Source organism: Dendrobium catenatum, unplaced genomic scaffold, assembly GCF_001605985.2.
Source record: "Dendrobium catenatum unplaced genomic scaffold, ASM160598v2 fragScaff_scaffold_1557, whole genome shotgun sequence".
Lineage (NCBI taxonomy): Eukaryota > Viridiplantae > Streptophyta > Magnoliopsida > Asparagales > Orchidaceae > Dendrobium > Dendrobium catenatum.
The window spans coordinates 8,929,773-9,001,861 of record NW_021320019.1 but is presented as its reverse complement, the minus strand read 5'-3'; the positions used below and the strand labels follow the sequence as shown (position 1 = coordinate 9,001,861).

General features: G+C 34.3%; 5 protein-coding genes across 5 annotated transcripts; 2 read left to right on the top strand and 3 right to left on the bottom strand.

Moving 5' to 3' along the window:
• Nucleotides 1-10,319: 10,319 nt before the first annotated feature.
• On the bottom strand, nucleotides 10,320-11,648 carry LOC110113563 (uncharacterized mitochondrial protein AtMg00810-like). The gene has a single exon (XM_020846203.1). It carries the CDS (start codon nucleotides 11,646-11,648, stop codon nucleotides 10,320-10,322), a length of 1,329 nt encoding a protein of 442 aa, XP_020701862.1.
• Nucleotides 11,649-22,959: 11,311 nt separating this feature from the next.
• Nucleotides 22,960-25,443, top strand: LOC110113584 (phosphatidylcholine:diacylglycerol cholinephosphotransferase 1). Its single transcript, XM_020846227.2, has 3 exons — nucleotides 22,960-23,380; nucleotides 23,453-23,590; nucleotides 24,991-25,443. Exons 1-3 carry the CDS (start codon nucleotides 23,087-23,089, stop codon nucleotides 25,318-25,320), a joined length of 762 nt encoding a protein of 253 aa, XP_020701886.1. The 5' UTR covers nucleotides 22,960-23,086; the 3' UTR covers nucleotides 25,321-25,443.
• Nucleotides 25,444-36,266: 10,823 nt separating this feature from the next.
• Nucleotides 36,267-40,335, bottom strand: LOC110113585 (anthranilate synthase beta subunit 2, chloroplastic-like). Its single transcript, XM_020846228.2, has 4 exons — nucleotides 40,144-40,335; nucleotides 38,153-38,214; nucleotides 37,361-37,520; nucleotides 36,267-37,184 (listed from the first exon to the last, which is right to left on the bottom strand). The coding sequence occupies exons 1-4, from the start codon at nucleotides 40,333-40,335 to the stop codon at nucleotides 36,624-36,626; spliced, it is 975 nt and encodes a 324-aa protein (XP_020701887.2). The 3' UTR covers nucleotides 36,267-36,623.
• A 1,239-nt stretch (nucleotides 40,336-41,574) lies between these two features.
• Nucleotides 41,575-56,032, top strand: LOC110113586 (protein usf). The gene is made up of 5 exons (XM_020846229.1): nucleotides 41,575-41,788; nucleotides 41,992-42,134; nucleotides 42,375-42,504; nucleotides 47,200-47,391; nucleotides 55,426-56,032. Exons 1-5 carry the CDS (start codon nucleotides 41,612-41,614, stop codon nucleotides 55,633-55,635), a joined length of 852 nt encoding a protein of 283 aa, XP_020701888.1. The 5' UTR covers nucleotides 41,575-41,611; the 3' UTR covers nucleotides 55,636-56,032.
• A 758-nt stretch (nucleotides 56,033-56,790) lies between these two features.
• LOC110113552 (DNA-binding protein DDB_G0278111) lies at nucleotides 56,791-66,205 on the bottom strand. The gene is made up of 7 exons (XM_020846189.2): nucleotides 66,049-66,205; nucleotides 65,366-65,431; nucleotides 65,228-65,277; nucleotides 64,974-65,038; nucleotides 57,385-57,476; nucleotides 57,235-57,306; nucleotides 56,791-57,151 (listed from the first exon to the last, which is right to left on the bottom strand). The coding sequence occupies exons 1-7, from the start codon at nucleotides 66,202-66,204 to the stop codon at nucleotides 57,113-57,115; spliced, it is 540 nt and encodes a 179-aa protein (XP_020701848.1). The 5' UTR covers nucleotide 66,205; the 3' UTR covers nucleotides 56,791-57,112.
• Nucleotides 66,206-72,089: the final 5,884 nt, after the last annotated feature.

Here is a 72,089-nt window from a genome sequence, read left to right as displayed (position 1 = left end):
ATTTGTCATAGTATTGCTTTTCCAGCCTTTCTTCATCATCTTTGTCTACCATCCATTCATCTATTCCACATTTACATTTTTTGCATCTGAATCACATGAGATAAAATCTTATTCAAGTCATCTGCGAGTCTCATCCTCCCAGCTTCTCACTTGAGCTTAGACAAGGAGATTCCACTTCCCTATCTACATAGTTCTTTTTTTACCTCTGCATCCCACGTTGGAATCACTGAAACATTAGCTATGAATCCATTCACCCTTAGCATGAAAAATACATATTTTAACTCCTAGATATGACGATTTCATATTTCCCATATCAACCACCATGCAAGTATGCAACCCAAAATTTCTCCGAAAAACTCATGTTCTTCCCTTTGTGCCACCTTCGTTACAATAACATACGTTGTTCCCATCTTTTCAAAGGTTTTTATCTTTTACACTTTTGAATAGAAGCACGCTCCCTCTCTCCCATTGAGCACAAAAAAAAAAATCCATAAATTGATTCAAGGGTAAAATTTTGATAAATTTTGCACTTGTGATTTCTTGAATTTTAGCCGTCAATTATGATGTGTCCTTGAATTAAGTATGAGTCTCACATGCCCATCTAAAAAATTTAGTGTATCATAATGGAACTTTCTTTTGCATTAAAAGAAAATTTTGTTTAAGTATATACAAATGATAAGTGCTGAAGTAAAAAAAAAAATCCTATTTATGAATTAAATTAAGAAAAGAAATTAAAAAATATATATAAAAAATAAAACTCATAATCATTATTTCAAACATTTATTGGTTGAGGACGTGGTCAATTTTTTCTTTTAGTTATTATTCGACCCGTAACGATCTATGACCCATCATTCATCATGAGTGAAGTCAGTTGCTAATTGATAATGGAATATAACTCCTATGAAGAATTATAAAAGCAAGCTTTATTGATATCCAAATTTGGTCTGCCTGTTGATGAGGACAATCGATGACTCTTTCAAGTGGGGATTGAATGATTGAAAAAATTGATCACCTCTAAATCTTGCATGCCCAATAAGGACAATCAATGCCTCTTTCAAGAGATGATTGAAGCCTCGTTAGGACAAAAATATCTTGATCATCTCCAAATCTAGTATGTCTAATGAGGATAATCAACACATCTTTCAATGAAGATGGTACCCTTGTTGTAGGGACTGAAAGTCTTGATCACCTCTAAATTATTATGTGTAATGATGACAATAAATGCTTCTACGAGGAGAGGATCCGGGAATCATCATAGGTTTAAAGTTTTGATTGCCCTCAAATTTGGTTCATCCTATAAGGACAATCAACACCTTTTTTATGAAAAGATCAGAACCTCACTGAAGGGACTATGGGCATTAGTCATATCTAATGATTTTTAAATTTTTGCTAGATAACTTTTCTCACTTTTCATAGGGTAAAATTGAAGAAGAGAATCAAGCCTTGATGGGCTGTACTAAAGATGAGAGAAATTAATCTTAAAAAAGGAAAATGGGTAAGGGGATAGATTAGGGGGCCATGCATGCGTGGTTCTTGTTAGCATCATCAATAGTGGCTTGGCTCAAGTGGGAAGCTGAGAGGATGGGAATCACATATCAGTCCAAAAGATTTCAACTTATGTGATTTTGATATAGAAGATGTAAACGATGTAGAGAAAGTATGATTAGAAGAGAAAGACGATGAAGAATGACTTGAAGAGAAGTTTATAATAAATGGTTGGAAAAAGGAGAAGAACATCAAGATGTGATGGGTGAGGATGAGTATCTTGTTTGGATGGTGATTTCATGAAAATTGATGAGGAGTTAATTAATTATTCTTTTATTAGTGAAATAGAGGTAGAGTATGATACCCATCAAGGTGTAGATTTTTATGTTGGTTTCGTGGAGATTGATGAGGAGTTGACATATCCATCTTCTATAAGTAAAGTGAAAGACAAATATGCAACAGAGAATACATATGTTTGTTATGATGATTCTACAACATAAATGGAATGGACAATGCAACCTTTGTTAGTTTATTGATTGAGCGTTTAGATTTTCATCAAAGTATCTTAGAATTGAGATTTTGTATAAATTATTGGAGCCCCCTCCCTCAAAAAAATAGAAACTAGTAGTCCACTCTTTTAATTGTATGTTTATGTATAAATTTTATTACTTTTTTTCTTGTAATTTATTGTAATCTCTTTCTCTATTTTTAGAATAATGTAATTCTAAACAAACGTGCATGATATTCACATTGATCATACACAACTCACACAAACACCACACACAAGCACTCATGCGATTATAACCGTACCTGCAAGCCAAATATTAACCCGCATGCATAAACAAAGAGTTTGCATAGTTCACACTTATAATTGTTCAAACAACCAAATGCATAAGATTATAAATCACTCAAATATGGAAACAAGCAAACATATAAATAATATTTAAATTATTATTTTCAAAATATTTGAATGATAGTTGTTATTATATAAAAGAAATTATATATCATTATCCTATTATTATTATTATTATTATTATTATCTTACATACATATACAGTTTAAACATACATGCAAAGTATATATACATATGCACACAAGCATACAACCTTAATAAAATAAAATTAATTTTGTATTTCTCTCTTTAATTACAATTTTTATTATTAAATATTATTTTTTGCAATGTAATAAATTAAATTATTAATAAAGTATTAGACTAATAGACTAATTGTTCCTTCACTTGAATTCATTTCTCAAAGTCAAAGTCCTTTTGTGCAGGAAGAAAAATTCAACATATTTATATTATTAATTCAAGAATTATTGCATGAGTTGGATTTTTAAAGCAAGATGTGCATGCAATAATTAAATTATTTTTGGTCAATGTGCTAACAAGATTCTTATTGATCAGTTTGTCTGAGTAAGTAATGGGTTACATAAAAAATTATTAATATTTATTCAAAAAATATTATACAAAATATTCACAAAGGCTTTTTTAATATAATCTTTTATCACGCGGTATGCTTATATTAGATCATAAATATTTTTCTTGAGTGATTGCTAAATTTGTTAAGATATTTACTTATAGAAATTATTTTACAGAATGTAAAATTCTTATTTTATTTACTGTTTTTTTTGATGAAGTTAAGATTCTATTTTGAAATACAGAAAAAAAAATTATACAAATAATAGTATTTATTTTAATTAAATGAGTTTTCTTGGTTACTAATTAAATTTGTCGTTGCTAAGTCACAAGCCATAAATAGAAATGGTTCTTACATCATTGACAAATGTGGGTAAAGAAGCTAGTCCAAAAAAATATAATTAAGATAGATCTTGGAATATAAGTTCTCAAATTGGTAAATTAATATAAGTAATGGATATTATGATTTATTGGAAGATAAATATTCTATGTATTCAAAAAACTAAATGTGTTTGAGAGAAAGCACAAGATATTAATAATTTAATATTTAAACTTTGGTATTCAGGTAGGAGTATTCGTACTAGAAATGATGTAGGTATGATTATAAATAATAGTTTGAAAGATAACATTATAAAAATTAATAGAATTACATATATAATTATAACTTTAAAGATTGCTATTGATGCAAACATTATTAATATTATATGTGTTTATGCTCCTCGAGTAGATTTATATATGTATTCAAAATTAAAACTTTGGATTGACTTAAAAGAATTAATACAAATGATATATATCTCCTAAAAAAAATTGTTAGAGGATAATATTTTAAAAGCTTTTCATAGTAGTTATGAGTTTAAAGCGACTAATGAAGGTGATAAGATCATATCAGAAATTGCTATAACTTATGATTTTGTAGTTGCTAATATCCTATTTAAGAAAAGAGAGAAGTATCTTATCACTTATAAGAATATATATACTAAGAATCAAATTGATTATTTTCTTATAAAAAAAATAGATTACTTAGATTACAAATATTATAAATTATTCCGAGTGAAAGTTTATCTATTCAATATCATTTATTAGTTTTTAAATTTTAAGATGAAATAAAAAATAAAATAAAATATTATCTTAGAATTAGATCGAGGTATTTAAAGGACGCTAATAAAAATATTTTTTTAGAATAAGATTAAAGATCTTAAGATTTTGACGGTGCATGAAGAAGCTAATGTTATATGCAAAAAATAACTAATGATATTAAGAATATTGCAAATTAATAATGTTATTGGATTATCTAAGTAAAAATGTCATAATGATAAAAATAGTAGGTGATGAAATCAAAATATGCAAGAGAAGATATATAATAAGAATTAACAACTAGGAAAATTGGGAAAGCTATAAGGATGATTATGGCTTTTTCTAATCAAGTCATTAATAAAAGTATGACTTTGCCTAATCAAGTCATTAATAAGAGTACACATTTTAGATATTTTGGATCTATTGTTCAAAATAATGGTGAAATAGATGGGGATGTTATTCGTAGAATTCAAGTATAATAGTTGAAGTGGAAGAAAGCGCGCATTGGGCCTACTGTGTGACAAAAAAATTATTGCTTAAAATTAAGCAAAAATTCTGTGAGATAGTGGTGAGACCTGCAATGCTTTTATGGTACAAAATGTTGGCCATTAAAAGGAAACATAAAATTAAGTTAAATATTGAGATGAGGATACTTAGGTGGATGAGTGGCTTCACTCATAGAGACAAAATGAGAAATAAGTAAATGCATGGACAGGTTGGAATAGCCCTAATGGAAAATAAGATTAGAGAGTCATTTTAGATTGTTTGGACACATAAAATGTTGGCCTTTTGATAACCCGATTAAGAGAGTAGATGCATTAGATTTGACCTATATTTAAAAAGGTAGAGGTGGAATTAAAAATCTTGGTTAGAAAATATTATAAATGATATTTTTTTCATTTAAATGAGAGTTTGATTCTTAATATGACAAAATGGAGACGAAGGATTTGTGTAGTCGACCCCACGTAGTGGATAAAGGCTTCATGTAGTTGTTCTTATTGTTATCTAAAAAATTTTGGTTAAAAAATATTAGAAATGACATTTTTTGGTATGTTTAAATAAGAATTTGATTCTTAGTATGACACAATGGGGATGAAGGATTTGTGTATCCGACCCGTCGTAGTGGGATAAAGGCTTGATCTAGTTGTTCTTATTTTTAACTAAAAAATCTTGGTTAGAAAATATTATAAATGACATTTTTTTAGACTTAAATGAGAATGATTCTTGATAGGACACAATGGAGATAAAGGATATGTATAGCTGATCTCACGTAGTAGGATAAGACTTAATGTAGATGTTCTTATTGTAATCGTCTATATGACTAATAGAACTAAATATAGTTTTAAAATTTAATTAAATTTAAATAATTTTAGAAAGATTTATTTAAATACCAAGCGAAATAATTTTATTGCGCCTATATTTATGAAGCTAAGAAAATGACTTTAATTATTTTTTAAGGTATCTTTGAATGATATGTGGGCTCCGAAAAATTCCATTTTATGTTTGTTGATCCCGGCCTCTCCACGCCATACGTCTATTTTTCTACTTGGGTTGTGTGGTTTCAGTTAGAGCTATGGGGTTAATGGCTTTGTCTGAATGTAGGTTTTGGGTTTGGCCGACAGTCATAGGTCAACATGATACTTTTTTTAATACATAGAAATTTACATAATGCAATTCACTCAATTCAACAAGCACACACAATTCACACTCATGAATACAAGCACATGAACTCATTCATGACGGAGTTAATTTTATACTACACCTACATTAATTTTTATCATAAATGCACATAAAGTTCACACACTTATGCAAATTAGAGAAATTTTTGCTCTTAAATTTTTTACAATTTAAAAAGTAAAAAAAAAAAATTCAAAAAATAGATTTCATAAGAGATTAACAGTATTTATTCAAATTTATGAATATTTCAAAAGGCTTTGTTATGATGATGTTTTATCACATGAATTTCATACTACTATCAATCAATCTAGCAGGCAATAATGAGGACAAAAACATGAGAAATCTTCCATTTCACATTTGACTTTGAATATGTCAAATAAAATTGGCCATCATATATTTTGCAATTGCCATATTGCAACCTGAGCTTCTGCTAAGATGAAGGCAGAGCTGGAAATTTTTGACACGATCCGAAACATGACCCGAACCCGACTCGGAAAAATCCGGGTTCGGGTCAACTCGAACCCGAAACGGGTCGGGTTCGGGTTGAACAAATCAACCCGTTTTAAAAATCGGGTCGGGTTCGGGTTGACCCAGCAACCCGAAAACTCATATTTGACCTAAAAACCCGAGATTGACCTGTTTTTTACCCGATTTTGACCCGTAAATCGAATATTGACCCGATTTTGACCTTAAAATTTGCAATTTTAGGTCAACTTCGGGTCATTCGTGTCGGGTCGGGTTGACCCAGATCCGAATCGGGTTGGGTTCGGGTTGGCCCGAACAGTGTCGGGTCAGTTCCGGGTTCGACCCGAACCCGACCCGCTGACCCGAATTGACACCCCTAGATGAAGCTTCTCCATTTGCCTAAGTGAGGAGTAATTACTGTGTTCCGAAACCGAACGTGTCCAGAGACCAATAACAAAACACCACATCACTTGGGTGCTCGGTACCGTGCTCGATACTGCATCGGTACCGCGCTCGGTACACTCGGTATTCTGTCCGGACATAATAATTTTTCCTAAGTGAGGCTCTCTTCTCACTCTCAGAAGAGAGCTGTGATCAATACTCTTTAATTAAAAATATTTTAATATTAGTTTAATTTTTAAAAAATCAGATCAACGTCATTTCATTTTGTATGTTTGTTGACGTATTATAATCATTAGGACATGCATGATGGTTCCTAAAGTCAAATTATTTGAAATAAAAGACTGAGAATTATTTGAAATTACTAATTATAAGATATTAATAGTTTTATTCAAGTTTTTAATTAAAGATATTTAAATATAAATTTAACTGGAAATATATTAGATATTTTCTAAATTAAAAAAATATATATCCGTAATTATATTTTCACATATTATAGATAAGATCATTATTTCTTTCACATATATGTTATACCATAGCTTTATTTATGATTGATGTTAAAAATGTATTAAAATGACTAAAATTAAAAATTATTTTCATGTGAAATAAGTATGATATAATAATATATGGAATCAACATATACTATTTTTTATAACATCTAAAATATAGAAATTAAAAAGTAAAAATTTAATGAATCAAATTTTCAACATTAAATCAACTTATAACTAATTAGAACTAATAGGATTTCTTTTCTAAAGCTAAGTTTTAAAATATAAACACACACACAAAACGAAACGATCACGCCAAAAATTTTATAGTGGTTCGGTCAAATCTTGACCTACATCCCCTAGAGTCCTCCTCTCAGGGTATTGTATTAAATATTTTAGTGACTCTCTTTTAGCCCTCATAGCTAGGCAGATCGAGAAGCTTTTACAAAAATTGTTTCCCTTCCACGGTATGGCAGAGAAACAAAATCCTTTTCACCCTATTGATGAGACAGTGAACATGTAATCCTTTTCACCCTCGTGGTGAGGTAGAGAAACTAAAATCTTTTTCTCTCTAGGTGAAGTAGAGAACCTGAAATCCTTTTCACCCTCCAGGTGAGGCAGAAAACCAAATCACTTTCAACTTCCCCCATGTTGTGGAGTGGCTGGGCCTTTTTACACCAAAGGGGTCTTCTTCCCAAACCTTCCCTCAAGACAAATTTTGACGCATGGAGAAACTCAGGTGCAAGTTTAACGAAGCAACCGTGTTAAACTCCCTTTCACACTCCCTTGAACCCACAAGGATCTTCTTCCTCTCTCAAAAAGTTTACACTTTCTCTCCCAATCTAAATGCTCTCTTTTCAAGCTTTCTCTAAAAATGACTCAAACCAATGAATGCCAAAAAAAGCCTCTTACAAAGTCTAATAAAAAAGCTTAAATATAGGGTTTAAAAAAACCATATTTATTAAATTCAATCATTATTATTCGCACAGTACGATCTTAAGATCATACAACATGATCTCATGAATTTGACTTATTAGTATTATACGATAAACAGTTATTACAATACGATCAGTTCAAATATGCTCAGTTTGTACTGTATGTTTACCTGTTAGTATAATACGATCATTTTAGGTCGTACTGTACAAATGAACAGTCATACAACACGATTAGTTCAATCAAATTATTGTTCGTATAGAACGAATCTCGGGATGACCAAAATCGTCTCTATCAATCGTCCAGTACATTCCAATTCATATAGTACTATAAAAAAATCAAAATCAAGCAAATTCTATTGATTAATCACATTATTAAATTAGAAAATATTTTAAACATCGTATAACATGATTAGTTTAGTATGGTACGAATAAAACAAAATTAAAATTTAAAATTTTACCTAAATTAATTAATGTTGGGTTTCTAATTACAACTGATCATCCAGTATGATGTGGTGTTCGTACTGTACGATTAGTTATACTTTAAAATAATTATTTCAGCTAAATAAAATATTTTAATTAATTTTAATAACAACATATCATATAATATGATTTGCAGAAAAATTAAAATATTTATAGCTTTTATTTTCACTCCCCCTATGTATGTGTGTATGATTGTTAAACATCATTTACAATACATAGACTCAAGAAAAGATAAAAATACAAACTCTTGGAAACATCAATCATATACTACGTACCCAGTCTTGAACTTTGATCCTTTGGCAATACTTGGCGCATACTTAGCATAAAATGTTATAACACACAAAAAATATAAGTCACCTTTATCTCCTTAGGGGGCTAATTAGGATGACTTGGGGGTTAAGAAAGTTGATTATCCTTTTGAATTGTACGGGTTGAATGTGAGTCGTGTTGTTGACTTTGCTTCCACTTGTGGTGGTAAGCGTCGTGGGCGCAAACATATAAAATTTGTTGGCTAATCTTTGTGGATGTGTTGGGCTGCTCTTTGGACCTTTTATGGGTTCTCGACGGCTAGGTCAGTGTGATTTGAGTGAGTTGTTGGGTCATGTGAATGTTGTTATGGCGGGGGAGGATCCTACATATAAAAAAAAATCATAATATTCTGATAAAAGTTTTGATCATAATGAATAATAGAATGTTAGATCTATTTTAAGATAAATCTGATTTATATATAAATAATTAATATTATATTTATCATAAAATATAACACAATTTTTTTAGGCTAATTCTGATAAAAAATTTAATAAAGACATCTAAATTAATGAAAAATAATGATCAACTAATAGAATGAGTAACACATTTTAGTATATTGCTTTTTTATTAATTATATGTGGATCTCTTTTTTTTTTACATTTAAAATAATTAAGATAAATTCATATGCACATAACATATTTGAAAAATTCGAATTCAAGACCTCTTAACCTCTTAATTAATTGTCAAAACTATTGAAGTTCATTAATATATTAAGCAATAGATAACCTTCTGTCTTACATGGTTGCATATACAACACAGTATATACCCCACGAAAAGATAATTAATGTCGCCGCTGTGGACGGCTGCAATGGTGTTGGGGTTTCGGCTGCCGGCCTGCAGAAAGTACTCCTCTTCTCTTCCAAACGCAGATTGCAGCTGACAAAAGAAATGGCCTGTTTGTTCAGTAAGCTTCCCATCCCCTGCCTCTCTCTCTCTCTCTCTCTCTCTCTCGTTCTTTATTATTTTTTTTTTCTTGGGACTGCTTAAGTTTTTTCTTGTAATGATGATTATAAAGCTACTAGGTATAAAATGAAGTATCTTAGTATACAATTTCTAAACGTGAGCTGTGGTTTCAATTTGAAAACTATCTTAAATGAAGTCTAAGGATATATTTGAAACTAAAGAAACTAAACACCAAATGTGATCCGGAGGAGAGAACAGAGGAAGAAGAAGAAAGTGCTTTCTTGATCAGAGCTATGTACAGACAAGACCTATAAATAGATCCTAGGAAATAGAAGTACACGCATAGGCTTTAGATTGGTACAGTGTTAATAAAGGCTAATACAGTTTATTATGCTAATATCCCCCTCAAACGAACGGATCGGAGCTGATTGTGAGTTTGTCCCTAAGCTTTTTGAAGCGTGGCGTCGACAATGGCTTAGTGAATATGTCAGCTATATGATCTTCGGTTTTGATTGGAACAAGCCGGAGATGATTGTTATTAATGTGTTCCCGGAGAAATCTATGATCGATCTCGATGTGTTTAGTTCGAGCATGGTACACCTGATTAAGTTCTAACGCGATGGCAGAGGTATTGTCACAATGCAGATCAACCGAGTCGTCGTGATCTATAAGGAAATCGGAGAGCAGTCACTTGAGCCATATAGTGTCAGCAGTTGAGGCGGCGAGAGCCCTGTACTCCGATTCCGTTGATGACCGGGAAATCGTTGTCTGTTTCTTCACTATCCACGACACCAGCGTAGTGTCAAGGAAGGTGCAGTAGCTCGAAGTTGATTTCCGGGTTATAGGATCACTCACCCAATCGGCGTCGGAGTAGTTGGTGAGATTGAGACCTAATTTCATGATCGGAAGTCCAAAATCCGTTGTTCCTTTAATGTACCGAATGAGTCGCTTGAGGAAGATGTGATCCTCTTGTGGAGCGTGCATATGCTGGGATAACATATTGACGGCGTATGCAATATCCGGGAGAGTAATGGTGAGGTATTGCAACGCACCGGTGATCTTCCGATAGGTCGTGTGATCGGACAACGTGGCTGATTCCATTGTATGGCCAGCTGGTAGTTTGGTACATGAGGGATTCGCTGCAGAGTTGCAATTGATGAGATTGGCTTGTTGGATAATAGATATAGCATAGGATTCTTGGGACATAAAGTAATTATCTTGTTTATATTGAATTCGTATGCCGAGGAAGTGGTTCGCAGGGCCAAGGTTTTTTAGCGCAAATGTTTGATTGAGTTGATGAAGAAACATGGAGATGGCATCTTCGTCGTTGCCGGTGATGAGTATGTCATCCACGTATACGAGTAAGAACATTTTGGTGTTACCTTGATGGAATGTGAGGATATATGGGTCTGCCTTGCTCGGAGAGAAACCAAGTCGAAGGAGATGATTGCATAATGTTGTATAACATTTCCTTGGAGCCTGTTTGAGGCCATATAACGCTTTCCGTAGGAGGCATATGTGGTTCGGATAGACGGGGTCCTCAAATCGGTTTGGCTGCTTCATGTAGACGGTTTCTTGAATGTCGCCGTGAAGAAAGGCGTTCTCCACATCTAGTTGATGAATTTTCCAGGCGTGATGAAGAGCGATGGTGAATAGGACGCGAATGGTAGGTAGTTTAGCTACCGGACTGAATGTTTCGACATAGTCGAGTCCATATTCTTGTTGGTTGCCTTGTGCTACCAGCCGCGCCTTGAACCGAGCAACAGTTCCGTCTGCGTGAAGTTTCTTTCGAAACGTCCATTTGCACCCCAAGATTTGCTTGCTTGAAGGAGCGGGTACCAGTTGCCAGGTATCTTGCTTTTGAAGTGCAAGGAATTCAACTGCCATGGCATTACGCCATTCAAGTAGTTTGTTGGCCTCAGTGTAGCTGGTAGGATCCTGCTGAGAGATCTTGTTGTGAAGCAGATTTAAGCGATATGTTGGTTTTAGTAAGCCAGTTTTGGTACGAGTTATCATCGGATGCCTAGCCACTGTGTTATTAGGAGAGACATGATCATTATCCGCTGGGGAACGTATATGCGGATTACGGGTATTAGAGTTGAGCGGTGAGGTGTGTCTGCTCGATAGATGCTTGGACGAGGCTTTGTCCTTGGTATGTTGGGTTGAAGTAACCTGTTGTAGAGTAGAAGACGGTATTAGAAAAGAGGGAGGAAAGACTGGTTGAGATATTTGATGAGGTTGAGGAGTTTTAGATAAGAGAAACGATGTTTCAATGAATTGAACGTGATGAGAGATGATGATCCTGTTTGTTTATCTGTTCAGACACTTATAGCCTTTATAATTGCTGGTGTAACCGATGAAGAAGCATGATGAAGACTTCGGTTGGAGTTTATGCCTAGAGTGCTTCGGAAGAAGTGGGAAACACTCGCATCCGAAGGTGCGAAGATTGGCATAATCAGGTTTGGTGTTAAACATGAGACGAATTGGAGAGACATTGTTGGTCGTAGGCGTTGGCATTCGGTTTATAAGATGAGCGGCTGTTAAGACGGCATCAGGCCAGTAATTGGGAGGCATGGACGCGGTGTGAAGCAGCGTCCTGACTGTATTGACGATATGGCGGTGTTTGCGCTCTGCAACATTGTTCTGTTCCGGCATGTAGGGGCATGAGAGTTTATGATGTATCTCTTTGGTCTGAAGAAAATTTCTGAATTGTTGATTTACGAACTCAGAACCGCCGTCGGTACGCACCACCTGAACTTGGCGAGCTGTCTGTTCCTCAATGAAGTTTATGAAATTAATAAACATAGGCGTAACTTCAGTTTTAAAAGTAAAAAGAAAAATCCAAATATAATGAGAGTGATCATCAACGACAAGTAAGTAATAATAGACCTGTCAATATTGGACCCGACCCGAAAACCCGACCCGAACCCCACCCGAAAATTTTGGGTTTGGGTTGACCCGAACCAGAAGCGGGTCGGGTTCGAGTCCGAAAAATTGACCCATTTAAAAACATGGGTCGGGTTCGGGTTGACCTGGGAACCCGAAAATGACCCGGAATAAAGCTCTGACTGGCTCTACCCGCCTGAACCGCTGCCCCGTGCCCGCCTACCCGTTGCCCTGGCTGTCCAGCCGCGTCGGCGAGTCACGTCCCGAGGACAGGCGAACAGCTTCGCCGCACTCGTCTCGACTCCCTAACTCACATCGCGCACGCGTCCCGAGCTTACATCCCGCACGCTTCGCTGAGCACCTCGAGCTGCTTTCGCCGGCGTCGGGCGTCACCGGCTGCTTTCGCCGGCTTCTTGTGTCGCCGGCCTAGAGCTGCTTTTGTCGGGCGTCACCAGCTGTTTTCGCCGGCATCCGGTATCACCGGATCCTTTCGCCGGCTTCCGCTGCTGCTAGCCGATGCAGGCGTTATTGTATTCACGGGTCGAGTCGGGTTGACCTGAACCCGAAGCGGGTCGGGTTCGGGTTCAGAAAATCGCCCCGTTTTAAAAAACGGGTTGGGTCAACCCGAACCCGAATAGTGCTGGGTCAGTTTTGGGTTCGACCCGAACCCGACCCGTGACCCGAAATTGACAGGTCTAAGTAATAACGAGATCCTTGAATTGAGGAAATGGGAGAAGGTCCCCAAACATCTGAATGAAGCATAGCTAAGGGAGTTCTTTTACAAGTTACATAAGTACAAAAGACCAACTTTGGCTATTTACACATTTTACACGAGGTACAAATACTATTGTTATGCTTTATGCGCAAGAACGGAAGATCATGCGAAATCTGATCAAGAATTCGTTGATGAGGGTGCCCCAAGCGTTCGTGCCAGTTGAGATGATTTGTCTGGCTGGTGGCAAGTGCCAGTTGAGTGACATCCAGTTTCTTGATCGAAATTGGGTAGAGTCCATCTTTGCAGGGACCTCGAAGCAAAATTATGTTAGTCTGCAAGTCTTTCAACAGAAAACCGTTAGGCGTTTGTGCGAGTTGAGATGATTTGTCTGGCTGGTGGCAAGTGCCAGTTGAGTGACATCCAGTTTCTTGATCGAAATTGGGTAGAGTCCGTCTTTACAGGGACCTCGAAGCAAAATTATGTTAGTCTGCAAGTCTTTCAACAGAAAACTGTTAGGTTCAAAAGTAATAGAGATATGGTTTTCGATTACAAGTTTAGAGATGGAAATTAGATTGTGGGATATGGCAGGTATATGCAGGAGATGGGATAAGAATAGCTTACGCTCGGGGGTTGGAAGAATTCCCGTGCCAGAATGCGCTATGGGAACGGATCTTCCATCCCCGACCATGACATTGTCAGAGCCTTGATAGGTCGACGGTTGAGCAAGATTTTCGTGACCGTGTGTCATGTGTAAAGATGCACCTGAATCAAGATACCATTCAGTATAAGGTGAATCAGCTATTGCAATCAGAGCTTGCCCATTTGTTGTAGACTGAGAGGAAGGTGTAGTGTAGTTCTGATTGTGTCTGTGCCAGCAGACATCTGCAGAGTGTCCGCGCTTGGTGCAGATTTAGCAAATCAGAGAGGATTTGGATCCCTGTTTAGATCCAGAGGTGTTGATTTGCTGTGGACGACCGCGTCCACGGCGACCGGGGCCGCGGTTTGCGTAGAGAGTAGTTTGATTTTTCGTCATGTTGGAGAAACGTAGAGAATCTTGACGAAGATGGATTTCTTCACTTACTATCATGGCGTATAGACTGTCAAGAGACATAGGTTTTTGTAGAGCCCGTATCGCGGTTTTGAAGGATTGGTAAGGAGGCGGTAGGCCATTGAGTATATGAAGAATGATATCTTCGTTGTCGAGACTACATCCGGCAGAGATTATCAGGTCAACAGTTTTCTTGATTTCCATGAGATATTCTTGCATCGACATGTTGCGCATCGAGATGTTTTGGAGCTCGTTCTTGAGCTGCATTACTTTGGATCGATTGGCAGATTGAAATCTGGTTTGAAGAGCGCTCCGATTTCGTGACTGGATTCGAGATGCATAACGTAAGGAATCACGTTAGCTGAAATGGTGGAGGAGATCGCAGCGGCTAAATTTCTGTCTGTAAGAAGCCATTTTGATGCGTCAGATTCAGGATTCGAGTGATCTTGATCAGCGAAAACCGATGGAGGGGATTCAAGAAATGATTCGAATCTGTTCGCCTTGAAGAGTTTGAAAATCTGGTTCCGCCAGATTGGGTAATTGTCCATGGACAACTGATGGGGGACTAGAGACTTGAGATTAGAGATGATAAATTTGAGAGAGGGATATAGGAGTGGTTTATCAGATGCATCTCCGATGCCCGCCGTCGTGCGAGAGGATGCAGCGGCAGAGGCGGAGGAAGTCATGGATACGGTCTCAGGAGGTGACCGCTTCTGATATCATAAAGAAACTAAACACCATATGTGATCCGGAGGAGAGAACAGAGGAAGAAGAAGAAAGTGCTTTCTTGATCAGAGCTATGTACATACAAGACCTATAAATAGATCCTAGGAAATAGAAGTACAAGTGTAGGCTTTAGATTGGTACAATGTTAATAAAGGCTAATACAGTTTATTTAACTATGCTAATAGAAACGGCTGTAGTAATTTATAAGGTTGATTGTGAAATTATTGTGGGGAAAGAAACTTATGTTTTATTTGTGACAACTTTTTTATTGCTTTCAAAATCAAGTTTTTAGTACAAAAAATTTTAGTTTAAAAATTTTGATAACTATTTTAGAAAGTAGTCTCAAAAGAAATTTTAGCTTTTTGTTTGGGGCAGTTTTTTACTGCTTTCTAAAGTAATTTTTAGTACAAAAATAATTTCAAAGCAATAAGAAAGCTGTCTCAAACGAAGCCTTACTCTGCTTGCAAAAAGCTATTTTCTACCACAAAAAACAAAAAAAAATAGTAAGAAAATAATAACCAAATGAATTTATGGTTATTATTTGAAAAGCAAAGAGAAAGTCGTCTCAAATAGACTCATTGGTTTTATTTGGGGTAGATTTTTAAAGTAACTTTTTAGCATAAAAAATTCTAATTCAATAAATTTTTAAAGGAACAAAATGATTTAAAAAGTAGTAAGAAAGTCGCCCTAAACTAAACTTTAATCTTTCAGTTTTAAACTGAACTAATTTGATCGTATTATTGATTTATTTTCTTATGAATAATTTTATTAATTTGATCTGTTATTAAGTAAAAACAAAATACTCTAATAGAAACTTTTCAATTTTGGAGCAAATTTAAATAATTTTAAAATTTTTGTACATAATTTATAGCAGCATATCATGATAGATTTTTTATTTTTGTGCCAAAATGAGATTTTTCTATTGATTTTAAGATAAATGTGGTGCCTACATAACATAAGGATGTATTATTATTAAAATTCTTTATAAATCTTTTGTCTAGCCTAAATATTTTGTCAATGCCTTTATTTTTTGGTCAAGAATATAAACTGTGTTGGATTTAAATTTGTCTAAGTATGAAGAGAGAGAGAGAGAGAGAGAGATGAGAGAACAAAATATGACTAACAAAAAATACATATAAAAAATATATATATAATTATATTCCTACTATCAATATTTACATTTTGTTTCAAAATAATATATATAATATATACAATAATCAATATCGGCTATAAAATAATACATATCAAATCAGAGAAAAAAAATAAAACAAAACTATCAACATTACCTAGCCTTACCTTGTAGACTCTTTGCATTTACTTGAAATCATATAAAAGCTGCATAATGAGCTTACAAAGCATAACAAGAAACCAAAATTTATCATTGCCTTTAATGTAAGACAAAAGATTCAATATCTAATAATTTATCCGTAATAAGAAATTTATAAAATTCATTTCAATCAATAGTAAAACCAATAATATCAATAAAGCCAATAGAGATCTATCAAACTATAAGAAAAATTGATAAAAAGCGCAACCAATCAATGGGCAGGCTATGTTATATTGTATTAGTATCAATGTTAGTTCAATCAGAATTATATAAGTTACATCTATAATTTAATTCACATGCTATCATGTCAATACAATCATGAATATAACTATGAAATGCTAGGCATGACATTCAACTGTAATGTGGTATTTTCATTCTTCCACCTGAATCGCCGCCAAATTGGTAATCAATTTTTAATTTAACTCCAACTATCGACCAATTGATCATCGTTCTTTATCTTATCATCATTCTTCATTATCTTAAGTCAATTTATAGGTGAATTTTAATAATACTTTTAAGAGTCTTCACCTTCTATCTGTCGGTATAATTTTATCAATCACTTACATGCTATAAGCAAGATCACACCACAAAATTTTATTTTAAAGAAAGCCAATCGGCATATCCACCTATGCAGTATATTATATTTAAGAGCCAATCAATATTAATTATAGTGTTAACAACCAGCATTTTTTGCTTTCATATAAATGCTATATTTTTCAGTACAATGTAAGTCAATATCATGAGTATGAAATGCAATATTTTATTAAGTATAGTGAAATCTATAAAAATTATATACTTGTATCTACTTTAGAAATAATAGCTTCTAATTTACATGATGAAATTCAATAATATTACAGTGAAAATGCTCAGAGGATTATATCTATTATATATAAAAATTTATATACAAATTTGATAAATCATGAGAAAATATATTTTTAATTGGCATATTGGTGAGATAAAATCCTTAAAAATCAAAACAATTGAAAACATAAAATAGAATATAGTCACTTGCATCAAATGGAATAAAATATGTAATAGGAGCGATGGACAAAAAAGCTCTTATGAGCTTTATCTTACTCTTCTCTCTCTCCTCTCATCTTCCCCCTCTTCTTCTTCTTCTTCTTCTTCTTCTTTGCTTCTTGGCTAAGTACACAACTTAATAGTGGGGGAGGGAATGAATGAAAAGGATATTTATATTAAAATAAATAAAAAGACATTTTTTGTGTTTGGTGCTGTGGCACTCCAACCCAATGTCTCTGCGCAACTAGGGGTGTCAATATTTGACACGACACGACAATCCGACCCGGACCCGACCCAGAAAATTCGGGTTGGACCCGATCCGTTTATCTCGGGTTGGACCCGATCCGTTTGATAAACGGGTCGGGTTCGGGTTCACAGATTTGACCCGTTTGATAAAACGGGTCGGGTCGGGTTGACCCGGCGGGTTACCGGGTCAACCCAAAAACCTGTTTAATTTAAAAAAATAAAAAAAAAATTCTGTACAAATGAGTTCCCCGATGCTCATTTGATGGATTCCTCAGCCACTCCATAACAAGTTCCTTTTCCTTGCTCCGCCCAATGAGATCATTTAGGCAAGGATCCTGTTTCTGTATTTCACGAGCTCCGAGCAGCTAAAGCTGCTGCTTCTCACGTCCTGCTTTGCGTGTTTTACAAGATGAAGGAAAGTATCAACACTTGAAATTTTACTTGAAATTTTATCAAGTTTCTGCACAGCTGTCTCCAGTCGCTTCAAGGTGGGATCAATTTTGAAGAGCACGTTTGCCAAATTTGAAAAAAAAAAGAGAGATTGGAAGAATGCTGCCGGGTCGCGGGTCGGGTCTGGTCAACCCGGCAACCCGGCCGGGTCGGGTCCGGGTTGAAATGTCCGACCCGTTTTTATAAACGGGTCGGGTTCGGGTTGACCCGTTTAGATACGGGTCGGGTCGGGTTCAACCCGAACCCGGCGGGTTGACCCGAATTGACACCCCTATGCGCAACATATTGAATCCAAAATTAATGTAGAAGAGAGTCTTTAACACCGCAATGACAAATTTCTCGCACTATTGCGCTCTAAAGCACAATACCACAGTAGTCAAAGCATAGCGTCGTGGCGCTCACATCATATGTCATGACTCAGGATCTAAAGCGGAAGAATTTTATCTATTTTCCCTTTATTCATTTGTCATTCTCCTTACAATTTGATTAATAGCTAATATTCATTTATATAATCAGATCATCAATAATTAGAGCTTATGACTTGCATCTAAAAAATACAAAAAAATATACAACAACAACAACAACAACATCAAGCCTTTATCCCACTACGTGGGGTCGGCTACATGAATCCTTTTTCTCCATTGTGTCCTATTAAAAGCCAAATTCTCGTTTAAATCTAATAAAGAAAGGTCATTCCTAATATTTTCTAACCAAGTCTTTTTAGGTCTACCCCTACCTTTCTTAACACAAGTCAAATCTAATACCTCTACTCTCCTAACCGGGTCGTCGGAAGGCCGCCTTTTTATGTGACCAAACCATCTAAGGCGACTCTCTCTAATCTTATCTTCTACTGGAGCTACTCCAACCTTTTCACGTATATGCTCATTTCGTATCCTATCTCTAAGGGTAAAGAAAGAAAGATTTATATCCTCTAATATATAGTGGATTTTTCATCTGAGCCGGGCCCCATGGTTTTTTCCTTTTTGAATTATTCATGAATTTCTAATCCTACTATTTTTATCTATGAGTGCTAATTTTTTGTACAACATTAAGATGTTAAACACACACTTTACTGACTCAATTTTTTTGGCACATAATTGTTAAGACACCTGTCATTCACTTATTGGTTTACATCATGTACCGTTATGTACTATCTTGATTATCTTGCTTAAACTCATCTATATAATACATTGTAATTGATGATACAGACATCAATACATTATTTCATTTCCCTGTTTCTTTCCCTGTCTCAGCTCGTCTTCTCTCTGTTTCCCGTTTTTGCCTCAGCTCCAGACATTCTCATGGTATCAGAGCACAACTGCTCCACAGCATTCAACTCTTCACATGGCAATTGATAATTGGATAATTACAATTTGCTTAAAAAGAGAAGACTTTGGGCACTTATAGGATGATAACAACTCTAGGAGTCTGCAAAGGAGAAAAAAAGACAAATTTTTTGTGTGAATTTAAGATTTTCATATAATATTAAGATTATATATATATATATATATATATATATATATATGAGTTACAAGAGTTGGTAGAGAGATCGAGATTTAACATTTTAGCTTTGCAAGAAGATCCAATACACATATAGGAGTTACAAGAGATGCTCGAGTTTTTAAATGGAAAGCTCGAAGAGGAGAAAACAATTGGTTTTTTCCAAACTAAAATAATTACATTTGTATTGTCATTAGATACAAATAGTGCACTTTTTGTGATTAGGAAAGGTGTAGATATAATATAGCAGACATGACTTGTACATATCGAATTTCACGATGGAAGTTAGAAAAGCTATGCGGCATAGGAGTTTTCATCAATTAAGATTTTCATGTTTGTTTGGTCAATTTCTCTTGATGATGGGAGGTCAAAGACCAAGAAACTCAACATAAATATTGATGTTAACATCAAAAGTAGGAGTTAATATCAACGACATGCATCAACCTTTTGAGGTTAGCGATGATGTGCGTCAATGGTTATTGGCAATGGCTGATGGAAAAGTCGGGGGACATTAAGCTACTCATAAGATTATAGTCAGGCAATGATGGTCGGTGAATAATAATCGGGTGCTGGTGGTTTGAGTATAATTGTAATGCAATGAAGGTCAAAGAAATGAAATCAAGCGACGGTGATCGAATGAACTTAATCAATTGAGAATGGTCAAAAGACTGTAGTTGAATGACAATAGTTAGAAAGATTGTAGTTAGGAAATGGTTGTAGAAAGAATCATAATCAGAAGACAGTGATTGGAGGACCACAATCAGAAGATGGTGATCTACCCGTAGTCGAAAAATAAAAGTTTGAGATATGTAATCAAGTTATGGAGGTCGTAGGACGATAGTCAAGCGATGAATTTTAGAGGATCATTGTCGATAGACTATGGTTAGATGATCATTGTCAAGCTATGATAGTTAAAGGATTGTAGTCGAGTAATGATGGTTTGAAGATCCTAATTAGTCAATGATTGTCGAACGATCATAGATGGGTCACGATAATCAGAGGATCGTAGTCTAGTAATGGAGGTCAAAGGAATGTAGTCATGTGGCGATTATTGAAGATCATAGTCGGAAAATGGTAGTCAGATGACCATATTCGAGCAATATTAGCTTGATGATGTTGTTCGAATGGTGGTCTAACACTGTTTATCCAATGGTAGTCCAATTATGGTATTTCGTTGGTGTTCTAATGGCAGTTGCCAGTTGGCAGTCGAACAACACCGATCAAGTGGTTGGGATGTGTTTCAAAAGTGATGGTTGAGTGGTGGTCCAAGGATGAGAGCCAAGTGGTGTTGGATGGCAGCCCTGTTATAGTCAAATGATCGTTTGACAATGTTGCTCAAGTGGAGTTGCGAGATTGTTTGAATCTCTGAGCTCTCTTGAATCTGAAGGCAAAATCTTAGCTTAAGCCCCTCCCTCATGTGGAGAGTGAGAGCTTATTTATTAATTTATGAGAGTGACATACCCCATAAATATATCAAAAATCTTAAAAGCTCTATCAAACTACTCATATTAATTCACTCAATCATATATCTTCTTTCAATGTTTAATTTCCTTCATGTTGCCAAAACTAAGCAACATTAGGCTTCTTTGATTCATCTTGTCGAGACGTTTGATTTGATTATAATCATGTCAAATTTGGAGATCATTTGGCTCTCCATTTAAAGTTCAAAAGTTTTTAACTATGCTTCAAGTGGTTGATCTAAGCTCATTCAAGTTCGGATTGGGCCACTTCTAATATTATTGATTTAGTCTCATCGAGATATTATGTTTGACAATAAATTTGCCGGAATAGGAGCGGTCGTGAATTTAATTTCGTAAGTTTTCAAATTAAATATACATCAAGATTCATATTTAATGTTGGTGACATATCATATTTATTTTTTATTTTTATTTGAATATTTTTAACATTTGAAAATTGTATGACAATATTTTGTCACAGTTTTTTTTTTTTTATTTCATGTAAATGCAAATTATAATTAATATTTCAAGAAAGCAATTAGCCATTGTAAATGCAGATTTTTGTTTCGGTGCCTTCAAAATTCAAGTAACCACTAATCATGCAGCTACCTGTGCTCTTTTTTTTTTTATTATTATTTTTTTATTTTTATTTATTTATTTATTTATTTTTTGGCCATTTGGTTTAGCACGACCCGACTAAATTTTTGTAAATGAATTAAATAAATAATTTGTTAGCTCAAACTACAATTGTCTTACTTCAATGTTCAAATTATTAAAATAGGAAAATTAATTAAAAATATTTGAATTTAATTTTGCATTAAAAAATATCCATCAGCCACACGGCCTTTTTTAAACCACGAGAACTAAATAAGCACCACCGAGATGTGACGCATGCCCTTAATTATATAAACAACTTAGGGAATATTTAATTGTAAGCATGATGATTGTGTTGTATTATATGAATTTTTAGGTATTTAAAATGTGGTGCCAAATTTTAAATTTTAATTGACTTAAAATTAACCTCTTAGATAAACACTCACTCTATGTAGAAGGTCTCTTTAGATGGATAAATTATTCTCTGCGGATACGGATGCCCTCCGAATACGAATCAGAACGTACCATGTCATTTTTTTATGTGTATTGCGTCAGTGTACCATGATGTAGCACATTCTGATTCGCCTACGAACAGCCCGGTGTCCGCACAGAATATCTTTTCCTTTAGATGACACAATTCCTTGCTATCAATAATGATGATTAGTCAAATTGCTTTCGTTGATTAACGTGCATAACAACTTGGACTTGAATTGGACTCTGAAACGTCGAATATTGATCCTATTCATCATCATTTTTCGCACCATTCACTCTAATCTATTGTGAACACCAGACGGCGTCCGGAGACAAATAAAAGCATAACATGTCACTTTTTGTTGTGTACCGATTGATGTGGCGCGCTGTCATTCATCTCCAATCAGTCTAGTGTCCGCACATAATAATTTATCAATCTAAAGACGTTAAATTTTCTCATTCTTAACTCAAAATTATTGTTGCTATATACTAAGCATCTAGTATAAATTTCCAAAAAATAAATTGATTGTAAATTTCCATTGCTCGCAATCCTTCAACTGGCATAAATTTTTTTTCCTTGGAATATATTGGTGCCATTTCCCTCCAGATTGGATCAACTATAACAATAAGTAAACAATTAAGAAGCCAGCTATGCATTCCAAACTAATATCCTTCACAAAAAAAAACTTTGCCTCTGTTTTCTTCTCTCTTTAAAAACCCCACCAACCCACCACCCACCTCTCCTTTTCAATCAAAACGGCAACCATAGAATTACACAGACCCAAAAAAAATCAATTTTTTATATTTTGATTTAATTTTGTCACAAGATATATTATTCAATAATGTTATTTTAATAACCTTATATTTTATTCATAAAATTATTATTACAATTATATTATATAAGGTATATTAGACCTTAATTTTTCCCAAATTATATATAGGTTAGCATTGCAGCCAGACCTCCAATATCCTTCCATATTTTATCAATCCTTAAATTTATTATCTGCATACAAGATGTCTCGCAAGATATCCACCGCCGCGAAGTCGCCGGCGGCGATCAAGACGCCGGAACACTTGAAAGGAATTAAAGGCTTTTCAGCCAAAGAAATGGCGGGTTTGCTCAGCAATCATCCCCTCCCCTGCTTCTTAGCCCTCTCTCTGCTATTCTTCATGGGAGTCGAGTACACATTGCGAATGGTTCCTTCTTCCTCTCCGCCGCTCGATATCGGCTTCCTTCTCACTGAGAGATTTCATGGCTTTCTCGCCGTGAGGCCTGAACTCAATTCCTTCCTCGCAGCGCTTAACACGGTGAGAAATTTGTTGAAAAATTGTATCTTTCTTTGGTGTTCGAAATATGGGTGATCTAATTGTGCGGTGCAGGTGTTTGTGGGAATGCAAGTGGTGTATATTGTTTGGGCGTTAATGGTGGAGGGAAGGCCGCGGGCGACCATTGCCGCGCTTTTCATGTTTACTTGCAGAGGCGTGATGGGCTACGCAACCCAGCTTCCTCTTCCCCAGGTTGGTTTTTTTTTTTTTTTCCTAATTAAAATTTTTATTATTAAAAATATTAAATTTTATATTATTTAAATATAATATAAATATAAAATGTTAATTTTTTAATTTAATATTAAATAAATTAGGTCAGGAAATTCGGGTCTCATTTTTCCTAAAATACTTAGAATCTAAGATAATTTTTAATGTATTATTAAAATACTAATTAGTTAGTTAATCACTTTAGCAAATCTTTAAAATAATATAATAATAATATAAAATTTGCTATTTTAAGTTTAGGAGGAATTGCATACGTAATATTCATTTTTTAAATATTTATAAAATTACCTTTGATGTTATCCTTTTTAAACTGTTAAAATCATATGTATATGTGTATGTTGCAATTAAATTATTAAAAATTGCAACAAAGGTCAAAAATATAATTTAAATTTTTAATATGAATTTAGATATTTGAATATCAATTCACAAAGTGATTGTATAATAATAATTTATAAATAGTTATTATTTGAATAGAATATATATTTAATTATAAAATTAATTCATACTAAGATATGTAACACGATTACATGAACAATACCTCACTCTCATTATATAGAAAAATTATTTTGTACGGAATTCAAATATAATTTTTCGTTCAAACTCCAATGAAATAAAATCATGTTGTTTGTACACATCCTGCGTATAATTTGTACACAGCTTGTGAACTTCAATGAAATGAAATCACGTTGTTTTGTATACACAGGATGTGTATAAATTCTCTTTATATATGTCATATGTACAAATTATATATATAATTTATATACAAACCACGTGATTTTATTTTATTGAATTCTAAACATAAATTATTTTAAACTCCGCTTGAAATAAATTTTCCATCATATGAAGGGATTTCTACCCGAAGGCTTCATTCGGGATGATTTTTTCATTGAGTAAATTTTTGTGCTAAAACTTTATTTTACAGACTAATAAAAAAATTATCCAAACGAAATTTTAAGGCTATTTGCTCTTTGTGTGGGACTACTATTCTTAATTATGCAGGCGTTATCATGTGCCCACTCGTCTCTCATAACTTGTCACGCTGGCATGAGCCGGTGGGATTTATTTTATTTTATTTTATTTTATTAATGTTGATGAACAATAACGCAATGCTAGCACAAATTCATCTCCAGAAATAACAGGCCTGTGACTCTCAATTTGTAATGCAGTTCAACTACAAGTTTTTTTTTTAAATATAAAAATATATTCCGATCAAAATTTTCATGAATATAAATTTACAATTCTTAAATTTTTGAAAGAATTCAGTGCCTAATAATTAGAGGATAAAATTATTTTTAAAAACCGTAAATTTTAAGTAATATATTTAACAAATAGTAATATATGAGCCAATTTATTGATGATTGCTGCAGGGATTTCTGGGCTCTGGAGTGGATTTTCCGGTGGGCAACGTATCATTTTTCCTCTTCTTCTCCGGCCACGCGGGCGGGGCGGTGATTGCATCGCTGGATATGAGGCGGATGAGGCGGCGAAGGCTTGCAATGGCTTTCGATGTTCTCAACTGCCTTCAGGCGCTCAGACTACTAGTCACGAGAGGGCACTACACGATTGATCTGGCCGCTGGGATCGGCGCTGGCTTCGCCTGTGATGTCTTATCCGGAATGTACGAGGAGCGTAATAGTAAGCCTTCGGGGCGCTCTGATGACGAAGTATATCGTCCATGCAGCTGCAAATGCATGTAAAATGATCGATTACTTTGAGGATGTTTAATTTGATCTGATAGGCAATTTAATTATCCCTTCTCTGGCTTTGTAAACTTCAGTTCTTAATATGGAGTTTCAGTGCTGATTCTTTTTTTTTTTTATCATTTCAGTAGAATTTTAAGCTGCAAATCGTTTAGTCCGTCGCAAATCTTGATGCATATATGAATTGGAAACTTTTCAAACTCTGATTTAAGTAAACTTACAATCAAATTGAACATTTTGATGTGACTAACCCGGCGACACCAAAATCGGTCCAATTCATGCCCAGTTGTGCCCAAATCAAAAGACCAAAGCATATTTGGAAGCTTCAAAATATTAATTGGATAATCTAATAATCTCGAAATATGACAAGCTTATAGTCGAATCGGGCAGCTCGATGAGATGGATCCAATGGGCTCAAGATCACTTAATTTTGACATCATTAAGACACTTAAATGCTTGACGAGCATTATATGAGCAAGGGAATCAATATGGACTATCTCATAGATCATTTTGAGTTTGCTATAGTTCTTTTTCATATTTACGCAGCAAGTCACTACCAAAAATCTATAAATAAACTCTCATTCTTCATATAAAAGGCGGAAAATAAGAGAGAAAATTAGAAATGTCTCTCTTGCATTTTCTAGTCATTGTCGCCAATGACCACCATCAGCTATTACCGTCAACAACAATCATCGTCATCATCTCCATAATACAAATAATATTTAATCTTGTTATTGAGTATAATTGTTCATCTGTGGGTACTCGATTGAAGTTGATATTCACTATCATATGTTGCTTAAATCCAATCTATGAAGATGATTGTCGACACTCGTCGTCGTAAACCAACTAAATCATTAACCACCATTATTAGAATTAGCCTCATAGAGTTTAAATCCTTATATTTTAATTAGGTATTCTCCAATCAAGAGAAGGATGAGACATTTAGGTTTCACTTGGGACGGCTTTTTTACTGTTTCTTAAAGCAGCTTTCTAGCATAAAAATTTTAATTTTTGTATTAAAAAACTGCTTTAAGAAACGGTAAAGAAAAAATTTAATTATAATTTAAGATATGATTGAATATCTCCTTTGTAGCCAAATCTTTATCATAACATATGACAAATCTGTGTTTTGTGGGGCTATAAAAAAATTTTAGAGATATTATATTAATGCAAAGGTCTTGAAGATATCATATATTTGCTTTGAGAGATCTCATAATTAAGATCGTTTATTAACTTTGAAAAATCTTATACCAAATTGTGTATTATTGTAATAAATTTTATCTCAAATACATCTTTATTTTCACTATAAATAGAGCTTTGTAATAAAGTGTTTGGCATTGCTAATTAACTAAATATAATCATGTTCCATGTTGCCGGAATGTACCGCCTTTGACTAGATCACATAATTCTTTTTTAACTAATATATTAAAATAAAAAAAGGGGTTACACCAGATAAAGAGCAAAAAATTAGGAAAAAAAGGCTAAAAGAAAACAAAGGAGGGCTCAGTAATCGGCTGAGGCTCCGAAGCCTCGCACGAACCGTCTAGTAAGGTGAAGGAAGCGCACAAATTAATCCAACCAAGTTTGAGAACATCACCAAAGGTTGCCACCAGCATGACGACGAGGAAACGAGCCCCAGCCACATCATTGCCCCTCAATCCGGTGATCCTCCAAAACGACCAAATAACCATATAAGCAATCCAGATAAAACAATAGGGAAAAAGCACAGTAGACAAATAAATTATCTTCTTCTCCTGCCCCTCCCACAAGAGCCAACAGAGATGACAAGTATATCTCGAACCAGATTAAATTCGTGTCCAGGGTCAGAGCCACCGCCAACAGAGATGACAGGTATATCTCCCACTAGATCACATAAATTTGTGCATTCTTTCAATTATATTTTTTGGTTGGATATATTTCACTAATTTTATACTTTTTCTCGTCATTATTTCTCTCCTAACAACTTTATAATTGAAACAATATAAAATAAAATAATTACAAGGGACTTAACATTGCATGATTACACGTTAATTATATTTAGTTAACTGACCTTTGTTGCCTAAAGTTTGGGTCAATTATATCAATACTTTTTTTAATAATTGCATTTTCAGTTAATCAAAAAATAGAAGTAATGCCAAATAGTATGCTTTGCCCGATTTAATTGATATCTAAATTACTCTTTAAAATTGATGTAATCTTTAATTTTTACAAAGAAATTAAGATTGTTGAATTGACAAATTGGACAGCTGATTTTATTAATTGCATTTTCAGCCTTGCCATTTTCTCAAATAGGGAAAATCAAGGTGTCCGATGCAATTTTAAAAATTTATAACTTTACCCTTACTCATTCACTTGCTACCCACCTGCTTTTCTCAGAGGGCAAAATTATATAATGTGGAATGTGATTAGCTTATATTTATTTATAATGAAAACTGAAAAGGCTGATTAACTATATTTTTATTTTAATAAAAAATAAATGATATGCATAATAAAAAAATATTATAAATTTTGGAGGGGCCAAAGAGGTAGGGCATCTGGGCATGTGCCCCTCGGTCCCCCTTCCCGCCCCCCATGATTTAATTAAATTCTAATTAATTATTTATCATTATGATTTTTAAAATATTTAAATCTATTTTTAAATAAGTTTAATATAAATTATTTATGCATTGAACTCAAAAAAATATCCAATGATTTTTATTAATTTTTATTATTTTGTAAATAAAAACAACAAAAGAAAAATAAAACTTTTATTTAAAAGATACATAAAACCTCTAAAATTTTATGATTCATAAAATCAAAATTCTCTTACTTTCTTTTTTTTTTCGAACTTTTATAGCACATATTTTTGTAATCAAATTCTCAATGAATTAATCGTAGCACATACAAACATATAAATTTAATTGTAAAAAAAATTATATTAAAAGTAACTTAATAAAAAAGTTAAAAAAAAATTATTCAGAATATGTTAAATTTTTTTATTAAAATCATTTAACTTTTTTAATATATATATATATATATAATACGCATATAAAAATAAATCAAAAAACCTTAAAATTCATCCTACTTTATTTTTGTATCCAAATGACGTGACATAAATTTATTCTCATTAAAATCATCGAGATTGTTAAAGTAGATAAGTTGTTCGTTGACGAAATTAATTTATGGTTGTTCGTTGCAATTAAGGTTATCAATACAAGTCTAAATATTTATGGATCAGTGAACATTGCATTGACCAATGGGCATCATTCCTCTACATAAAAACATAAATGTATCACAATTATCATCACTATATGGAGAAATTATTCTGTGCGGACATCAGACGCTGTTATACGTCCGGAGGTAAATTAGGTGCAGCCACGTCAGTGGAGCCAAGCTATGGTATTGAGTGAAGAGATGACGTGGCGCATTTTGATTGGCCTCGAAACGACATTCGGCGTCCGCACAGAATAATTGTGAAAAAGCTTCAGGTGACAATCAATGTTCTCATAATAATAGGCATTCACCTTGGGTGTTCTCATGATGGAAGGGGAGATGGTTGGTAGTCATTGATGATTAACATGTCTCAAATGTTACACATATGGCTTAGTTATTCTCTTAATAGGAAGGAAGATCAAGTGGTCATTAATACGAATATCATACATCGGTGGTTGATAAATATCAGACTTCAATTTGTGGCAAGCATCTTAAGAATGTCAATGGGAATGTTGAACATTCAACTATGGTATGCGATAAGTTTTTTCACTCTCTTAATATCAAAGGAGATTCAGTGACCAAAAAATTGGGCATTAGATGTCTATCATTAACGAAAGTTAGATGTTAGTCATTTAAAAGCACGGGGTAGTAATTAATGGGAATGCCAAATTTATGTGATAATAAGCAATCAATTTGGTCACGTTCCTCATAAAAGAGGAGATTGAGCAATCAAAAAGATGGCTTCAAAAGTCGATGGCTCATAAACTTCTTACATCAATCATTGGCATGTGTTCGGTGAGGATAAATGGGGGACTTCAAAAGTCGAGCTATAATAAGGGATCAACTTGTTTATTTTCTTGATATGAGGGGAGACTTGGGTGATGGTGGGCGAGCATTTTCATTTGTTTTTTCTTTTGATAGGAAGAAGAGATTAAGAAGACAAACATCAAATACCAATATATAGGAATGTATAACCAATAAGTTACTTAGGCTTCATTTGGGACAGCTTTCTTAATGCTTTCAAAAGCAGTTTTTAGTACAAAAATTTTTAGTTCAAAAAATTTTTGTACTAAAAAGACGTTTTAGAAAGCAGGAAGTCATCTCAAATGAAGCCTTAGGCTTCATTTACGACGACTTTCTTACTGCTTCGTAAAGCAGCTTTCTAGAACAAAATTTTTAATTTTTGTACTAGAAAGCTACTTTAAGAAGCATGAAGAAAGCCGTCTCAAACAAAGCCTTAGTCAACATTCAACTTGGTTATTCTACAAATAGAAGGGAAGATGTATTAGATGTTAGTCGTGTGGCTTAATCATTTTCCTAGTGGGAAGAGAGATTAAGTAGTTGTTAAAAGAGATCAAGTAATTGTCAAGAAATATGTCAAACATCAATGTTTGACAAACATCAAACTTTGATTATTGCCAAGCATAGGGAGATGGTTGACTAGAATGTTGGACATTGAGCCACAGTAGAAGGAAGGCTTGGTCACTCTCCTAATAGAAAAGGAGATCGAATGACCCAAGAAGATAGGCATTAATTGTCATTGAGGGAAGTTAGGCACTAGTCATTTGTAGGCATGAGGAAATGATCAATGGGAATGTCAAACTTCAAGCAATAATTAGAAATCAACTTGGTCTCTCTCATGATAAAAGGGGAGATCAAGGGATCAAGAAGATGATCATCAAATTTAAGTGGGTAATAGTCTAAAATATTAATCATTTGCAAGTGTTAGGTGATGATATATAGGGAACTTCAAAATTCAAGTAATAATGAGGGATCAACTTGGTCATTCTGCTAATGCGAGGGAAAACTAATAACCATGAAGGCAAGCTTCAGACATATGCGGCAAGCATAAATTGAAAGTATATCATTCCACATTAGGTCAAAGTTGATGGAGAACATTAAAAATTAGGCAATTGTGGACTATTAGCTTGGTCGTTCCCTAATTTGAGAGGAGACCGGATGATTAGAAAAATAGATGTTAGATATCGGTGGTTAATATATAAATGTCCAGCATTTATCATTAGAAGGCTACAAGCAATGGCTAATAAAAATGCCAAATCTTGGTTGTCATAATTGCACCAAATTTTGATAGAAGAGATAGCTAAAGATGATTAAACAAAAAATGAATAGAAAAAAAAAGTTATTTTCTTGATTCAATAAGATTATTTTCATATACGAAGAAGATAACTTGATCGCTACTCGGGCCTAGTGGGTCACCCAATGCTCGATCCCGTTCTTTTCGTGAAAGGTTAATGTCTTAATGTCCTATAACTTTACCTTTTAACTATAGTGTTTGATTCTTTATTGAAACATGTAAGCTCCAAGCCTCTATAAGGAAAAACCTAATCCTTGTGCCAAAGCCAAAGCTAGCCCTCAATGAATCACCATTCTACTTTGTTATGTACACCAACCTCTAATCACTAGTGGAGCACCGCATTATTGTTAGAAGAATGCAAATAAATCAACTCATAATTAACCCTATAGGAAGTCGACACGTGTACTAGCCGTTAGGTTCTATTCTTCCTGTATCTATTTAACCACTTCTATTTCTCTGTAACACTGCATGATCAATAATACAATTTACATTTTCTCTGTTATGCTCGTTTCTTGAACCCTCTCTGGGTTTCTTCATGGTATCAGGAGAAAGCTGATCCAGGGCCTATCGCATGGCGAATTCAGCTCCGACGTCTTCCTCGTCTACGGCGGCCACAAACGCTGCACGATCATCAACTCCGGCCATCTCTCATTCTCTCAAATTTGTTATTTCAAACTTAAAATTCCTTGTCCCTCACTCTCTTACCCCCGATAATTTTCCAATTTGGAGCACCCAAATTGCAAAATTATTCAAGGCAAATGGCTTCGGGACGTTTCTCGATCCTAATCTTGGCACGGAAAATCAAGATCCAAATCAAGATCTTTCATCTTGGACGGTCACCGACCAAAATTTGGCAACCGCTGTGTGCTCAACAATTTCCCCTGAGGTTCTTCCTTATGTGATTCATTTGGAATCAACAAATGAAATCTGGAAGACATTGCACACTCGGTTCCAATCTTCAAACCGTTCCAAGGTAATTCAGCTCAAAAACGAGCTACATAACATATCTATGCTGTCTCGCACCATGACCCAATATCTCACCGAAGTTAAAAAGATTGTGGATCAAATATCATCCGCGGGATCTTCCGTTGATCCGGAGGACGTTATAATCTACATTCTAAACGGGTTGCCACCGGCATACCAATCTTTCACCACCACAATCCGTACTCTGCAAAGCTCCATGACTCTTGATAATTTGTATTCGCTTCTCATGAGCGAAGAAATCCACATCAAATCCGCAGCCCAGAAATTTCCGCTGGCTCAAGAAACACAATCTGCCTTGTTCTCATCTCGGGGTCGAGGTCGACGAGGAAGGACCAGATCGACCACTACCGTGAACACGACTAACAAAGCACCTCAATCAATGAGCGTTCAATGTCAAATTTGCAAGAAGAAGGGTCATGAGGCGGACACTTGCTGGCATAGACTTAATGCCAACTATGTTCCGAATCAGCAACAGTCAAAATCTACAAATGCTCTCATTGCAAACACCGATGTATCCTCCGGCGTTGACTGGTATATTGATTCCGGCGCTTCATCGCATATGACGAACTCAACTGATCACCTTACAAACTACAATCCGTATTATGGTAACGACATGGTAACTATTGGGGACGGAAGGTCGGTACCAATTGCCCATACGGGATCGGGTATCCTTCCAACCCCGGCCAGTAAGCTCCTATTATCCCACTTACTGCACATTCCTTCCCTTTCCTATAATCTTCTCTCTATATCTAATCTTGTCAAGGACAATAATATTTCCATTACTTTTGATGCTAATGGGTTTGTTTTTAAGGATCCGAAGACCGACCAAATAATTCTCAGCGGTCCATGTCACAAAGGACTGTACAAGATTAACTCTACAAAATCACAGGTCATTCCAGCTGCTCTCTCGGCTACAACGCTCTCGGTCGACTGGCACAAACGGCTGGGTCACCCACATAGGCGTATTCTTCAGCAAATTTCGCGTCATCACCCGTCTATACACCTATCGCCAAATGTTTCTACTTGTATTTCTTGTTTGTCTTGTAAGGGACACAAGCTTCCGTTTGAACGTTCTTCTAGTACTACTAATTTTCCGCTTGAAATTGTCCATTCGGATGTATGGGGACCGTCTCCGGTTCCCTCACATTTGGGTTACAACTACTATGTAATCTTTGTTGACGATTTCTCAAGATTCGTTTGGTTATTTCCGCTTCAATCTAAACATGAAGTTACTAACATTTTTATAAACTTTACGCATTTTATTGAACGTCAAACAAATAGAAAACTTAAAATAATTCGCACAGACGGAGGCGGCGAGTTCGTTAATCACAAATTTCAACATTTCACGAGAACGGCCGGTATCTTGCACCAAACTTCATGTCCCTATACGCCCGAACAGAATGGATTGGCCGAAAGGAAGCATCGTCACATAATTACTATGACTAGAACTTTGCTTCATACCGCCGGTCTACCTATGTCTTTTTGGATGGAAGCAGCTCTCACGGCTACATATCTTATTAACCGAACTCCTTCTCTCACTACCAAAAACATGTCTCCTATTCAACGAATGTTCAACATCTTACCCTCATACGAACACCTTCGAGTGTTCGGTTGTGAATGCTACCCTCTGTCTACACCCATAAATCGCACCAAACTCTCGCCGACCTCTGATGCTTGTATTTTCATAGGCTACTCAGACACAATGAAGGGCTACAAGTGCTTAAACCTGGTAACAAATAAGGTTCTTATATCTAGAAATGTGCAATTTAATGAAGTTGTCTTTCCATATAAAAACAGGAACCAAAACATTCCAACGGTGTCAACCAATACTCCCCCGAACCTGCTCATTCCGGTATCCACGATTCGTAACTCTGCTCAACTCAAACAAACTCCTGTCAGCAATGCTACGTCCATACCATCTCAGCATCCCACCACGACAGCCTCGGTTGATCATACTAACACAGATCAACTCAATCCCATTCCTTCTCATCATAATGAATCGAGACATATGATGACTACTAGAGCGAAAACGGGATCACTTAAACCCGTTCAAAGGCTCAACTTGATTCATCATCCACAATCCCCTTGCGAACCTACCAATTATCGAGAAGCAAGCAAATTTTCTGAATGGAGGAATGCCATGGCCGAAGAATTCTATGCACTGCAAAAACAGGGCACTTGGGAATTAGTCTCACCACCGCCTAACAGCTCCATTTTAGGCTCAAAATGGACATATCGGATAAAACAAAAATCGGATGGATCGATTGCAAGATTCAAGGCGCGTCTTGTAGCTCAAGGAAATCAGCAACAATATGGCCTAGACTATTTGGACACATTCAGCCCAGTTGCCAAATTGCCTACTGTTCGTATCCTACTAGCCATTGCCATTTTTCATAAATGGAATGTACATCAACTGGATGTCTTTAACGTCTTCTTACACGGCGACATTAAAGAAACGGTTTACATGCGTCAACCAAAAGGCTTCGAAGACTCCAAAGTAATTCGGTCTCTAATTCCTCCTTTACTAAACTTCCGGTACCAGCTTTGGACGATCACGCTTGGCTGGACGCTCAACGATATCGTCAAATAATTGGTTCTCTACAATACTTAACTCTTACGAGACCAGACATATCCTACGCTGTTAATGCGTTATCTCAGCATATGCACGATCCCAGCAAGCAGCACATGCTCATGTTAAAGAAGCTATTAAGGTACATCAAAGGAACCACAGATTTCGGACTTCCGATCTACAGCTCTGATCTCACGCTTTGGACTTTCTCCGACGCCGACTGGGCTTCAGATCCTGTGTCCCGAAAATCCACATCTGGTTTTTGCACTTTTCTAGGCAAGACCTTAATTTCTTGGACCGTCAAGAAGCAGCAAACGGTATCACGATCGTCCACTGAATCTGAATACCGGGCACTCGCTTCAGCCACCGCAGACACAATTTGGATTAAAAGACTGCTTGAAGAATTCCGCATTCACCACCATCAGCCTGTAGACGTCTTCTGCGACAATACGTCCACAATAGCATTGGCTAACAATCCTGTCTTCCACGCGCGCACCAAGCACATTGAAATTGATCAACGATTTATCCGCGATCACATTCAAAACAATACCATTCGGCTACTACCTATCAGCACAACAGATCAAATTGCCGACATCCTAACCAAGCCTCTTTCAACGGCTCGCTTCAAAGATTTAAGATCCAAACTGACTATCTCTTCTAGATCATCAGTTTGCGGGGGAATGTTAGAAGAATGCAAATAAATCAACTCATAATTAACCCTATAGGAAGTCGACACGTGTACTAGCCGTTAGGTTCTATTCTTCCTGTATCTATTTAACCACTTCTATTTCTCTGTAACACTGCATGATCAATAATACAATTTACATTTTCTCTGTTATGCTCGTTTCTTGAACCCTCTCTGGGTTTCTTCAATTATTTGATCCATTCTTTGCACAGGATCTATCTGCATATGTGCCACCACTCGCCTGTAGAATAGCCATTGTAATTTGCTTAATTAATGTCATTATGGATTCTTTCTGGCTTTAGAATTTTCATGGAATGTTTGTTAGTGCTTTTTTTAACGTAGCTCGTCTCTGTAACTTCTATCAGTTTGGTTGATGATCTGCTATTAATGTTTGCTTGTAGAATTTAAATTAGCAATAAGAGCAAACTCTAGTTGGTTAATAATTTTGTTTAATTTGCTTGGTTCCTCATTACTTATTGTATTGCTATATTGGCTCATGAAAATTAACAGCTTTTGTGTATATTAATTATAATACTTTTCGAATCATTTTAATATTCTAAGGCTTCGTTTGGGATTGTCTTTCTTACTGTTTTTTAAAGTTGTTTTTAGTGCAAAGATTTTAACTTTTGTACTAAAAAATTGCTTTAAGAAGCAGTAAAAAAGTCATCTTAAACGAAGTCTAAATCTTACCTATCACCTTGTCTGATACCACAGTATCAAAAATTTTATAGTCAACTAAAAATTTTAATCCTATGAGAGAAAGTTAACCACTTGCTATGTTAATATCAATATATTTTTCATCTATTTGTTGTGAGAGATGAAACCTAAATACTCATATATTTTAACAATATATTCCTCATATGATAATTCTTTGCATAGATCATTAAACCCCCTTAAATAGAAGCTTATCAACTCAATCATATTTAGGATCTATTTGAGACAACTGTAGCTTTACATAAAGCTAATTGTGAAGTTACTATAGAGAAAACAACTTCTGGCTCATTTGGCGTAGCTTTCTAACTGCTTCAAGGCGTTAAAAAGCACCAAAATATTCAATTTTTTTTTTTAACTTTGTTTAATTTAAAATATTGAAATCTATCTCGAGCCGGTGGTTTGCCCGTTGCTTGTGATTTTTAGGAGAGAAATGCCCAAAATGCTCTATGATGGTGGATAATAAAATGAATCCATCTCACAGCTTGAAGATCTCTATGATGGTGGATAATAATATCTCTAATATAGAATAGGGCAACTTCTTGATGAAAGCATTAGAATGGATGTCAGCCCAAATTTCGCAGATGGAGAAGGCACAGATGAGATGGTTGAAATTAGAGATAATATTGTTATGCAATTACAAAATTCTAATCCGTAACGATTATTAATGTTTCTTTATCATTGATATAATCAATATTTTTTTTTTATGGGACAACAAATTGTTTAATATACTGCAAAAAAATATAGATTTCTTGCAGAGAATTCTGAAACATTTTGTAAACTGAACTCCCAATAGAAATTCAGAAGAGATATTAAGAGAGAAAATCACTATGCATTCTTTTCGGCCACAAATTCCTTTATAATTGTGAGCAATTCGTTTACCTTATGATGATGGTTTCAAATTATTCAACAAATTCATAAAGCACAAAGTGATGATCGAAATAATTCTTCTTCAACAAGTCCACTAAAGCATGAAGCATATGACCGAAGCAATTATCTCAAAATTCACATAAAATCTGAGACTGAACTCAGATTGAAGTCTCTTCAATTAAGAGAGAAAATCACTATGCATTCTTTTCAGCCTCAAATTCCTTTATCAACATGAGAAAATTGTGAACAATTCGTTTCCCTTCTGTGGTGATGGCACTCTCTGGATGAAACTGCACTCCCTGGATGTGCTTATACTTTTTGTGTCTAGCACCCATAATAAGTACATCTTCAGTCCATGCTGTAATCTCCAGAATGTCGTCAGGAAAACTATCATTTTCAATCACAAGGCTATGATATCTAGCAGCATTAAAAGGGTTCGGTAAGCCAGAGAATAAACTATACTCTAGCTTCTCATCATAATAAACAAGTGCGCCTTTACCATGTACAACACCATAAGGAGATCGCACTATTTTTCCTCCAAAAGCCTCTCCAATGCACTGCAAGCCCATACAAACTCCAAACAGTGGAATAGAGGGGCCAAGTTCTAGAACAGTTTGTAAGGATATTCCGGAATCTTTCGGTGCACCCGGCCCTGGAGAAATTAGTATACCTCTAGGATTCATCCTTCTTATTTCGTCTACAGTGAACTCATCATTACGGTAGACCTTGAAGTTAGTTCCAAGCTCTCCTATGTACTGCAAACAAAAAGGGATGTGGTATTCCATATTCCTTCTTGTGCTCGGTAGTTTGGTATTACATCAATCATTACTTTAGCAGATACATCAATATTGTAATTTCAACTCTCAACTAAGCATCAATGGAATTCAATGACTTGATTTCAACAACTTACACACAATAGATGTTCGTCGTCCTGGCAAAGATTATAAGTAAAACTATCGTAATTATCTATAACAATGATCGGCTTCTCATCCTTCGCCGCTTCAAGAACCCTAACCCCATCCACAGCTTTCACAGCAGAACAACGCCGATACAACGAATAGCCCTTGCTCCACGCCACCAACCTTGGACCTCTTAGTTGGAAGCCTAAGCTCTCAACCAATAGGCCAAGGAGAGTTGTGTGTTCAATGTAATTCTCGCTTTCATTTTATATGAATTTGCTAAATTTCATGTTCACCACCACTATTTGAGGTAAAGTTATTCTGTGCGGATACGAATGCCATCCGGAGGTGAATCATAATGCACCACGTCATTTTTTTTGTTATGTACCACGGTCGTGTAGTGGGTGATGTGATGCGTTCTGATTCGACACTGGATGAATAATTTCTCCTATTTGAAGGCCAACGCATTCGTTTAACACATTCGTCTCTTGCAATTTCAGGAAAACCTATGTTGTGCATTTAGTTATTTGGCATATTAATTTTTGAAGGCAGTTTGTATCTGATGTTCAGTTACAACATGCTATTATTAAATTTATTATTTATTAAACTTGAGCATTATATTTTTTTAATTGATGTAAAAGGATGTCTACAAGGGCGGCGTGTGAACCCTTAAGATGTTGGTGAAGGTTTAAACGACAAACATTTTGGAATAGACCCATGGGCAGTTTGTTAGATGTGGAATTTGATTGTATTGATCAATTTGATTATTTTGTTATCTTAGATTTTAAAGCTTGTCTTGTTCGGTGGGGGTGCAGGGGGTTTACCCCCAGCTTGAATTTTTTTTCCCATTTAATGCCTCAAAGCTCCATAACTGAGTGCCCCGGCACTGTGTACCCGAGCACCCCAGTGTTAAACCACAAAGAGCAGAGCACCGCAACGGCCTAGATATGACGTCTTAGCTGTGCAATACATATGATTGAACGTCGCAACGCCTCAAATTGGTGTTTCAGCACTGCGAGATAGACTGAATCATTTATATCTTATTTTTCTAAATGATTGCATCCCTCGGGGTTTCCTTGGCTTTCTCTTTGTATTTTTGACTAGGGCAAGTGTAAGAACGATATGTGAGAAGAGAAGTAAAAAAAGAATGTGAGACAAGAGAGATTTGTACTCATTTCTCTCAAGTTTTACGGTGGATTTCTTGGTGTGGTGTAGCTCAGTGATTTTTTTCATATTTTGAATTTTTCCATATTAAATTTTGTTGTCATTTACTTTTCGATGCTTTTAATTTCTTTGTTGTTTCATCATTGTGGTGTTTACTCCTCCTCATCTTTCTCAACACAATTTCCAAAGAATATTAAAAGGATTTGATCATAAGTATACATAATTTAAAGATCATTCAATCCTTTAATTTATGTCTAAAAATTTTAACTATATTTCAAATGCTTGAGTTGAATTCATTTCTACTTAAATAGGAAGTGTTATTTTTTCCGCCTTATCAGGACATTTAGGTTTTGTTTGGGACTGCTTCCTTACTATTTTCTAAAACAGCTTTCTAATAGAAAATTTTCTAATTAAAAAAAAATTGTTCTAAAAATTTACTTTAGAAATCAGTAAGGAAGATGTCTCAAACGAAGTCTTAGTTTGACTATAAATTTTTTGAAATCAAAACTAAGATATTTCAGTTGCTCAATATCATCTTTTGCCTTTTATGTTCAATTCACCAAAGTTAAAAATATTTAAAAGCTACTAATTGGAACTCTTTCCATGACATTTTAAAAAACAATTTAATTTTAGCTTAAGCAAGGGGCAACACATTGATTATAACCATTTGAAAAGCAGCCCTCTCTACTTCAGCAAGCACTTATCATTCAAGAAAATTTAATCCATTCTACCAAATGTAACATCATTTGGATTAAATAAAGAGGCAAATGTGTTTGACTCTCTAAAGATGAGGATTATCTTAAACTAATTTATCATAAGATTAAAAAAGAAAAAAAGAATAGTAACGTTATAAAATACATCATTACTTCTATTAATTGCTTAAATGATCAACTTGGTACTGCTGAGTTGCCATATAATATTTCTTGATATGTAATAAAAAAATTATCTTGATCGGGCACGAATCTCGATGCAAAATCAAGTTGGAAATTTCCAAAATTAAAATTGGGACCATCCAAACTCCGATTCCAGCAAACTTATAGTCCAACTGAGCGTCTTGAGAATACGAACCAAACGACACCAAATCCAACCCAATCCGAGCTCAAACGAGAATCAAGGGTTAGAAGCATTGTTGGAAGGTTCAAACCACAATTTGGATTACCAAATGGTTTTCAAACATAATGTTCTTATAGTCGAATCGAGCGGCTCAACGAGACAAATCCAACAAGCCCAAGATCACTGAATTCCAACATCACTAAGTCATTCAAATGTCCATAAAAAAATAGACCCCTCATTTGAAAAGGGGACCGAAGAAAGAAGAGAAGGAATAAGATCCTCCTCGACCACCGCCTGAGTTCTGCCGGACCACTGCCTGACATCGTTACTCCGCCGGACCACCACCTGAGGCCCTCTCCTTCGTCAAACCACCACTTGAGGCCCTCGCCTTCGCCGGACCACCACTTGAGGCCCTCACCCTCATCAGACCTCCACCTGAGGGCCTCCCTCTTTGCCGGACCATCACCTGAGGCCCTCGCCTTTGCTAGACCACCGCTTGAGGCCCTCACCCTCGTCGGACGACCACTTTAGACCCTCGCCTCGCTGGACCACCACCTGAGGCTCTCACCCTCGCCGGACCACCACTTGAGGCCCTCACCTTCGTCGGACCACCATATGAGGCCCTCACACCCACTGAACCACCGCTTGAAGCCCTCACCTTCGTTGGACCACCACCTGAGGCCCTCACCTTTACCGAACCACCGACTGGGGCCATCACCTTTGCCAGACCACCACCTAAGGGCCTGAACTTCGTCAGACCACCACTTGAGGCCCTAAACTCCGCCACCATCAACTGACGCCAGAGTTCTGCCAAGTCACTGTCGTACTACAAACTGACGCCCACTACACTACGTAGGTACCTGTGTTGGTGAGGCGTCGGTCGGTCCTAGAAACGGCGGCAGCCGCGCGAGGAGTTCACGACCGGAACCGGACGTGCTGCAACCTAGGGATCACCAGGCAGCAGCTCTTTCGCTCTATAGGGATATCGAGGGGGGGCATAGCACAATTCTTCTTGTTTTTGGGTTGGTTTGCCCAGGTGACTGATCCTGCCATAATGTACTCCTGCCTATTCTATTGCACCGGCAACCGAAGTCGAACCTACTATACTCAACTCAAACTCTAGTGACGTCAGATTTAACACTAGACTTCAACCATACGGTTGACATTTATAATCTGATCGTCCTCAAGGACGAGCCGACCCACTATACTCAACTCAAACTCTAGTGAAATCTTTTCAACTGGGCTAGGCCCCGTGGTTTTTTCCCTTTCCAGGGTTTTCCTCGTAAAAAATCTTGAGTTCTCTGTGTGTGAGCTGGATATCCGTGCAATATTAAGACGTAAAATTAAAACTCTATCGCTGTGTATATATATGTATAAAATAAAGATTATTATATAATTCATCTTATGTATTAATTGAGAGCTTTGTCTATCGATTAAAACATGTTGAAGTCTAAGACCGATTTGGGATGACTCTAGTATTTTTTAAAAATCACTTATAAAATTATTGTGGAAAGAAAAACTTCACAATTATGATTGTGGTAAGTAATTTTTCATCAAAAAATTTAAAAATAACAAAAAATAGTATTCAAATGAAATTATAATTGTTATCTATCCCAAATAGATCTCTCGTATTGCATTACTATTAAGACTTCATTTGAGATGACTTTTTTACTGTTTCTTAAAGTGGCTTTTTAGTAAATTTTTTATTTTTTATACTAAAAAATTATTTTAAGAAACATTAAAAAAAATCATCCAAATGAAACCAAAATTTGCTCACCCGACAAAATACTAATAAAAAACTAATAATCATTTATTTTTAAAACATTTAGGTCAATTAAATCAGAATCACACACATCATGCATACTCGAAGTCTCGAACCTCTACCAACCACCAAGGTGAGCTATGTAAAATAAAAATTCTGAATTTATCCACGCCTAACGGTATATTCTCCTGCCGTCTCAGAGCTCACCCTCACTCTAGTGTGTGCCTCGATTCTTACCTACTTCTGCTAGTACAGTAATGTCCCCTCTCCGCCGAATCTTTAAATACCAAACCGTGAGAACTGGATGGCATCGACACAGTCGCTTCTTTGCCGAGCGCTCCATTCCTTCTCGCGACCCGCCGTAGCTGCCAACTTCGCCTGCTTTATCTCTACGCCGACGTTCTCCCGCGTCTACGCCACCCGGTACATGGCTTCCGCTGCCGAGCCCTTCCTGAAGGTTCAGATCCAGCGCGACGATACTGTAAGTCAATCCTACTCCTTCCCATCCGGTCGCCCTTCAGGTGTTTGCTGGAATGCCGATTCGCCATCTTCGATTGATTTTCCTTTCTGAAACTTCGTATATCGCAAAGATTCGGCATTTTTTGGTTGGCTAGCTTCGATTTGATGTTCCTGTTGGTAAATATCTTTTATTTATTTATTTATTTGGTGAAATTTCGTATTTAGACCTTTGATGCGTATGTTGTTGGGAAAGAAAATGCACCGGGAATTGTGGTGGTTCAGGAGTGGTGGGGAGTTGATTTCGAGGTCAAGAACCATGCTCAGAAGATTGCGAATTTGGCTCCTGGTTACAGAGCTCTGATTCCGGAGTAAGCCCTCCGCCCTCTCTTCATCGACCATTAAACTGCGAACTTCACTTTAAGCGTAGGTTAGCATAGTTATTGTCATTTGATGAAAGAGGATGTTGTTAGTTGTTACCCAGAATCTGTCAATGGCCTCTGATACCTATCTACTTGAAGCAACTTATCACTAATCGTACTTATTGCTAAAGATACCTTATATAGAATGATTATGTTAACTTGGGCATTTTTTTTTTTTTCTGGTGTCAGTTTATACCGTGGAAAGGTTGGTCTTGACGTTGCTGAAGCACAGCATTTGATGGGTGGCTTGGACTGGCCAGGTGCAGTCAAGGATATTGGTGCTTCAGTTCAATGGCTCAAAGCCAATGGTTCACCCAAGGTAATATTGACTGTCTTTGTATATTTTATCAAGTAATCATGTGATGAAGAATGATATAGATATTAGTCATTTATTAATATTCCCTTCTTATGGGACTTGCATGCATTTCCTTCTTAGTATGTCATAGTTTTGCCTTGCTCATTCTGTTCAGCTGATGTCAATTTGCTTAGGAGATGCTTGGTTGCAACTTGCAAGTGAGGGTTGTTTGTTTTCAAGTAAACTAAGTAAATGAATTTTGATTTATTATATTTTAATTATCCTCTAGTCTGTAAACCTAGTTGATTTTACTCTTTAAAACTATTTGGTGCAGCTATATGCAATTCATATTAATCTTTAGAAGCCATTTGTAAGCAGTTAAGGCATTATGGGATTAGAAAATAAAAAATATGCTTGGATTTTTGGGGTGTTATAAAGTTGATTTTGAGTGAGTCGGTCTCAACATGAAATCAAAACTTTTGATTTTGACTCAAGCCGAGTCTAGTTAAAATTGATCTAATTTGAGTGAATTCTAGAGCTATGTTGAGCCAGTCTATTAATTAAAAAAAAATCTTATATGCAATTATTCTTATGCATTTACTTCTATTTCATTTTTTCATCAAGTTATCTAACATAAATGTTCATTTATGCATGTATATATGTGACTGAGAAAATTTTGAATATGGGAGGCCCTTTTGATGAGATTAGGTAACAGAAATGCTTAGAAATATGTAGTTTATTATTTACGAAGTGATTTGTAGATTTCGGTATAAAGATAAGAGTTTTATAGGAGTATAGTCAAAGGAATACCAAGACTAGTCTTGTTTGAATTAATTTGAGCTGATTTGTAAGCTCACTTTATGGAATGAATTTTTAGTTGGAAAAATGGTTAAAATGATAGTGGATGATCATATTTATATTATGATGTGAACTTATGATCTAGAGTGGAAGCTATAGGCTTTGTAGTGGTATGAAGAACAAAATTAGGTACAAAGGTGCCTAAACAAGCTCTAGGGCTTTGAAGAATATTGGGTTGACTTTTTTTTAAGACTTGAGTTATGAATGGTTGATCTTAAAAGATGGATAGCCTATAGGCCAAGATGCTAAAGAGATTTAGAAGATGATTTGAGAATAATAACAATAAAGATAAAAGATAACTAATCAATCCCACCAAATTTTGTCAAAGTAGGTCACCGAGCACTAATCAATGCTAAAATTTCTCCTTACATACCAACACTATTTATAGAGTTAAAATGACTATCATAATTCAAAATTAATAGAACATTTTTTATGGGAAAGAGAGTAGGTGGGAATTAATGGAGGAATGTGCCAACCACTTTTATTAATTCATATTATCTCTATTAAATGGCTAACATGTATATGTTCCTGAAGAAAATTCAAACCTTCTAGATGTTCAATATGAAATTTAAATATTAAAACTCTTAACTAATTACTTCTTCATGAGTGAGCTATTGAAATGGGCGAGCTATTTAAATGGGCATTGATTGGGCTCTTGCTTTAGCATTTTCTTGGGTTCTTATTTAGGCTCTTGTAATTGGACCCTTAGCTTCATATTTTTTATTCAATTGATGTTTCATATCAATTAACACTACTGTTGCCAAGTCCCAAGTCCTGGATGAGAAAAATGGAGTGTTGCATTAAGTAGTCGACAATCAGCATAAAACTTGTCGAATAATAATGATATGAATCCTTTAAGAAATTGTGTTAATGCTAGGGCGTCCCTGGAAGCGACACGCTGTATGGCCTGAATACAGTGACAAGTGTGCAAGGGCCGCTGCACCGGCGCCCGGGTGCAGTGTTAAATAGGCAAGGGTTCCCACATCAAGGACAGATGTGGGCAAAGAAGCTAGTCCATGAAACTAAAATTAGGATAGAAACTTGGAATATAGGTTCCCTTACTGGAAAATTAATGGAATTAATAAATATTATGATTTATAGGAAGATAAATATTTTGTGCATTCAGGAAATTAAATGGGTTAGATGAGGATGCTCAGGTGGATGAGTGGCTTTACCCTTAGAGATAGGATACGAGATGAGCATATACGTGAAAAGGTTGGAGTAGCTCCAGTAGAAGATAAGATTAGAGAGAGTCGCCTTAGATGGTTTGGTCACATAAAACGGTGGCCTTCCAATGACCCGGTTAGGAGAGTAGATGTAATAGATTTGACTTATGTTAAGAAAGGTAGAGGCAGACTTAAAAAGACTTGGTTAGAAAATATTAGGAATGACCTTTCTTTATTAGATTTAAACGAGAATTTGACATTTAATAGGACACAATGGAGAAAAAAGGATTCATGTAGCCGACCCCACGTAGTGAGATAAAGGCTTGATGTTGTTGATGTTTTATATCAATTACTAAACTCATTTGGATTAGTGATTATAAATCCATTAATTATGTAATTAAGCTATATTCAGGTAATTGCAAATTTATTAATTAAAAACTATTATAAATGATAACAAATCTTGAATGTCATGTGGTAGCAAAGAATGAGGGATTAATTATGCAATAATTGAAGATTTAGTTTATCTGCGGGCCTCGTTATTAAGCTTTGGATTAATTAAGTATTAATAAAGGGCCTATTTAAGGGCTAAGTAAGTGCTTAATAAAAAAATAATTAAGTTATATGCAAAATTCATGTATTAATTATTGTGATTGTCTCATTATTAAACTATAAATCAATTAAGATAAATTATTTTAAATAATTACATTAAATTCGAATTAAAAGTACAATTTTTTAAAATTTGAAAAGCATTGCATGCGCTTAGAACACGTGCATTTTACTTGTTAATCAAAGGTGCTCATGACATATTGATTGAGGGATTAATTAATTAAACATTTGTTAAGCAGCATGATTAAGCATCAATTAAGGGATTAATTTCATCTAATGGTATGATTTTTAAGCTATGATTAATCAAGCACTACTTAAGAATGCTTTTATCTTAGGAACTCATGAACCATTGATTAGGAGGCTAACTAACCAATCACTAGTTAATTAGTAAGGGAGATTACTTGTATTAGTTAAACACAAAGTAACGAATAAATATTGAGAATTAATTAGGGGAAGATTAGATAATTATAAACAGTAATTATGGCATCATTACGCTTGAGGATTAATTAGCAATAATTGTATTTACTTGTTCATCCACTTTTTTAGTGTCTGATTCCACTGCAATGTAGACAAATCGGCAACAAAAATGGAAGATGAACCAATGCTAAGGATCAAAGTTAAAAGCAGAAAGAACTAGAATTGAGGGCAAATTGTTTGGTTGAATCATTGTGTCTTTCTTTTGATGGAAGGTTATATGCATTAATTAAACTATTAATTAATCCAAAACCTCAATAGTGATTAATTTACTATTCAAGATATTAACAAAATGCTTAGTAAGTTCAGTCTAAATGTAAGATTGTTAAGAACTAATTAAGTACTTATCAAGGGACTTGTTTAGGTATTAACTCATAGTTATTAAAGAACGTAATTATTTTATTTAATAATAATATATTTCTCTAGATTTTGCTCAATTTGTTTCCGATTAGATAATGAGTTACTTTGTTGGAGGGTGCAAAAGATGCATCAATTAAATTTTTTGATGAACTTAATATAAAAATATTAGAAAGGAATTGATTAAACTTAACATGGCTACGAGATGAGCACAAGACTTTTGTATGAGAGTTTGATCCTTGTTTAATACTCAATATGAATGAATTTTGGAGGCTCATAAAGTTTATCGCAAAATAGGAAATGAGGTTTTTACCTGCATGAGCATTTGTGAAGGCTTATTCTCATTTAGAAACTAAATTCTTAAGATCATAGATCCCGGATTATTATTGCTCTGCCATGTTTTGTACCATGATACATAGATAATGAATTGACAACCATAATGCAGGTAGTTATTTTCATATGATAGTATCTTTCCCCTTTTCCCTTTTTATTTTCATATGATTTGACTTTTTAATGCTAAACAACCATAATGCAGCTACACCGTTGTACATGTGGAATAGTTATTTAGGCTTTGTTTGGGACGGCTTTCTTACTGCTTCTTAAAATAACTTTATAGTACAAAAATTAAAATTTTTTTACTAGAAAGTTGCTTTAGGAAGCAGTAAGAAAGTCAATTTTGTACTTGAAAGTTGCTTTAAGAAGCAATAAGAAAGCCGTCCCAAACGAAGCCTTAGTCTGCCCACCAAACTTGTTGCTTCAAAGTGCAAAAACATGCATGTAAAGATTCCGCTTCTATATTGAGTTCTTGTGGAAATGCCTTCTATGTTATTAAGAGAGCATTTTATCATGGCAATGGCATTAATTGAGTTATTTATTATCTTGTATTTTTCTTGCTATATATGCTAGATTATGCATGTACCCAGCAACATAATTATTGTTTAGTTTGAGTCCATTTTGTCTGCTTTCAGATGAGCTAGATTTTTTTATATTTTATTCCCCTTAGTTACTGATGCTTGAAGCCTATAAATATTGACAATTTCTATGACGTTTCTTTCTGAATGCTTCAGTTATATTCTCTTTTTTATTTTTTATTTTTGCAAAACTAAAATGATTACTGATTTATTTATATGTTTTGCCATAATTCATCTCTTGTTTGACTGATTATCCTAAAGGGCTTGCTTTGGAACTTCTTTACAAGAATGACTAGTTCATGCTGCTCTTGTGACGTCAAACATACTTGCCTGATTTATTTGTTTAGGTTGGTGTAACTGGATTCTGCATGGGAGGTGCCCTATCCATTGCCAGTGCTGTTTTAGTTCCTGAAGTTGATGCAGCTGTGGGTTTCTATGGTGCACCTTCTGCAGAACTTGCAGATGCTGCAAAGGCAAAGGCACCCGTGCAAGCTCACTTTGGAGAACTTGATTCCTTTGTTGGTTTCTCAGATGTTACAGTAAGATCATGCTTTAACTCGAGAACACTACATCTTTCTATATCCCAATTTTAATTTTTTTTCCTTTGCAACTATTAATCATATAACATGATTATATTCGAGTGCGTCTAGTCAATGAGAAATTGCTTCATTCTATAGGTATAACTATTTTAGCTGCACAATTGTGTTTCTAAATTTTTTTTTCCTTTAGTGTGTTCATGATTGTGTTTATGGATCTAATGGCATGGTTGATAGTTTTGGAAATCTTTTGTTTGTAGCTTAGCATCATATTGGATTTGAATTCGTTTTCATACCGAGTTTGGTTTTTAAAGTATGCTTGACAGGGCTTTGTTCTCGGGTCTAGAAACTAGTTTGTAAAACCTTGAGTTGAAATTACAGCATAATTCATTGCTTTGTCATGCATATATTTCACCAGAAAAAAAATATGGTTTTACTTTATCTATAATGTTTTGCTCATCATAAAACGAAGGTTATTTACTATGTTGATTGAAAAAACTAGATTCATGGAGTGAATCTACTTATAAAAAAAGGTTGTTTGATTTGAAGATCTATAATAGGCTGAGTTTGATTCATATATTCTATGATGATCTTAGGAATTCTCACTTTTCCATATTGAAGGGTTAGATTCATGTATGTTTTATGGTCATACATCTTCATTTTCTCATTAATATATTCATGCATTCTTACTGAAGTCATCTACTTGTAAAACCCACCCTTCTTTCTCTCCCTTTATGAACTTAAGATTCATGGAGTGGATCTACTTCTAAAAAAAGATTGCTTGTTTTGGAGATCTATAATAGACTTAGTTTGATTCATATATTCTATGATGATCTTAGGAATTCTCACTCTTCGTTCATGAAGGGTAGAAAAAAACTTTGCTAATTTGAAATCCTAAAAGTCCCCCTTCTCTTGTAGCAAGTGCAGTTATGATAAATTGTTTTACAATTGATCTTTTCTATGCTTTTTTTCTTCTCTTGACTTAAAATGTCAAGCTCTCTTCCCCAAGTGCACGCCAATATATTTGGAAGGGTTTTCCCATTACCAACCCTTTTACTCTCTCCCAACATGGATCATTTTTATTGGCTTGTCATTTTTCCATATAAGAATTGCTTGGGAACAAGAGAATGACCAGATAAACATATAATCGAAAAAAGATTACAATGGGTTTGTTTGGTTAGGACTAAATTGAAATTTTATCAATTGAGAGCGAGAGCAACTGAGAGACCCAAGGGAAGAATAAGGACCTCTCTTGCTCAAAGAATCAAATTTTCTTGAAGACCTCGATATGGTTGGTAGTTCTTTCAAGGAATCTTTTTTCAAATCTCACAATATGTCATATTAACAATAAAGAGTTATTCAATAAGAATCATAGGATAATTACCAAAAAACAAAAGGTTGGCCAAACAACAAGGGAAAGCTTCTCAGCACTAGTAAGATAAGGACATCAGTGCAAATAACCAAAAATTTCTTTAGTGCAAGCGTAGTTATTTGATTAAATTTCTTGATTTTCGGTTATTTGATAACTATTTATTTAGCTATAATAATTTTGGATTTGTGATTTAGAATTTCTTAGCTAGGGTTTCTAATGTGAATCTTAAATTTGTAAGAAATCATGTAACAAGCACTTTAAAACTATTAAGACAAACTATTAGTCAAAAATAATTATTGATTATCGTAATTAAAATCTAAAACATGTTAGAAATAATTTCGAATGAAAAGACTAATGTCTTCTATTAGAAATGATCAATGAGATTTAGGATCAAAATACCACTAACTCTAACAGAAATCCAAATTTTCACTAACATAGCCAAATACAATATCACTTTCAAACTAATAATTATTGAAAATGGAAGAGGAGAAACTAATCTTGAAAATTAGGGTCAAGAAAACCATGCATTCGAAATTGTTACAATTCATAGAATTGGAGAATGGTAAAAATACCTTCTACTTATTATACAAAATTATCCCTATTTATAGATCTATACAATATGTCTTAATAAAGAAATAAATAACTTCTAATTGATACATAATTGCCTCAATATAATCCTTCCTAATTCAGCTACCCAAATATAGAAGGATATTGGCGTGATCCAGGTGAGCCTCCCACGGATTCTATCCAACAGCTTTCTAGTGCTGTTTTTCCATTCGGAATACTCCCATTTGTTGCCCGGAAGTCTCCATCGGCTGCCCACCCACAGAACTTCGCCAAGATCAACCACCACAATTTGGAACTTCCTCTGCGCACCTCAAACAAGACCTGCGAACTTGTCTATGGTGAACTCTTCCCCAAGTTTCCTATTTTCTTAGTCTATTTTCAATTGTGGTAATATTTTGACTCACAAAGATCATGTTAAGCTCTTCACCGCTACGCTTAGAGAACTAGAGAGTTGAGTGAGGGACTCGTGTATAGTGCCTAATCTCATTGTTAATTTAGGGATTTACATTGAACCATTCATGTATGCAATGTTAGATTAACTTGTTGTTTTCTGATTTTAACTTTTACCGTGTGATTCGGCCTAAGCTTATCTTACCGCTCTTTATGTTTTTATTGCGTCGTTTAAATTCACCATCAAGATATAATTATTTGTTCTACGAATATTAAGTGTGCAAATTCCTTAAAACAATTCATCCATGTAATTATGTTTTACATCATATATGTTTCTGAAGAAAATTCAAACCTTCTAGTTGTTAAATATGATATTTAAATATTAAAACTCTTAACGAATTATTTCTTCATGAGTGAGCTCTTGTAATGGGCCTTGATTTGGCTCTTGCTTTAGCATTTTCTTGGGTTATGATTTAGGCTTTTGTTATTGGACCTTAGCCTCATATTTTTTATTCAATTGATGTGCTATATCAATTACTAAACTCATTTGGATTAGTGATTATAAATCCATTAATTATCTAATTAGGCTATATTCAGATAATTGCAAATTTATTAAGTAAAAACTATTGTAAATGATAACAAATCTTGAATGTCATGTGATAGCAAGGAATGAGGGATTAATTATGCAATAATTGAAGATTTAATTTATCTGGGGGCCGCATTATTATGCTATGGATTAATAAAGTATTAATAAAGGGCCTATTTATGGGCTAAGTAAATACTTTAAAAAAAAATAATTTGGTTATATGCAAAATTCATGTATTAATTATTAAACTATAAATCAATTTAGATTAATTATTTTAAATAATTACATTATATTCGAATTAAAAGTACAATTTTTTAAAATTTTAAAAGCATCGCATGCGCTTAGAACACGTGCATTTTACTTGTTAATCAATGGTGCTCATGACATATTGATTGAGGGATTAATTAATTAAGCATTAGTTAAGCAGCATGATTAAGCATCAATTAAGGGATTAATTTCATCTAATTGTATGATTTTTAAGCTATGATTAATCAAGCACTACTTAAGAATGCTTTTATCTTAGGAACTCATGAACCATTGATTAGGAGGCTAACTAACCAATCACTAGTTAATTAGTAAGGGAGATTGCTTATATTAGTTAAACAAAAAGTAATGAATAAATATTGAGAATTAATCAGGGGAAGATTAGATAATTATAAACAGTAATTATGGCATCATTACGCTTGATGATTAATTAGCAATAATTGTATTTACTTGTTCATCCACTTTTTTAATGTCTGAATCCACTGCAATGTAGACAAATCGGCAACAAAAATGGAAGATGAACCAATAATAAGGATCAAAATTAAAAGCAGAAAGAACTAGAATTGAGGGAAAATTGTTTGGTTGAATCATTGTGTCTTTCTTTTGATGGAAGATTATATGCATTAATTAAGCTATTAATTAAGCCAAAACCTCAATAGTGATTAATTTACTATTCAAGATATTAACTAAGTAAGTTCAGTCTAAATGTAATATTGTTAAGAACTAATTAAGTACTTATCAAGGGACTTGTTAAGGTATTAACTCATAGATATTAAAGAACGTAATTTTTATTTTTTTATTTTTTTATTTAATAATAATATATTTCTCTAGATTTTGCTCAATTTGTTTCCGATTAGATAATGAGTTACTATGTTGGAGGGTGCAAAAGATGCATCAATTAAATTTTTAGATGAACTTAATATAGAAATATTAGAAAGGAGTTGATTAAACTTAACATGGCTACGTGATGAGCACAAGACTTCTGTAAGAGAGTTAGCTCCTTGTTTAGCACTCAATTGGAATGAATTTTGGAGGCTCATAAAGTCTATTGCAAAATAGGAAATGAGGTTTTTACCTGCATGAGCATTTGTGAAGATTTATTCTCATTTAGAAACAAAATTCTTTAGATCATAGATCCCGGATTCTTGTTGCTCTGCCATGTTTTGTAATATGATACATAGATAATAAAGTAGGTAGTCCATTCCTGAAATGATAGTATCTTTCCTCTTTTCCCTTTTTATTTTCATATGATTTGACTTTTTAATGCTAATAATGCAGCTACACCATTGTACTTGTGGAATAGTGATAGGAAATACTTGAGTTCGCAAGTAATCCTATTGGATTTACTTGAGTTAGCAAACAACCCTAACAATAATTGGTTCAAAACAGCAATAAAAACATGAAAAAATTGGACAAATCAATCTAGAAAAGATAGATTGCGATAGTGGAAACAAAGCGAAACAAAACTCAAAGCAAGATACAATTGATCCTCAATTTGAGAGGAGGATTGTCTCTCCCAAATCTCTAGATAAGAGAGTCTAGAGCCCAAGTCGCCAAGAAACCCTAATTCCAATCAATCAAAACATCATCTCTCCTAATCCTCTCATGCTCTTTAATACAAAAGCTTTCCTAATCTAATTTCCCTCCCAAGCCCTAGCTGCCCCCTCCTTTTCAATTTGAATTCATGTAGACAAGTGGGGCCCACCCTTTGGGCAGACAAGAGCAGGGGAGGCGGACTGTTTCCGCCTCCTGTAGAAAAGGACTAGGCCGGTTCAGGGTGAACCGGCCTATCAAATAGTTATTTAGGCTTCGTTTGGGATGGCTTTCTTACTGCTTTTAAAACAGCTTTCTAGTTAAAAAATTAATTTTTTTTTTTACTAGAAAGTTGCTTTAAGAAGCAATAAGAAAGCCGTCCCAAACGAAGCCTTATTCTGCCCACCAAACGTGTTTCTTCAAAGTACAAAAACATGCATGTAAGGATTCCACTTCTATATTGAGTTATTGTGGAAATGCCTTCTATGTTATTAAGAGAGCATTTTATCATAGTAATGGCATTAATTGAATCATTTATAATCTTGTATTTTTCTTGCGATATAGGATAGATTATGCACGTACCCAGCAACATAATTATTGTTTTGTTTGAGTCCATTTTGTCTGTTTTCAGATGAGACGGATTTTTTTATATTTTGTTCCCTTAGTTACTGATGCTTGCAGCCTACATATATTGACAATTTCTATGACGTTTCTTTCTGAATGCTTTAGTTGTATTCTCTCTTTTTTTTTTTTGGCAAAACTAAAATGATTACTGATTTATTTATATGTTTTGCCATTATTCATCTCTTGTTTGATTGATTATCCTGAAGGGGGCTTGCTTTGGAACTTCTTTACAAGAATGATTTGTTCATGCTGCTCATGTGAAGTCAAACATACTTGTCTGATTTATTTGTTCAGGTTGGTGTAACTGGATTCTGCATGGGAGGTGCCCTATCCATTGCCAGTGCTGTTTTAGTTCCTGAAGTTGATGCAGCTGTGGGTTTCTATGGTGCACCTTCTGCAGAACTTGCAGATGCTGCAAAGGCAAAGGCACCCGTGCAAGCTCACTTTGGAGAACTTGATTCCTTTGTTGGTTTCTCAGATGTTACAGTAAGATCATCCTTTCACTCGAGAACTCTACATCTTTCTATATCCAAATTTTAATTTTTTTCCTTTGCACTATTAATCATATAACATGACAGGGCTTTGTTCTCGGGGCTAGAAACTAGTTTGTAAAATCTTGAGTGGATATTACAGAATAATTCATTGCTTTGTCATGCATATATTTCAAAGAATTGGCATCTAAATTGATGCATTAGTTGTCACCAGAAAAAAAATATGGTTTTACTTTATCTATAATGTTTTGCTCATCATACAACGAACGTTATTTACTATGTTGATTGAGAAAACTAGATTCATGGAGTGAATCTACTTATAAAAAAAGGTTGTTTGATTTGAAGATCTATAATAGGCTGAGTTTGATTCATATATTCTGTGATGATCTTAGGAATTCTCACTCTTCCTTAATGAAGGGTTAGATTCATGTATGTTTTATTGTCATACATCGACATTTTCTCATTAATATATTCATGCATTCTTAATGAAGTCATCTACTTGTAAATCCACCCTTCATTCTCTCCCTTTATGAACTAGATTCATGGAGTGAATCTACTTCTAAAAAAAGATTGCTTAGTTTGGATATCTATAATAGACTTAGTTTGATTCATATATTCAATGATGATCTTAGGAATTCTCACTCTTCTTTCATGAAAGGTAGAGAAAACTTTGCTAATTTGAAATCCTAAAAATCCAAATTGTTTTACAATTGATCTTTTCCATGTTTTTTTTTTTTCTTCTCTTGACTTAAAATGTCAAGCTCTCTTCCCCAAGTGCACGCCAATATATTTGGAAGAGTTTTCCCATTACCAACCATTTTACTCTCCCAACATGGATCATTTTTATTGGCTTGTCATTATTCCATATAAGAATTACTTGGGAACAAGAAAATGACGAGATAAACATATAATCGAAAAAGATTACAATTGGTTTGTTTGGTTAGGACTAAATTGGAATTTTACAAACTGAGAGTGAGAGCAACCGAGAGACCCAGAGAAGAATAAGGACCTCTCTTGCACAAAGAATCAAATTTTCTTGAATTCCTCGATATGTGTGGTAGCTCTTTCAAGGAATCTTTTTTCAAACCTCACAATATATCATATTAACAATAAAGAGTTATTCAATAAGAATCATAGGATAATGACCAAAAAACAACAAGGGAAAGCTTCTCAGCACTAGTAAGATAAGGACATCAGTACCAATAACCAAAAAATATTATTTATTTCAAGCGTAGTTATTTGATTAAATTTCTTAATTTTCAGTTATTTGATAACTATTTATTTAGTTATTATAATTTTGGATTTGTGATGTAGAATTTCTTAGCTAGGGTTTCTAATGTGAATCTTAAATGTGTAGGAAATCATGTAACAAGCACTTTAAAACTCTTAGGACAAACTATTAATCTAAAATAATTATTGATTATCATAATTAAAATCAATAACATGTTAGAAATAATTTCAAATGAAAAGACTAATGTCTTCTATTAGAAATGATCAATGAGATTTAGGATCACAATACCACAAACTCTAACAAAAATCCAAATTTTAGCTAACATAGCTAAATACAATATCACTTTCAAACCAATAATTATTGAAAATGGAAGAGGAGAAACTAATCTTGAAATTAGGGTCAAGAAAACCATGCATTCGAAATAAATCCAAATTTTAGTAAATCTAACTTAATACAATCTCCCTTTCAAACCAATATTGAAAATGATGAAAAAGAAAAAGTAAATGAAAAATAAAGAAATGAAAGAATTCACTAAAAAACAAGCTTCAAGCTTATTCAGAAGACATAACCCCTTTTAGAATTCTTCAACGCCACTCATTAATCAATGAGTTGATTCTTGGAAATAGTTGGAATTCTACTTCCAACTTGAATTTACATTTAGTTCCACTGAGTTAAATACATCTTGCAGATCTCTATTTATAATCACAAAATCAGTTAAAAACACCTTCCTTCTACTGAAGACTATAGCTGGTTTGTATAAATTAGCAAAACCAAGCAATTCATTACATTTGTTTCCAAAAAAACTAAGAAGTGGATTGCTTTGAACTATCGTAGAAATTAGGATAAATCAAGGAATAGTCCTAAAATAAAGAACTCAAGGATCAACCTTCATAATTTAACTGTTCTTGGTTAATTAGCTTCATAGTAGCTTTTTCCATTGCCAATTTTCATGAGGTCTCATCGATCAATTTTTCCTCAGGCTGCAAAGCAATTGGAAGAGAAGCTGAAAGCTTCTGGTGTGCCCTCTGAAGTCTACATCTATCCTGGAGTTGGTCATGCTTTCCTTAACGATTCTCCTGAGGGAAAACAGAGGAGGAAGGATATGGGATTGAATGATGATGATCCAGCAGCTATAGAACTGGCTTGGTCTCGCTTCAGCTCTTGGATGAGCAAATACCTTTCTTCTTAAGCACCTTTTTTGTTCACAACTAAGGATTCGTTTGGGACAACTTTCTTATTGCTTTTTAAAGCAACTTTTTAGTACAAAAAATTTAATTTTTATATTAAAAAGCTGTTTAAAGAAGCAGTAAAAAAACCATCCCAAACGAAACCTTATCCGCTGCTTTGCATCTGCTACTATTGTGCTTTGCTACTGTCTTCGAGTTGATGAGAGTGTCTGGTAGTATTTGGAGGTGCTTTGTGTAGGACTTTATTAAGTGCCAGTTTGTGTGAAATGAATTTTCTTTGGCTTATATTATGATTGCTCCCTATGGAAATCTTTTGTAGGTTGTATGACTATTATGTTGTGTGCTGAATTTTAAGGATATGAGGATAAGCTACACTCAATGCTATCACTCTTTAATGAATATTTGGTGTGTAGATGAACTTAATCTTAGCCTAAAAGTTTAATTTTATAAGTGAAGATCTATCATTTAATGTTTTTAAATGAGGATATGATTAAATTTAATGATATAAGTTAAGGCAAATGATGATTGATTTTCAAAGTATTTATTTAATGAGCATTATAGAAATCATTTAATTTTACTGGTTTTCATAAGATTCATCATTTGTTCTAGTTAGTTTAGTTGATAAATTTAAAAAATTTCTTATCAAGATTCTATAATAAAATCTCACTTATATTAATTTTTTATTTTAACACTAAGAAAAAAATTCATCACCTTGAGTTCTTAGGTTTTGTTTGAAATAACTTTCTTATTATTTTTTTAAGATAATTTTTTAATAAAAAATTAAAAATTTACTAAGACCACCTCAAACTAAGCCTTAATCCATCATAATTAAGCCCTTAGTCACCCAACAGCTTTTCACTTCAAAAGAGATTACAACAAACCAACATAAATGACTTCCTCTGCCCTTTATAACCATCTTAATTACCAATCCAATGGTACAATTTAATGTTGATCATTGGCATATTCTTATAATTGTAAATTTAATCATCACTTTTAATGTTTATCCAAATTCTATATCGGAATGTATCTCAAGTTTGAGATAATTTTTTTACCATTTATTAAAACTGTTTTTTAATAAAAAATTAATTTTTTTAGCTAAAAAGCTGTCATAAGAATCAATAAAAAAAATCGTCCCAAATAAAACCTTAATCTGCGGCCAGAAGAAAAGTTTTGCAACATCATAAAATCATAACCATAATCTACAATCTAAAATCCAAACCAAGGACAATAGTACAATACACATGTTTATAAAGTTAACCAACATAGTGAATGAGAACTCATTTACTTTACACGACAAAAGGGATAAAATGCAAGCAATAGCTAACCCAGAAGGCTCATCAGTAGCCTGATTCTTCTTAGGCTTCATTGGGCACGGTTTTTTTTGCCGCTTCTTAAAGCAGCTTTTTAATAAAAAAATTAAATTTTTTATACTAAAAAGCTAGTTTAAAAAGTGACAAAAAGCCCGTCCCAAACAAAACCTTAATCATCATCTTCAAGGACACTGCGGCGTCGTTGAATCTGAAGACGGAAATAAGATAGAAATTCAGCAATCAATTCTCTTTCCTGTAGTGAAAATTAGGGAGGTGCAGATCGATACTAACAGTGATTTTGGTCTGTTTGGTGGTTTGGGTATTAATCTGCTCAAGAATTGAGATCAACCTTTCCTCCGAGACCTATTACAGAATAAGAAAGATATAAGAAATTATTATTTCCCAATGCAGTAAGAGGAAAACATGGAAGAAGAAGTTTACCTTTTCACTAATCTGACCCGTTTGAGCTGCTCTAAGGATAACGTCTTCCACACCCCTCGCCTTGTCAGGTTTCACTAATGCTATTCTGGCAACTGTTCATACATAAAACATTTGAAACTTATTTGCCGATAACTATCGATGGCTTACTAAAACTAAAAATAGTATAGGTATGTAGCAATATAACCAGTAAGCATGCAATGCGACATTCAAGTAATATGAACCTACATGACAGTGTCAACTTCGACAAAGGCTACATAAAGACTATGGGTTCGCTTGGGACGACTTTCTTAAAGCAGCTTTCTTGAAGTATAAAAATTCAAGAAAGCTACTTTAAGAAACAGTAAAAAAGTCATCTCAAACGAAGCCTAAGGCTTCATTTGAGACGGCTTTCTTATTGCTTTATGAACCAGTTTTTAGTATAAAATTTTTTAAATTTTGTATTAAAAATTCGTTTCAAGAAGCAGTAAGAAAGCCGTCCTAAATGAAACCTAAGAGTTTCAACCTGAACATGGATGTGGATCAATATTACTGACAATAAAGCAGAACTCCAATCCATATCCCTTTTGATCAGACAGATTGAGAAGAAAGGTTATAGTATAAGCATGCCAGAACTAGCGTGGTTTAAATACAAGTCAAAATTGTATGAGGGGGGGCTTTTCAAACTTTGAAATTCTATTTGTTAAAATACTATAACTTCTCTATAATAGATGCTAACTAAAAAAGAAAGAAAACAACACTTGAGAAGAATCCAATCGCAATGTGCAAGGAGAGAAATGCATCTGAAAATGGAGCTTTCTTTCAAAATATAAAGATTTATATTGACTAAAATTTTACATAATTTAAAAAGAGGGCAATCATGGTCCCCAAATGTGAATTCATGTTTATAGGTTGAGTTTGGGTGTCAATGAGCGTGGAAAGAAATAAATCTAAAAATATAGCTTTCTTCAAAATCTAAAGATTCTTGGTCCCCAAATGTCAATTCATTTTGGGTATGACCCAGACCTAACCAATTATCAAACGGGTCAAAAATCCTAACCCAAACTCCATTCGACCAAGTCCAACTTGAACCAGCATGAGAATTTGTTTGGATCAAGCCGGATAAGTGTCACCCAACTTGAAAACAAGTAACATATTTGAACTTAACATGACCCAAACTCAACACTGTAAGAAAATGAACAGAGCTACTTGCAATGATTTGACATATCTATGCCAACATTCTCACCAAAAACAAGAGAGATTATCATGTGCATATATATTACACAAGCAGATCTACATGTGGATAAGGCATGTACAAGTTGAATTCTTGAAAAGTGCATGTTGCATTCATTCACAAATAAAGGGCAAAAGCACAATCATCCATATACAAAACTACCAATATCTTCATTTAGCAAAACAAAACAAAAAATCAGAAGAAAGATTGTTGCTATGACCATTTTTCCATATAAAATTACAATCTATTGCAAAATAAGTATAAAAATGGGCCACCTTGTTTGAAATCTGTGCACGTGATGGAATATAACTTGGTTGAAATCCTTGAGAAAGCCAATGTCAATTGCCTCTTTGGCTTATCTCTTCCATGTTTCATCAGCCATATTGCTCCTAAGATAGTCAACCACACTTATTATCTCCCTCTATAATTATGCCTTCAGCTTCATACACCCATGGCTGAATAATGCTTTGCAAAAAGAGTGAAGCCTGAAACTCAATAAAAGATCCATCCCCCAATGTTCATAGGCCGGCCAGCAGCTGAAATAAACATATCTTGGTCATCATGAACGACTACTCCAAGATCGGCTTTTTATGAGGGTAATGAAGCCCCATCTATGTTGGCCTCTAACCAACCAAGAGAAAGGAGACACAAGTTGGAAGAGGCTTTCAACTGAGGTAGTTGTAGTCGTCCCAATTAAGGGGTGCAACAGAGTCAAGCAAATCAAAATCTGCGTGGTGACATAATTTTTCCCACCAGTTGTCCCAATTAAGGGTACAACAGAGTCAAGCTGACTCACGATCCGGCTCGAGCTCGACTAGTTAACAAGCTGGCGAGTTGAGCTTATCGAGTTTCAAGCTCGAATTAATTATTGAGCTAGAGTTCGGCTCTTAGGAAGCTCGGCTCTATTATTCGTCGAGCGACTCATTGGGGCAGGCTCGAACACGGACGCAGGATCACAGGGCAGGTGCAAGCTTGCGGGCAAATGGCGGAGCCGACATAGACACTGGATCGCGGGGCAAAATGGCGGGAAGGCGAGATAGGATGCGGGAACGTGGGCTCCAACATGAATGCAGGAACACGGGCTCCAACATGGACGCGGGAAGACAAGAGGAAAGTTGGCACGAACACAGAACTAGTGGGCTTGGACGTAGAACAAAGCCACTCAACGAGTTGATTTCAATGTCACGAGGCGAGTTTGAGCTTGTCTTTTGAGCTTGACTCAGGTTCGAGTTCGAGCTCGGAATTTGGCTCACGAGATAGGCTCGATTTAGGCCTGACTTAAGCTTGACTTGGCTCATTTATACTCCTAGTCCCAATGCTCTTAAAAAAGAGAAATCCATGACTTGGTTATAGATTCAAGGATGGTAGCTACTGTTATAGTCAGACTCCCAACACTCTTCTTTGTTTCTTCGCATTACGAACCCTCCAATTTTGATAAACTACAGATCAATAGATGCGAGCTGAAGCAATATTTGACTAATTCCGGTGAGAGAAGGCCGAGCAAGTTGTATTTGGGATGTACAGGGTGTATATTGATGTGTAGAATCCTGTACATACCCTTGCACACACCAAAACTTTGGTAATCACTAAAACTTGCTCCCAATGATACAATGGAAGGAAACAAAACAATGTTGAGCAGTACAACCCATTTTGCATTAGTGATATTTCTCTTATAAGAGGTACAAAAATGAGATCTTCAGAATTGGTGAATCCTGAATATTATGGCACAAATTGTGATATCTTCTTATAAAATTTCTTACCCTCCATTAAGCCATAATGGAAGATCTGCAAAGCTAAAAATCTTCAAGCACTATGTCAAAAGCAAAATAATAATTACTTTCAACTGAGGAAGAAGCAAACAGCCTCTAATAAATCATCTGTCTTGTCTTCCCCAGGTCCCCAACTAGATACTCAAATTCCCTCCTTTCCAGCAAATGTACTCTCTTCTTTGCCTCTCTTTTTCTAAATTTCCCTACTATTTCCTAATTGATTTTGTTAAATTCCAATCTTCCTATTATTGGAAGATCCTTCATTTGGTCCCAAAAAGAGAGTTGATGAGATCTTTGCCAAATTGGATCATTACTTTCTTTCTCCCTCATGTGATATTCTTTTCCCTAATGATAGACAAAAGATTATCAACAAATTCTTCACATATCATTATCAAGTTATTTTTAAATCCAATCTCACTCCTATGCCCAAATGTAATATTTCCATGTTTGAAAATTTCTAATTTAATAAGAATGGTTCAACGAAATGTTTTCAAATTGGCGGAAAAGCTTCTCTACTAAAACAGGTAAGGTTAATAAGTAAGTGATGAAGTTAAAAGTTGCAACAAAACGTCACAAAACTTGGAGGTGATGACACATTATCACTTAAGAACTCTATGATTGCTAAGCTCAATCAAATTACTCTAAGAAGTATGAGGTTTATGTTCCATCTAAGAACTTGAAGAGTATAATCAAGATAGAACATAACCATATAACAAAGTAGGAAAAAAGAAAAATGTTTAAACCAAAATCAAAAGTCAATTGATTTCTAAAGGGAGATTATAAAACTTTTTCTATCATCGTCTCTAATGGGAGAAGGAAAATAAATTTAATTCAAAAAATTCTAATTAGTGGTTTATATTTTAAAAATATAAAATTTTAATTGCTTTGATTGATTATTTTAAAAACCTCTTCAAAAGAAATATTCTGATGATCTAATCGAATGCTCTATTGATTTCCGTAAGTTACCCTGTGAACCCTTCTTCTTGCATAATTAGATTCTCCTTTTAATTAGAAGAAGCTAAGCAAGCCACTTTCTCCCTCGAAGTATCTAAATCACCTGGATCAAATAGCTTCTCGAACAAATTCTTTCAAGAATTAAAAGAAATCATTCATAGAGATCTAATGTATATGATTAATAATATTTTTATGAATATAAATTCTCTTATTCTATAATTACATGCCTTATTCCTACAAAAATAAGTTCTTGAAACTCTTAAAATTTTAGGTCTATCAATCTGATCTCTTTACCAAAGTGTTGGCTAATAAGCTTAAGAACTATTTTCCGAACTTGACTGATCACTCATGGTGTTTAATTGATGGGAGGGGCACTTTGGAGTACATTACAACCAACAAGTTCTTTCAAGAATTATTGAAAAGCATTCATTTTGATCTACTGCTTGTGTTTGATGATATTTTATGGGAAAAACTTCTCTTCTTAACCAAAATTAGAATGCCTTATTCCTAAAAAAGTTAGTGAAACTCTTAAAAATTTTAGATCTATCAATCAACTCAATGGGATCTTCAAATATTCACCAAAATATTGGCTCAACAATTTCCAAGATTTTATGTCTACAATCAAGCAAAATAAAGACTCAAACAATTTCCAAGATCGGCTTTGAAAAAGCTTTGGCAGCTACATTTGCAATTTTATTTTATAAGCAAGATTATCAACAAATTCTTCACATATCATTATCAAGTTATTTTTAAATCCAATCTCACTCCTATGCCCAAATGTAATATTTCCATGTTTGAAAATTTCTAATTTAATAAGAATGGTTCAACGAAATGTTTTCAACTTGGCAGAAAAGCTTCTCTACTAAAGCAGGTAAGGTTAATAGGTTAGTGATGAAGTTAAAAGTTGCAACAAAACGTCACAAAACTTGGAGGAGGTGATGACACATTATCACTTAAGAACTTAAGAACTCTATGATTGCTAAGCTCAATCAAATTAAAGTCTAAGACGTATGAGGTCTATGTTCCATCTAAGAACTTGAAGAGTATAATCAAGATAGAACATAACCATATAACAAAGTAGAGGAAAAAGAAAAAAGTTGCAACCAAAATCAAAAGTCAATTGATTTCTAAAGGGAGATTATAAAACTTTTTTCTATCATCGTCTCTAATGGGAGAAGGAAAATAAATTTAATTCAAAAAATTCTAATTAGTGATTGATATTTTAAAAATATAAAATTTTAATTGCTTTGATTGATTATTTTAAAAACCTCTTCAAAAGAAATATTCTGATGATCTAATCAATGCTCTATTGATTTCCACAAGTTACCCAGTGAACCCTTCTTCTTGCATAATTAGATTCTCCTTTTAATTAGAAGAAGCTAAGCAAGCCACTTTCTCTCTCGAAGTATCTAAATCACCTGGATCAAATAGCTTCTCGAACAAATTCTTTCAAGAATTAAAAGAAATCATTCATACAGATCTAATGTATATGATTAATAATATTTTTATGAATAAGAATTCTCTTATTCTATAATTACATGCCTTATTCCTACAAAAATAAGTTCTTGAAACTCTTAAAATTTTAGGTCTATCAATCTGATCTCTTTACCAAAGTGTTGGCTAATAAGCTTAATAACTATTTTCCTTACTTGATTGATCACTCATGGTGTTTAATTGATGGGAGGGGCACTTTGGAGTACATTGCAAACAACAAGTTCTTTCAAGAATTATTGAAAAGCATTCATTTTGTCTACTGCTTGCGTTTGATGATATTTTATGGGAAAAACTTCTCTTCTTAACCAAAATTAGAATGCCTTATTCCTAAAAAAGTTAGTGAAACTCTTAAAAATTTTAGATCTATCAATCAACTCAATGGGATCTTCAAATATTCACCAAAATATTGGCTCAACAATTTCCAAGATTTTATGTCTACAATCAAGCAAAATAAAGACTCAAACAATTTCCAAGATCGGCTTTGAAAAAGCTTTGGCAGCTACATTTGCAATTTTATTTTATAAGCTCTAAAGGGTTGGTTTGTTCCACCCAAACTTATTTCATGGATCAAATAACCTTTAATGCATGCCAATTCTCAAGTTTGCATCAATAGAGAACTAGATAATCAATTCAAGTGTTAAAAAAGCTTAAGACAAAATGATTCACTCTCTTATTAATATTGGGAATTCTTGCACAAGATGATTAAAGTTGCGGCTAAGGATTTTTGGATTGAGGGCTGTAATTGTGGCAAAAGGGGTTTATCTATAATATTACTCAAATTCTTGATGGTGCCTTGCTCATTTGTGTTGTTTCTCATTCTCAAGCTCTCATTCTTAAAAGCATTATGCTTAATTATTGAGATGCATCAGGCCTTAGACTAAATTTTTCAAAATTTTCTCTGATCTATCTTGGGAGGCTTAAGGATAAAGGGGTTTCTATTGTTGATGTTACGGGATGCTCTCTTGAATCATTCCTACTAAACATGTGATCCTTGCTCTCGGATCTAAAGCTTTGCAAAAAGATTTAAGGAATTTGATCATTGAAAAAACCCGAAACTTTCTTCATGGAAAGGTAAATTGTTCTCCAAAGGAAACATCAACTCCTTTAGTATTCCACAGAGAACACCCTCTACTCTAGCAACCTTCCTTTAATTGCTGTTCTTATATAAAGCCATAAATCCACCAAATTTTCCAAAAAAACAATTGTTTCCTGGAATTCAAATAACCTTCCAGGTGGTAGTGCTTTATAGCCTTTATGATTAAAAAAGCAAATGGAAATGCGTCATAAGCTCACTAAGCATTTTCAGGCCTTGCTAGTTAATGGTCAATCCATGAAGGAATTCTCCAAAGCTCTCCCAAAGGGATAAGCTTTATGTGATAGAAATCTTTAACGAATGTTTGAAGTATTGGAAGCATGAAACATTTTGATTATTGTTATATAAAAAAAAATAAAGAAACAAGTAAGCAATCTACCTGTGGAAAAATGGATAAATTCTTTGAGAATATTACGGTCATCATACTGGATTGAAATTTCATTACAGCATTTCTGATATTGGTTTATGAATCATTTTTTATGGAGTTTCTCTACCAAAATCCATGCTACATCCTTGGTTCAAAAGTAGATAAACCTGACTGAATTCTCAAAATTCTGATGTAATTTATAAATTCATGCCTTCTATATCTACATAGATCATGATTTGATATAAAATAAAATAAGTCTTCAAAAGTGGCCCTAAACTTGTAAAAATGATAAATGAACATTTCCAACCCTAATGACACAGCCTAAAAGAAAACAAGCAGCAATAAAAGTAACAACGAACATGGAACAATTTTCAAACCACCCAATAAATTGGTAATTTTTCCTTCTTACTAGTTTTAAGTATGGTTTTTCTTATAAAGCCTCTAATAAACCTTATGTTACATCTGCTATATCATTTATTTTGGACAACATAGAAGTGCAAATCTCTTCATGGGGTGGCATAACAGTAAAAAGAAAAAAAAACAATACAAAACAAAGATCAGTTTATTTTTACTTCATAGGACCATAAAATATAATAAGCTAATTAATTTTAGCTAGAACAAAATATAAATGAGAATGACTTCATTTCACAAATGAGTACAGCTTCACAAAAAAGAGAAAGTAATACCAATATACAAACTTACGTCTTTCTCTTGCCTGAACTGACAATATTTGGCTAAGCATAAGTTGTCTTCGTTCCTCGGCTTCCCTAGATTAATGCATAAACATTTTAGTCCTCCAGAAACAGTTTAGAAAACTTTATAGAGGCTAAATAACACATAATATAAACCAAGGTACACCAATAATAAAAAACTGAATGAACAATAACAATTTTTTTATAATGGATTCTTCATTACAGACAAAAATAAAAGATTAAGAACCAGTAGAAAAAAATAACCTCTTGGCATCTTCTTGTGCGTTTTGTTGCCCTTCATTTTGCTGATTCCTCTAATTAAAATATCAAATGCACCATATTTCAGAAAACCATCCTTAGTAAGATTACATAATGCAATTATCTGCCACTGTAATCACTTACAATGCCTTGTTGAGCGATCATTTCTTGCATCCTTCTTTGTCGGATGGCTTCAAGCTCCGGGTCATCCTAGTTTGCAATAATAACCCATTTTTCAATGTTAAAATGCTAAATCCTCAACTAAGGAAGAAAAATCCCCATATCTCACGTAATCATAATATTGATTTGTATAACGCCAGCCATTATAATAGCCAAACCAAAAATGTCTACCGCCTTAACTATTCAATCTAAACCAAGATTAAATATCAAAAGAAAATTCATACATTAATCCTAATTTAGTCCACTGATGCCTCATTTCACCTAATAATCATAGTAATATTTTCTGAAACAGCCATATAAGCAGAAAATTAGCCTCTTTGGTTAGAAAGCTCCGACACTCTTAAAACCATGATCTTGCATTGACGTGTAATCCCTACAGAACGGTCAAAGAATGTAAACCGTAAAACTCGATATTTCCGACAGATATGTCGTGCTTAAATTTATGCATAAATAGATCAGAAATTATATATATAAAAAAAATCAGAGAACAGAAACACATCCATCGCATGCTGCTGCTCAAATCCTATTACCGATGCCTCCCTCGATCAAAATCAACACAAAGAATCCTACCGGGAAAAAAAAGTGCTGGAAAGATCGTAATAAAAAATAAAGAGAGAATAAAAAGAAGTTCTGTCGATCAGAAATACCATTAGACGATGACTGGATAATCGATCTGCAAGATGGGTATAGGGTTCCTTGGCTTTCTTCCCCTTGGCCGCTCTGCTGATTTCTATTTTACTACCCCGAAGAAGAGATGTTACCAAATATAGATGGGCTTTTTCAATCTTAGAGGGCCGTTTCATACAAGTTAGGGGTGCAAACTAGTGGAGTACAGCTCGAGCCAGGGTGTACGAATCGAGCTCTACTATTAAATAGTTCGAGCTCAAGTCGGGCTCGAAAGATGAGCTCGAGCTCGACTCGTCTCACGAAACAAGTCGAGTCGAGCACCTCGTCAAGCTCCTGCGTCGTCAGCAAATCACGCTCGTCTTCCCGAGCTACGTAGACCTCCGTCAACCGTCATCTCGCCGTCAAAGCCGCAAATCCCGCTCATCCACGAATCCCAATCGTCGTCATGAGCTGCGTTGACCTCCGTTGATTGCCTGCGAATCCCGCTCCCGCCTGTGAATCTAATCCCGCTCCCGCCTGCGAATTGAAGCCCGCTCCCGCCTACAAATCAAATCTCGCTCCCGCTACGCGAGCTACTTGACGAGCTCTCGAGTCGAGCAGCGGAGTGTTCGAACTCGGGCTCGTTAAGTCGTCAAGCTCGAAATTGTGTTCGAGCTCGACTCGTTGAGCCCATTAACGAGTCGAGCCCGAGCCGGCTCACGAGCTGACTTTACTCTGTTGCACCTCTAATACAAGTACAATTTAACTCAAATAGGGTGTTAAATTCCTATAATAATTATTAATAATAAAACTAATACATAGTACCTAATACAACAAAGTTAATCATATTTATTATATGTTAATATGTCTTGTACTTATTAACTAATAAATTATTAAACTAATGAAATATAAATCTCAAATTAAAAATTTTTATTAGCACTAATTAGATTATTTGAATAGAACTTATTATATATCAATATACCAATTAATTATTAATTAGAGAATATTAAATTAATGAAATGTTTCTATTAAATAAAAATAAATATAGAAGTTTTCAATTAATGTTAGTTCATATTTCTATTAATTAATTAATACAATAATTTTTATCTTTCCACCCAACCAGCTCGGATATGGGCGGATCCAGCTTCTTTTTTCAGTGTGGGTAAAAATAATTTTTTTTTGTGGAGGATGGACAAAGATGTTTAGGATTTATAAAATGAGGGCAAAAAAATTTTTTAAGAGGGAGCAAAATGCCAAAAATATCCAAAATATTCTAAACAATCCCTCTAAAATAAAAAATAATAATTTTTTGAGGGGGGGGCCCCCTCAAGTCAATGGGGGTCCGCCCATGAGCTCGGAGCCTTTCCTAATAAGCTCTTGAAAGGTACGAGATAATGTGATAGAAACGACATAATAATTGGATTAAGTTCAGTATTCAAACTATTTTTGAAATACTTTAGCTTCGTTTGGAACAGTTTTTTTACTGCTTCTTAAATTAGATTTTTAATAAGCTCTCATTCTTTTCAAAAAAATTAAAATTTACTTTATAAAGCAATACGGCATATTTATTTGAAATAAAGTAATGATATTTCTCCAATTACTTGTTTTATAATATATATAGAGATAAAATTTTCTTTAACTAGTCGCGAAGTCCAAAATATATATATTTATCGAATTTATGAATTTATAATATGTTATAAAATTATATATTATTATTTTTAAATTTTATAAGTATTAATAAAAAATAATTTCTTTCATGTTTAGATTGAGTGAAAAATAAACTATCAATTTCTAAAACAAACTGTTAATCTATAAGCCTCAAAAAATAAATATTTTTACAATAATTGTGTAAATAAGTCTTTAAAGATTCAAATCAGTAATTTGGATATTATTTATATTAATACTTAATTTTCATTAATTTTAAAACTCATTTGTAATTGTCAGCATGTTTTAAAATCCAAGTCATTAAAGAAAAAGATCTCATCACCTTAACATTGCGGTAAAATTCTACACTCGCGCACAAATAGATAAATTGAGAACAATTAATATGACTCGTGAGATTTTTTACACGAAAAACATAAGAAGGGGGACAATTATGATGATAGCCTAATTGAAATGATTTCATTAATATGAGTTGTATATTATAAAAAGTGCACTCCCTCATAACTATAGAAAGCACTAATATAATATAGTAGATTTGAAATGTGAAGTTGGCTTCCATTATATAAGTAAGAGTGGCTTTGATATCTAAGTTTCACTAAAAAATGATTGATGATATGATAAGTCATTCCCCTTATAGAAGGGGACCCACAACTAGAAAGGCTAGCATCAACTTTAAGGGCAATGACATATGCCATCACATATCCCGATGTCTGCTTATAACTTCACTTATACTTATACCTCCACTTAATCGTTCTCATATATATTCAAAACAGACAAAGACATGTTTGGTTCCCTTATAACTCGAATTTTACTTATGTATCCACTTAAGCATCCCATATGTTCAAGAAAGATGGAGTAATAGATGAACATAAACTTATAAATGTCCTAACTTAGCTTCTATAACACATGATCATCTGATCATCTCTCACATTTATCACATCCGTCATATGAACATGTATTGCATCATTTGAATATGAAAATATTGGCATATTTAACATGTATAAATAATATTTAGCATAATGCATGAATGCATGGAAGTGGCACATGATTGATAATTCTAATAATATACATGGGATAAAACTTATATAAATATTTAATAATGATATTTAAAAAAATCATTCATATGAACAATTATAATATCACTTTGAGGCTTTTATTATTCTATAGTACTTTCTATTAACATTTACACAAGCAGAGGAATCATACATTTAAAATCAACTGTGAAACTTTGAGTTTTACTTGTCAAAATACTCAAAATTATGCATTCACAACATACCAAAAGTTGGACGTGGAAAGATTCTTTAAATCATTTAATTCAATTAAAACCCTATAACTTTCACCCAATTTGCTCAAACTGAAAGCTAAAACATGAAAACAAAAGCCTACCTCGAGCTAAACAATTCCCTCAGTTGGTCGAATATAAGAATTCAGCTAAGAGGCCTCGAAAACTAAGCCTTAGTTTTTTCTTTCCTTTGTTCTTATCTGAAAGCTCCTCTCCAATATTTGTAGGGAAAGGGAAAATGAAAATAGTTTAGTGGAAATATTTTAGATATTTATATACAAATTACATATTTTGCTCAACACCGCGTGCGACGCCACCTCCCACAGCATTGTAATGCTCTGCATGAATATTCTAGGTATTCTAAAAAGAGAGTTCAACACCGCAACACTCTCAAGCGCTTTCCCCATAAATAGAGAGGGCCACGCCACCACACAACACTCCCAAAAAGCTTTTTATACTTAACATTCTCTATCTTTTCAAGTCCAGCTATAGACTTTTATAGACTTATAAACATCGAATGACTTAAAATTTCATAAACATTTAACAAACACAATATTAAATTTCAATTATTATCATATTTGGTTAATGTCAACTTGATCTATAGAGACAAATTTACAATTAATGGATGAAAGGAGTACATAACACTCTTGAGGCAAACACATGGACATTATGTCATATAGTTGTGAGATTTAATGTTAATGAGGAGAGTAGTTAAATTTATTTTAAAATCATTCAAATTCATAACCATGCCATAATATTTCCATAGGACCAACATCTTGTAAGGTCAAAGAGGGTAATTGGTTTTAGAAACATTATTGTCTTGAAGATAATGATAGAGGCTATTATTACTTTGGATATGTTAATTTTTTGCACCAATAAATATAATTTTATATGTGCCTCTTTATTGGCCTTGCTAATCTTCTATTTGGTGTGGTATTCTTATGTGAAGAAAATGTTGAATCAGTTACATGACTATTTGAAATATTTATAAGAATTACAGAAGATTAGCATTTAATAATAATAGTCATAGATTAAGATCAAGCCTTGGCCAAAGCTATTGAAAATACCTTATGCCATAGCGAACATAAATTATACTAATATAACATACAAAATAAAGCTACATCCAAGATTCATATACGCAACAGTGAGAAATTTGTTCAAATATTATTCCAGAAATATATGAGTAAATGTTATTTAGAGGAAGAATGGGGGATATGCTGAGTATTACATGGAAACATTTTGTTGAGTTATATAATATAAGAAGAAATTTAATAGCATAAGAAAATGTGAATAAATCTTATGCAACTCAATTTCTGGAGCTATTGAAATTAGAGCCATAAAGGTCTCCTCACCAATAATGTTTAGACAACCCCCTTATACACTATTTATTTATTTCATCTAGTTTATCTTGTATTTGTTCTTAACTTGGTTTATAGGGACACTATTTTCATAATATTTTCCTTCATTTGTTTCACCTATTTTATTTTAAAATATATGATTTTTAGGATATGTTTGTAATAAGTTGGAATCGACAGAGTCAAACTGAATTGGGTCAGCTAAATCAGTTCATGTCGTTTGATTTCCTATTCAAGCAATCTTGTTCCTTTAAAATGGGGATCGAACTTATGGCGTCGTAGTGAGCACGAGAAAGAGGGGAGCGACAGCTAGAAAGGTAGCTCGGAAACAAAGGTCATAAGAAATGTGTGTGAGCAGGGATTGAAGAGGTGTTGTTCGACATCAACCTCCTATCACATGCGATGCATAGCAAGGAAGACGAGTGGCCATGGTCATCTGGCATCACAGTTTGGTGGCTATGACTACCTCATGAGCAATAGAGGATGAGATTTGAATGGAAGAAGGACCGACTCAGATGATGATATCTCGATTTCACCTCCTTGCTTCAGATTTATTCGTTTCCTTCTTGAAGGGGAAGATAGTATATGAGAAGGGGGAATGTAATAACCTATAATCGATAAAGTCAAACGTACCGAACTGTGTCAGCTAAACGGGTTCATGTTGTTTAATTTCCTATTCATGCAATCCCATTCCTTTAAGATGGGGATCAGACTTAGGGCATCACAGTAAGTGCAAGAAAAAAGGGGGAGCGGCAACAAAAAAGGAAGCTTAGAACAATGGTCAGACGGAGCGTGTGTGAGTAGGGATCGAGGAGGTGCTATTTGGCATCAACCTCCTATCACACGTGATGCATAGCAAGGAAGGCGAGTAGAAATGGTCATGCTCGACGGCATCATAATTTGGTGGCTTTGACTACCCGAGTAGTATATGAAGAAATTTGAATGGAAGAAGGACCGACTCGGTTGATGTTCATTTCCTTCTTAAAAGGGAAAGAGGCACAAACATCTAATTCTTTTCCCCCTTCTCATGCTATCATCCCCTTCATCCATTTGATTTAGGTAAACCCTAACACCAAACTTGTCCTAAGCATTTATAATTCTTCTAGGTGGATTGTGATTGTCATTCTTATTGATAAATGTGTTTTTTTAGGGTTTAGAGTTGAATTTATGTGCAATTTAATTTTATGTTATGGTGATTTATTTAAAAGATTAAACTGAGATATTTAGAGCTTCGAACCCATATTTTCTTTGTTGTTATATTCATTTAAATCATTTAGATTCAATATTAACTTATCCCATGTATCAATCAAATATATAATCTAGATGAGTTGGCATATAGTAATAATGATACTTACATATATTACTTATATATTACAATGGCAATAGTTTATATTAGCGAAATCAATTTTTATGATTCAGGAGAAGTTATTTTATGTATTAAGGAATTGGTTACATGTATATGCATGTATATTTTAGAGTAAATATATAATCAAATCTTTATGATGATTGATTCTTAATGAGTTGCTAAATAATTTATTTGGGTCGTGGTGAATGATATTTATATAAAAAGTATTAAATAAAGCATTTAAGTTTGAGATCATTATGAAGAATAACTTCAGTGCAAGGTTGAATCCTTTATTTTAAAAAAAATTTTAAGTGGTTGTTGCATCATTTAATATTTTGATGTGTGATATATTGGATATATGATTGATGTAGACTCTTGTGGATTTAAGATTTGTTGAATACCGTGTGCTGGAATGGGAGGAGCTTCATCATGATTGGA

Coding starts and splice junctions, on each gene's coding strand:
- LOC110113563 (XM_020846203.1), bottom strand. CDS start 11,648: ATGATAACTCGTACCAAAACTGGCTTACTAAAACCAACATATCGCTTA.
- LOC110113584 (XM_020846227.2), top strand. CDS start 23,087: ATGTCTCGCAAGATATCCACCGCCGCGAAGTCGCCGGCGGCGATCAAG. Junction 23,381..23,452: donor TCCTCGCAGCGCTTAACACG/GTGAGAAATTTG, acceptor TGTGCGGTGCAG/GTGTTTGTGGGAATGCAAGT. Junction 23,591..24,990: donor CCCAGCTTCCTCTTCCCCAG/GTTGGTTTTTTT, acceptor TGATTGCTGCAG/GGATTTCTGGGCTCTGGAGT.
- LOC110113585 (XM_020846228.2), bottom strand. CDS start 40,335: ATGGTGGCGGAGTTTAGGGCCTCAAGTGGTGGTCTGACGAAGTTCAGG. Junction 38,215..40,143: donor CATATGGTGGTCCGACGAAG/GTGAGGGCCTCA, acceptor TCGGGTACACAG/TGCCGGGGCACTCAGTTATG. Junction 37,521..38,152: donor AAAAAAAATTCAAGCTGGGG/GTAAACCCCCTG, acceptor CTTCCAACTAAG/AGGTCCAAGGTTGGTGGCGT.
- LOC110113586 (XM_020846229.1), top strand. CDS start 41,612: ATGGCATCGACACAGTCGCTTCTTTGCCGAGCGCTCCATTCCTTCTCG. Junction 41,789..41,991: donor AGATCCAGCGCGACGATACT/GTAAGTCAATCC, acceptor TTTCGTATTTAG/ACCTTTGATGCGTATGTTGT. Junction 47,392..55,425: donor TTGGTTTCTCAGATGTTACA/GTAAGATCATGC, acceptor ATTTTTCCTCAG/GCTGCAAAGCAATTGGAAGA.
- LOC110113552 (XM_020846189.2), bottom strand. CDS start 66,204: ATGAAACGGCCCTCTAAGATTGAAAAAGCCCATCTATATTTGGTAACA. Junction 65,432..66,048: donor TATCCAGTCATCGTCTAATG/GTATTTCTGATC, acceptor ATTGCAAACTAG/GATGACCCGGAGCTTGAAGC. Junction 57,307..57,384: donor CGGGTCAGATTAGTGAAAAG/GTAAACTTCTTC, acceptor ATTCTGTAATAG/GTCTCGGAGGAAAGGTTGAT.